This window comes from Silene latifolia, chromosome 2 (assembly GCF_048544455.1).
Source record: "Silene latifolia isolate original U9 population chromosome 2, ASM4854445v1, whole genome shotgun sequence".
Lineage (NCBI taxonomy): Eukaryota > Viridiplantae > Streptophyta > Magnoliopsida > Caryophyllales > Caryophyllaceae > Silene > Silene latifolia.
In genome coordinates, this window is record NC_133527.1 from 6,067,130 (window position 1) to 6,128,077 (window position 60,948).

Consider the following 60,948-nt stretch of genomic DNA (forward strand, 5'->3'; position numbering starts at 1 on the left):
TTGCATTTGAAGCCAATCACATTATTATCTTATATCTGAAAAAGAATGATCACAGTGATTACGATCAAGATAAGCCAATCACATTATTATCTTATACTAAAAAAAATCATTCGTTTTTCTGCCTGTACTGGTATTTTTTTTACATCGTTTGATTTATACATATTTTAGTTAAATCGATAAACTCTTACTTAGTAGCAAACTCCAAAAAACAATATTTATGACAAATTTCTATTTTTGTCAGAATGAATTAATTCAAGCCTCTATTCGAAAACAGTTGATTTCCCACTTCGGAACACAGCTATCGATTGGTGAAGTCTATACCATCCGCAATTTAACAGTTGACTACAACACCGGACTTGACAAGGCTACACCTCATCCCCTACGTTTACGGTTTGAATATTCAACGAAAGTTCAAAAAACAAATGATCCATCAATACCAACTAATCTATATCGCTTTGCAAGTTTTAACGATATATTGGATGGTATAATTCCCACTACATATTATATAGGTATGACTCTTTACCCTCCCAATATTAATCTACGGTAATTTATTATTTTAAACCTATAGTAATCATGATTTGTTGTAAATCTTTAACATTTGCAGATGTTATAGGGAAGCTTTATGAGATTGGTCCTCTAACAGAAACTCAAAACAAACATGTCTGTCGCACAATCAAGCTTGAGGACTACCAGTAAGTTTGTAACAACTGTACATTTATGAATCTAAATATTTGTAAAATTTAAATTATTAAACTACAAATTTTTTTTAGGGGAACAAAGCTTTCATGTACTTTATGGGGACCTTTCACGGTTGAAATACTTGATCTCATATCAAAACTTCCCAATCCCGACCAATCCAAAATCATTGTCATACAATGTGCTCAGACAAAGAAGTTTGAAGGTACTATACATCATACGTTATTTGATCAAAATATATTTACTTAACTTACAAATTTAAAATCTGACATCGCTTAACTAATTTTATAGGTTCTTGGCGTATCCAGACAACTTTCAATGCCACTGCTTTTAACCTCAATCCTGATATACCCGAAGTAAAAGAATTCGAGCAAAGGTTGTAATTTTGTATAAATTTCAGCTTTCAAACAATGAAAACATCTGTAGTCATAAATTTATACAATAATTTATTTTTCTATTCTCTATGGTATTCTTACGCCAATTTTAATATTGCACCAGTGTTTCCACCACCACCCCAAGCAACTCTTTACAGATTATTGAAGTACCCGACGATTCCGAAAATGACGACATGACTTTGGATAGTATAAAATCAATCACTGACCTTAAAGAGAATGAAAAGGTATATTATTTTTATTGTGTTGATCTTAAAAAAGTTGAGTAAAACTACTACAAAGTTTTTTTGGTTTTCGTAAGTGTATCAAATCATATATTTAATTATAGTATATATTGCAGGAGGGATATTACTACACATACGCCAAAATTATAGACCTTGATTGCTCAGCTAGGTGGTTCTACGACAGCTGTAAGTTATGCTGGATGAAAGCGACCAAAAACGAGCAAGGAAAATGGTTTTGTAGAAATAAACTTTGTGATGGTCATATTCAAGGTTTAACGTCTAGGGTCCCAAGGTCGAACATTAAAGCGTTTTAGTCTCCTCTTAAACGTTTTTTTATTCTTTCAATTTTAATATGTGACACTAATATATATTTTATTATATGCAGATTCCAAATCAAATTCCAGGTTTCGGACCCGTCGATGATCTCGGTGTATTTCACATTTGATGGTCAAGTCAATCGGTTTGTCGAACAAATCATCATCATTGCTATCAACAATTGAAAAGGTAAATCTCCTCCATTGCCCAGTTTTTGTGATTCATATGTGAAGACTACTATTTTTGAAGAAAAAATGTATATTTTGCTAAATTATTCTTCGTATTTTTTTAAAGAGCGGCGGTGATCCGGAAGACATGCCTCGCGACTTGGAAGTGTTCCTAGATAAATCCTTTGTGTTTAAAGTTTATATACACCCTTATTATAATGTGGATCAAGGTCGACGACCTACACACATGTCGCCAGATATGACGACAACCCGACATGTCGGAGAAATGGATTAAAAGATACACAGAAATTTTCAAGGTACTATAATTATTCTTTTTAAAATTGTTTTATCCTACAAACATCCATATATATTAACCTTTTTTTCGTTCATATATTGATAGGCAGAGATGAACTCTTTTAAATCTAGGCCTACACACTTGACAAGTGGTGAACGTGCTGAAAGTTCAAAGGTTAGTTTTTTGAAATTTCAACAGCGCGAGGCATGTCTATATGTCTACATACTATGGCTAACTTTCTGATATATTTGTTTGTTTAGGTCATCCAAGATTTGGTTGTCCATAATATTGATGTCGAGGTAAATATATATGTATTTCAACCTATTACTCTTAACACGTAAAAGCGTGAGAATATACTTAAGTTGTATCTAAAATCTTACCATTTTCGCAGGAGGAACAATCCCAAACTGCAGAGAACAGCCCAAAGATAACTCCTCTGAAGAGATCAATCCCAATTGCTGTGGACAATGAATCCATTGATGCAAGCTCTGCAACCAAAAAAATCGCTATTGTGAAGAAGGAGAAGTAATTGAACTATGTAGCTTTTAAGTTTTACAACTGTTTTGGTTACACTGTGTTAGCAACTAAACTTCATGTTTTTCATTGGTGGATTTCAATTTATGTAACGGTTTTTGTATCACTTTTCGTTGTTTAAATTGACGGGTTGAAAGTAATTCTGAATTTTTGTGGTGACCAATTTTAATATCCACTATGATCACTTGGCCCACCTAAATATTTACCCTTACTTTCACTGTTACAATACTAAACATCAAAGTTCGATGTCAACGTCAAAATACTTCAAACCCTACTGGCAAAATACATCAGCTACTTAAAAGAAAGAATATAAAAGAATCTTGGTTTAATGCTGACGTGGCACAACAAGCTGAAAATCTGAATAACCTCACGCGCCCTCTCCTTAACTCTCAAAATTTCAGTTTTGTATCAGCCAATAGGAGTTGCTGTTGTGTGCCATGTCAGATTTCCACAAAACATCAGTTTCAATTTTTAAATGCTGTTGGTTGATTTAATTTATTGCTGTGTTTAATAATCTGAGTTACGATTTACGAGTTTTTGTAATCTGCTCCATTTTATGGATAATACAAACCGATAATCAACACCTAAATATTAATTAATAAGCCCATTAAATTACTTTTCAAATACACGGTCTTTAACATTACAACTGAAGAGCAAATTTTCCACAACCTATTTAATTAATAAGCCCATTAAATTACTTTTCAAATACACGGTCTTTAACATTACAACTGAAGAGCAAATTTTCCACAACCTATTTAATTAATAAGCCCATTAAATTACTTTTCAAATACACGGTCTTTAACATTACAACTAATATTCAAGCTACTTAAAAGAAAGAATAAAATAAAATAAAATGAACTATCTTCTGTCCCGTGATATGGGTCGAAATATAAAACCACGTTCATACAGTTTTCACACGAAAATTTGTTTTTTATACAACAATGATAATTTGTCTAATTTTCAAAAGCTTGAACACATATATCTTACGTGATTTGAGATAAGTTAAACAACTTTTAAATATCGCAGAAAATGGGAAACTAATTTTGTTCTGGATAGATGACTCAATAAAGTTGAATGAACTTGCCTTTTATAATTCTATTCCTTCAATTTTGGGCAAATAAAAAACTAATCAATGTGGAACATTAAACAATACGCTCTAGATAAAAGTGTATCATCTGATTTGTCTATAAAATAACAATGTGTAACATTAAACAATACCCTCTAGATAAAAGTGTATCAACTGATTTGTGTATAAAATAACAACATTTTATTGGACATTAAACGTGTTGTTTAGTATTATACCTCACCATATTCAAGATATACAGTTGAATGAACTTGCCTTTTATAATTCTATTCCTTCCATTTTGGGCAAATAAAAAACTAATCAATGTGGAACATTAAACAATACGCTCTAGATAAAAGTGTATCATCTGATTTGTTATTAAAATAACAATGTGGAACATTAAACAATACCCTCTAGATAAAAGTGTATCAACTGATTTGTCTATAAAATAACAACATTTTATTGGACATTAAACGTGTTGTTTAGTATTCTATATGCACAAACCCTATAAATATATGCTAAACCAGTTTGTTTTATTTTTTATTCACTTCTCTCAAAATTGAATAGCTTAAACGTTGCTCTCATCTCATGGCAGAATATAATTCTCGAGACAAATCAAACAAAAGTAAAAGAAAAAGCTATGGAGGTGATAAAGGTTGGTTGATCTATTTTATACATATATCCTTATTTTTTTTTATTTTCTTCCTCTTGAATTATTATCTATATAGTCATTGAAACCAATTTGAAGTGTTGATACATACTAAAATCTGATATGAATAGTAGTTTTACTAATGATATCCTACAATTTTTAAAATAGATAAAAGTGTATCCTAAACCCTTGGAACACTATATTGCCCGACTTTTCCTTAGAATTGTAATTGGTTAGAAATTTTTTTGCTGGTGATCTATAATTAGGGTTTATAATTTCCCTGTTTTATTACTGCCAATACATAACCCTATAAAGTCTCATTTGACGCCAAATTAATGACTGATATCTAATATTTTGGTTTGATTTATAGTATTTTTTCCTTTATTTCATTTTCTGATTTACTTTCCACATCTTTTAGAGAATACGGTTTTACCCTTACGTGAAATAACAAACACTCATGCGCAAAGATTTGGAAGTATACAGTCAGAAAAGGTTAAAGCAACACTTTACCCTCCTAATTCAGGTATTTGTTTTAGTTTTTAATATTTTAAGTACTTAACTTACTATTTGCAATTTCAATTTATTATCATTTACGAGTTATCTATGTGGTGGGTGCATAGTAAAGTTGTTTATTTTCGATTATTTTTATAGCCGGCTATGAGAATATGAGAACCACACACAAAAGAAGGTCAATTTCCAGTAATAATCATTCAGATTTATCAAGTGATGTATCAACTCATCAATTGAATATAAGCATGCTCAATACTCCAATTTACCAAGGTATGTCATTCAAAATACATATCTTTGATTACCTAAATTTACCACTGAAAACATGGAAGTAATTTAATTTGTATTTTATATTAAATTTAAAAATTAATAAAAGGAACGTCTTCGTTGCCGCTCCGTGACATAACAAATGATCAAGGACAAACGCTAGCATCAGGTCAAACATCTCTGAATAAATCACCATTGTTTCAATCCCAAAATGGTATGTCCCTCACTTTAAAGTTTTGAGAGGACGTGTATTGTACAAGTTGTCAAATTTTATTAACATATTGGTTTTACTCACCTACTTATTGTTTGTCTACACAATTTTATGTTGCAGTGATTCCTTTAGAGATTCAAAATCCAACATCATTTCAACAAAGCAAGGGTAAAGCACCAATTCAACCAAATAAGGGTAAATCACCAATGTATCAATCTCAATCTGGTATGTCGTCCAATTTAAGGATAGTTTTTAAATGAAGTTTGTATAGATTGACAAAAATACTGTTAGTTAATCTTTTTTAGATATTCACTAATTATTTTTTCCACTTATGTTATCAAATGATTTTACACAAGCGTTTAATAAAGTTCCATATAAGACGGAAAACAAACTACTGGCAGCCTCTATAAGGAATTATTGGAATGGTAATACTCTTTTTCTCTTTTAAAGAATATTTCAACTTACCGTATATTTTATATTAAATTTAAAAATTAATAAAAGGAACGTCTTCGTTGCCGCTCCGTGACATAACAAATGATCAAGGACAAACGCAAGCATCAGGTCAAACATCTCTGAATAAATCACCATTGTTTCAATCCCAAAATGGTATGTCCCTCACTTTAAAGTTTTGAGAGGACGTGTATTGTACAAATTGTCAAATTTTATTAACATATTGGTTTTACTCACCTACTTATTGTTTGTCTACACAATTTTATGTTGCAGTGATTCCTTTAGAGATTCAAAATGCAACGTCATTTCAACAAAGCAAGGGTAAAGCACCAATTCAACCAAATAAGGGTAAATCACCAATGTATCAATCTCAATCTGGTATGTCGTCCAATTTAAGGATTGTTTTTAAATAAAGTTTGTATAGATTGACAAAAATACTGTTAGTTAATCTTTTTGAGATATTCACTAATTATTTTTTCCACTTATGTTATCAAATGATTTTACACAAGCGTTTAATAAAGTTCCACATAAGACGGAAAACAAACTACTGGCAGCCTCTATAAGGAATTATTGGAATGGTAATACTCTTTTTCTCTTTTAAAGAATATTTCAACTTACAGTATATTTTATTTTTTATAACCCAACTTTTAAAATTAATTTTATATTATAGATTTTCACTTGCAATACGGGGTAAACGAATACCTGATTGCACAAACATCAAGAAAACAACAAAAACAAAGATTATTGCTTAAGAGATCTAATCAAAATTTTCAAGCTCTCTCGGGACAGCATAGTGTTTTAACCCAACAACAACAGTCAGCTAAGCTAGCAAGGAGGAAGAGGAAGCTTATCTTATATCAAAGAAGGATTGCGAAAAATCATTCCAGCTCTACTCCCACAACTCCATTAAGCACTATCACGTTTGGTAATTTTACAAATACCTGTATTTTTTTCCACAATAAATAAACAGATCAAATTTTAATGGAAACTATACATGTTTTTATTAAATAAACACGAAGTATATGTATTCTATTAACATATAAGCTTATTTCCTATGTGTACAGATAATAGTGGACAACAACTTTTGGAAAATCAAATATTTTCAAATAGATAACACTTCATGTCAATGGAATATTCAAAGACAACATATGATCCGAGAAATAGCAAGGGATCTTTCATCATCATATGAAACTTACGAAGCAAATAAACGTATAACAACTGCTGATGATAACCCGCAAGGTCATATTAATAACCTGTTTCAAGTATAACTACCATTTCTTATTTATTTGTTTTAACTTTTCTCTTTTTTAACAGATCTTGAAGGGTACGATGATATAGGGGACCCTATTTACACTTGCACAAAATGTGGAGCTCAAATGTGGTACGGTGAAAGGGATCGTATGGATACCAAGCCCGTAGTGCCATCTTTTAATATGTGTTGCAAAGATGGAACAGTAACACTTCCGTACATCAAAAAGCCTCCAAAATTGCTTTGTGATCTTTTGATGAGAAAACATCCCAAAAGTAATCATTTCATTGAAAACATACGTCATTACAATAATATGTTTACATTTACATCTATGGGTGGCAAGATAGATCATTCGGTTAACCGAGGTAGGGGTCCTTACACATTTAGAATAGGTGGGGAAAATACACATTTAATTGGAAGCTTATTACCTACGGATGACGCGCCACCAAAATTTTGTCAACTTTATATTTACGACACGGACGATGAGTTGAAGCATAGAAAGAATGCACTAAGGTTAGTCGTTTTTTATTTTTCAGTTAACTTTTAAATAGTTTTAGATAATGTTTTATCATTTTAAAGTTTTAATCTTTAACTATTATATATGCAGTTCTAATAACAGTATTCAGTTTGACGATGGTCTAATGGCGGATTTGAAACAAATGCTTGATCGTCACAATGTTTTGGTAAAATCTTTTAGAATGGCAAGAGATCGGATACACCAAGGTTCTGATGGTGAGGTCAGGTTAAGGCTTATTAGTGCCCGTCATACAGATGGCAGAACATATAATTTACCTACCGTCTCCGAGGTGGCTGCCCTAATTGTGGGAGATTTTGAGAACACAATTGATAGTAGGGACATTGTGGTTGAGGAACGATGTGGTAGACTACAACGTATCTCAGAGCTACATGCCTCTTATTTAGCCTTGCAGTACCCTATTCTCTTTCCGCGTGGAGAGGATGGTCATAGACTTGGTATCCCTCATAGTCAACAATCGAAAACATCCACAAGTAACACTACCAACACTAGGGATAAGTTAACCTTGAGGGAGTGGTTTGCTTTTCGCATTCAAGACAGATCAATAGACAAAGAATATCCAACTATTTTGCTGTCAGGTTAATTATTTGACTTCTTATATAATATATAGATTCTTTGTCAATTATACTATTGCTGTGGAAAATTTGCTATTGTGTTTCTCTGAATTATGCTTTTTAATAAACACGTTTTTATAAATAAAAATGTTGTACATTTATTTAATGTTCAGGTAAAGCATTTCAACAATTCCTAGCTGATGGTTGCACCATGATTGAATCGACCGTCCTCAAGTATATCCGTTTTAACCAACCAAAGTTGAGGTCCGAAAACTTCAAGAATTTAGCAAATGCTGCCGCTGCAGGACAAACAAATCCCTCCTCCGCTGGTGTTCGTTTCATTATCCCCTCATCATTCGTAGGGGGCAAGGGTTACATGAGAGAAACATATCAAGATACGATGACCATTTGCAGGTGGTGTGGGTATCCTGATTTGTTTATCACCTTCACATGCAACCCAAAATGGCCTGAAATTACTCGATTCGTTCAAAAAAGAGGGCTACGGCCAGAGGACAGACCTGATATAGTTACTCGAGTATTTAAGTTGAAACTGTAAATGAGAAGAATGAATGTATATTGAATGTGTTAGCAATTACAGTGTACATGTCTATGATTATATACTAAAGAATAGATAGAAACCTAAGCTAACTAAGCTCCTAGAGAATAGGTAACAGAAGAGTAAAATAAGGAAGTACAAGCTAAGACTATTGACTAAGCTATAACAACTAAGACTAAGTCTAGCTAAGATTAATCACGTGGGATTTGAAGTAGTAGACTTAGTATCTTTAACATGCTCCCTCAAGATGGACGGTCGGAGAGTAAGGCCAATCTTGGATGATAAGAGTAGAAACCGGGCCTTAGATAATGGTTTAGTGAGAGTGTCTGCGATTTGATCGTCACCATTAACATGTTGAACTCGTATAGACCCACGTTGGACTTGTTCCCGAACAAAATGAAAATTTAATGCAAGGTGTTTCATACGGGAATGAAAAATCGGGTTGGCGGAATAGTTTTTAGCACCCAAATTATCACAGAATATAACCGGGGGCGATGGAACAGCAATGCCGAGCTCACTGAATAATGATTTTAACCATAAAAGTTCCGCAGTGGTATTGGCAACAGCTCTAAATTCCGCTTCAGTAGATGAGCGTGATATAGCCTTTTGCTTTTTGGACGACCAAGATATGGGATTTTGTCCAAGAAATACTACATAACCGGTGGTCGAGACATAATCATGAGGATCACCTCCCAAATCCGCATCACAAAAGGCATGAAGATTGAAGGGAGTATTCTTGAGTAAATGTATACCATGATGAATCGTACCTTTGAGAAACCGAAGCAATCGTTTAAGCGCGGTCCAATGATTTGCTGTCGGGTGCGTCAAGAATTGAGCTAACTTATTAACCGGAAAGGCAATATCGGGACGCGTAAGAGAAAGGTACTGTAAGCTTCCAACAATGGCGCGGTATTTGGACTCGTCTTGAATTGGGTTGGAATCTTCACGATGCAGGGGTGGAAACGAAAGCATGGGAGTCGTAGAGGAACTACAATCAAGCATATCGTATCGGGTAAGAACATCAGTAATATATTTGGACTGATTAAGATGAAGGCCGGCTGATGTCGGGGTGACTTCCATCCCAAGAAAGTAAGAAAGGCAGCCGAGATCTTTGAGGGAAAATCGCACTGATATGGCTGCAATGAATTTATTAACTTCATTCGAATGAGAACCTGTGACAACTATATCATCAACGTAAACAAGAGCATAAAGACGGACATTAGTTTTATCGTAAATAAATAATGACGGATCAGACAGGGAATTGCGAAACCCGTATGACAGAAAATAATTTTTGAGCTCGGTAAACCAAGCACGAGGTGCTTGTTTGAGCCCATAAATAGCTTTACGTAATTTACAAATATGAGACGGAAAGTCGGGATTTATAAAACCTGATGGTTGTTCCATGTATACATCCTCGATTAGCGTGCCTTGCAAGAAGGCATTATTAACATCGATTTGACGAAGCGACCAACCATGTAAAACGGCAAGGGAGAGTATAAGGCGGATGGTGGTTGGTTTAATGACGGGGCTAAAGGTTTCAGTATAGTCCAAACCGGGTCGTTGATGAAAACCTTTAGCAACTAATCGAGCTTTGTGTTGCTTTAGGCTGCCATCGGGATTATACTTGAGGCGAAAGACCCATTTGCAACCGATTACATTCGGGGCAGAATCAGGGGGAACGAGGGACCAAGTTTGATTGCGAGAAAGGGCATCGAACTCGGCCTGCATAGCTGCTCGCCATAAGGGGTCAATAAGAGCCTGTTTAACAGTTGATGGGGTTACAAATTGGGTGGAAATAGTGGAGAGTTGGGCATATTTCGGGTTGGGTTTGCGGATGTTGTTGCTTAGGCGGGTAACAGTTCGGGTAGGAGGAGGTGGAGGTGGTGGAGGGGGTGCGGCAGAGGCAGGGGAGGGAGAAACAGGGGAGTTTGCGGGTTCGGTGGGAGAGGGAGTGGTGGAATCAGGGGTGTGCGTGGGGTTGGGAGTCGTGGCAGGAGTGGGTGTGGTGGAGGCAGGGGTGTCGGAGGTGGAGGGGATAGGCGTTGGTGATGGGGTCGAAGTGACAGGAAGAACAAAGTCGCACCATTCAGTAGAGGTAAGGGTTGGAGAGGATACAGTAGGTTTTAAAAGCTCAGTGTATGGAAATTGATCATCTACAAAACGAACATGACGGGAGGTATAAATACGGTTATTGAGCGGGTCAAGGCATAAGTAGGCACTTTGGGTCGTGGAGTAACCAATAAAAATGCATTGAGTGGAGCGAGGCTGGAGTTTGTGATCCGTGTAGGGTCGAAGCCAAGGAAAGCATAAGCAACCAAAGCTATGAAGTTTTGTAATATTAGGAATTTTATTGAATAATTTAGTAAAAGGGGAGGAATTTTGAAGGGACGGGGTAGGAAGTCGATTTATCAAATAAACGGCGGTGGAAAAGGCGTGAGGCCAAAAGGAAGTAGGTAATTTAGCGTGAGTAAGGAGAGACATACCCGTTTCGACGATATGGCGGTGCCTACGTTCAGCAAATCCGTTGTGCTCCGGTGTATGAGGTGGGCTCGTTAAATGGTTAATACCCGTGAGATTGAGATGGGACGTTAATTTTCGAAATTCCCCACCATTGTCGGAATAAAATTGCTTAATTGGCTTATTAAAATAATTCTCAACAATGGAACGAAATTTAAGAAATGTAATTTCGGTGTCGGACTTACGTTTTAGCGGGTATAACCAAATATAATGAGTAAAGTGGTCGACAAAAATAACATAATATTTGAACGAATCAGTGGATAAAATAGGTGAACTCCAAACATCGGAAAAAATAAGATCTAAAGGTGCCTTAGAAATTAAAGTAGTTTGTCCAAAGGGTACTTTGTGACTCTTATTAATGTTACACGAAATGCATTGCTCGGAATGGGAAATTCGAAAATTAAATTGCGAACTAATAACTTGAAGAGTTTTATTTGACGGATGGCCAAGTCTATGGTGCCACGAAGCTTGACCTGGGGCGACAGCTATTTGAGCTTGAGGCGATGTCGGATGCCAAACGTAGGAACCGTCAATAAGGGGCCCTTGAAGAAGGACCGCTCCCGTCGGATTTGCCTTAATACAAAAAGAAGTAGGTGAGAAAACGGCATAGGCATTATTATCAGCACAAAATTGCGAAACGGATAATAATTTTCGGGAAATTTTGGGAACTACAAGAACGTTAGTAAATTTAAGAGTAAAGAAAGAAGAAGGCATAGTAAAAGAACCAGAGTGAGTTATGTTGAGTGCGGAGCCATCGCCGATGACGAGATCATCAGCACCGTCATAAGCTTGATGAAGGGACAAGGTATTTAAATCATCAGTGATGTGGTGCGAAGCACCACTGTCCACGGTCCAAGAAGCGGGAGGATGGGTAGAGGGATGAGTGGCGGAATGGGCCTGGGGTTGAGGGCCGCGGCGTTGACGAGTTGGGAAGACGACATTCGGGTATTTGGCCTGAAAGTCACGACAATTAGAGGCAACATGACCAACTTCGTCACAAAAATGGCAGCGACCCTTGTAGGGTTTGGAGTAACCGGGTTGAGGGGTTTCGGGATAGGATTGTTTGGGCGGGTAAGATTGGCGTGGTTGGGATTGACGGGTATTGTAGTTATGACGATTATTATTATTATTGTTGGGTCGATAGGTAGCAGCATGAGCGGATGGGTTAAAGGCTTGGGTATTCGGGTTTGGGGTGTTTTTCAGACGGAGTTCCTGCTGTATCAATTTCTCATGAAGAGATTCAAAAGAAATTGATGTGTCACGAGCACGAACTGCCTCAATGACGGAGCGATATTTATCGTAGTTTAGGCCGTTGAGGATTTTATTGGTAACATCATCGACATCCATTGGATGTTCTAACTGAGCCAAATCATCGGTACATGCTTTGATAGCAGTCATGTACTCGGTGATGGTCATGTCATCGGTGTGAGATATGTTTTCCAAACGATCTTTAATTTGGAGACGGTGGCCACGGGACGAGTTGGCAAAGGTGCGAGTTAGGGTGGTCCAGGCTGCGGTGGAGGTGGTGTCATTAACAATAAGGGCAGCAATCGGAGGGGCTAGGGTACCGGTTAGGGCGCCTAGTATAAGCTGATCTTGCCTATACCAGGTCGAAAAGGCAGGGTTGGCAGCGGTAGTGGATTCGGTTGCGGGTGGGACAGGGTCGACAGTGATGGTGCGTGGTGGTACGATGACGGTGCCATCGAGGTAAGAGAAGAGTTCAAGTCCGTTCATAATAGCACGGACTTGAAACCTCCACTGTCGAAAGGTGATAGTGTCTTTCAATTGAATGCAATTAGCAAAGGTTACAAGAGTGAGGGGTCGGGTGGGTTCAGCGGTATTGACGATTTGAAGTTGATTGTTCGACATGGTTGGTCGGTTTTCGAAAAAATCGAGTAGCTAACAGAAGAAGGTAGACACGGATTTGGTTTGATCGTGAGGATCGGAGACTCGTGATACCATGTAAATGAGAAGAATGAATGTATATTGAATGTGTTAGCAATTACAGTGTACATGTCTATGATTATATACTAAAGAATAGATAGAAACCTAAGCTAACTAAGCTCCTAGAGAATAGGTAACAGAAGAGTAAAATAAGGAAGTACAAGCTAAGACTATTGACTAAGCTATAACAACTAAGACTAAGTCTAGCTAAGATTAATCACGTGGGATTTGAAGTAGTAGACTTAGTATCTTTAACAGAAACTCTATGAGCTGATGCGCGACTTTAAAGAACTGCATATTTTTGGACGGACAAGGGCAGGTGAATTTATCATTTACTTTTAATTAACGTTTTTAAATATCATGCGTAAACTTTTCAATTTTCTATTTTTGATACTAAGCTCTATGTAATACTAACTTTAATTTTGGATTTTTTTTTCAGTTGTTTATACAATTGAATTCCAGAAACGTGGCCTCCCGCATGCGCATATTTTGCTATTTTTACAAAGGGATGACAAGTTCCCCGAAGCCGTCGATGTTGACCGTATAATAAGTGCTGAAATTCCAGACCCCCTAGAAAACCCAGCCCTTTATGCAGCAGTAAAAGATTGTATGATTCATGGTCCATGTGGAGATCTTAACCCAGATTCTCCATGCATGATTGATGGAATATGCTCGAAAAAATTTCCAAAGAAGTTTAATGAGAGAACTACTGTAGATGGTGATGGTTATCCAGTTTATATGAGAAGGGACAATGGAAGAACAATTGAGAAAAATGGTAAAGAAATTCATAACGGATATGTCGTTCCATACAATGCAGATTTGTTGTTGAAGTATCGTGCTCACATTAATGTTGAATGGTGCAACCAAGCAAGATCAATCAAGTACTTATTCAAGTACATTAATAAAGGATACGACCGTGTCACTGTTAGTGCAACTCGCACCAATAATGGTAGTGAATAATATTTACGTAACTTTTCTTTCATAATTTTAGAATTCAATTTTGTCTAATAAATGTTTTATTATTTTTATTTCTCTTATTGAATAGGTTCTCAGGACCCAAATCAAATTGATCAGATACAACAATACTACGACTGCCGTTACATTTCACCGTGTGAAGCTGTTTGGAGAATTTTTGCCTTCCCTATTCACTATAGGACCCCCCCTGTTTTAAGGTTAGATTATCACCTTCCTAATGAGCAAAACGTTATTTTCCATGATGAAGATCCAATCGACGAAGTTGTTGAAAGGTCTTCCGGAGGTAGAACAAAATTCACAGCTTGGTTGGAATATAATAATTTGAAATCTGATGGTAGAGATCTAACATATTGGGAATTTCCACAAAAATTTGTATGGAAAGAGAAACAAAAGGTATGGACTCCAAGGCATAAAGGTTTTACTCTTGGCCGGATGTATCATATGTCTCCAAATGGGGGTGAGAGGTACTATTTGAGAACCCTACTCAACTTTGTGAAAGGACCCAAATCATATGAAGATATTCGAACCGTAAATGGATTTCCTCACCCAACATTCAAGGAAGCTTGCTACGCTTTAGGCTTACTTGGTGATGATAAAGAGTATATTGATGCCATTAATGAAGCGAGTTTTTGGGGGACGGGATGTTATCTTAGGAACCTTTTTGCAACTCTTTTGCTCACAAATAGCTTAGTGAAGCCTGAATTAGTGTGGGAGGAGACGTGGAAGTTATTATCAGATGACATCTTATATAGAAGACGAACTGAGCTGCGTAACCCATGTGATTTCTAAATTTTTTTGGTCTAATAATATTAGTTAAAACATTAAACTGCATGGCAGCATTCTCATTGATCTATTTAAATTTGTTTACTTTCGTGAATGCATGTAATTTGTTAATTTTGGTGACATATTTCAAAAACAGGAGGCAGTCAATGCCAGTTTTAATTAATTACAAACTTATTATAAAGAAAGATTCTCAAAATATTTTGACAACTATATAGTACTGCCGATAACAAATTCAGAATTATATAATTAAAAAAGTGTGTCAATGAAGTTTACATGTACTTGAAAACTTATTTTTTAAAGGACGAACATATATGTAGTAAATGTCGCTGTTGAGATTTATTATAGTATTGTTTATGATATGGTGAAATCGATGGTGTGCTTGAAGAAAAACATGTTTTGGATAATAACATTTTATTAGAAAAAATTATTTAATAAAAATCTGATTTAATGACTAATTTTTTTTAGCATACACTTAGTTGTAATGTAATTAATTCAAACTGGTTAAATGAAAAATAAAATTTACAATCATGAATAACACGTATTTCATTATTGAAAATTAATAAACAGTTTGATTGAATTACCATCTCAATTATTTCTCAAAGTGTCTATACCTTCTTTTACTGACTGTTCTACCTTTCTCCTTTTTCTTAACATTCTGATTCACTATGAACTTTAATAAAATTAAAGTGGTTTAGTGGTTTATTATCAGCTGATGTCCTTGAAAAAGCTATTTCTACGCAATTTTAATTATGGTAAAAATTTTAACATGCAGATCTCCAACTCACAGACGATCAGTTGCAAACTTACGCACTATCCGAGATTGAATCATGGTTGCAAAGAAATGGTAGTTCATTACGTAAGTTTGACAACATGCCATATCCAGACGTTGACATTCTTGCTACGTGCTCGAATAGGCTATTGGCAGATGAGTTAGCTTATGATAAAGATGCTTTAAATAAGGAACATGAAAAGCTAACTTCTTCAATGACTGATGAACAGAAATCGATTTATAGAAAAATCATGTACTCTGTTTATAGTGGTCAAGGTGGTGTTTACTTTGTTTATGGGTATGGGGGAACCGGTAAGACCTTCCTCTGGAAAACGTTATGCGCTGGAATAAGGTCCAAAGGTGAGATTGTCATAGCGGTTGCATCAAGTGGCATTGCATCTATCCTTCTTCCAGGGGGGCGGACAGCCCACGCAAAACTAAGCATACCTATTAATATTGACGAAAATTCCACCTGTCATGGGATACGACCAGGAACCGATTTGGCAGACCTATTAATAAGGGCAAAGCTTATCATATGGGACGAGGCACCTATGATTAATCGTTATTGTTTTGAAGCTCTTGATAGAAGCATGAGAGATATTATGAGAACTTCATCAGAAGGAGACCCTGAAAAACCATTCGGAGGAAAAGTTGTAGTGTTTGGCGGAGATTTTCGACAAATCTTGCCTGTTATACCTAAAGGAAGCAGGCAAGATATTGTAGGTGCTGCTATTAGTTCTTCTCCTTTATGGAGATATTGCAAGGTTATATCTTAACTTTTGTAAAATTAACTACTAAACTTACTTATACAATATCTACTTTTACTTAGTAATTCAATTCTGACCGTTTTAAATTGTTGTTAAATTTCGTGGTTTTGAAGCTCACAAAAATATGAGACTTCAAGTCGGAAGTGCGAGAATCGATGTTGATGAAATAAGACAATTTTCAAAGTGGATTCTCGAAGTTGGTGACGGTTTAGCAGGAGGGCCAAATGATGGTGTAGCTAGCATTGAGTTACCCGAAGATATACTTATACAACCGGGTTTAGATGCAATAGCCACCATTGTAGAGAGCACGTACCCATCTTTAAAAGATCACTTAGGTGACCATCCGTACTTCACTGAAAGAGCTGTACTCGCACCTACTCACGATGTTGTCGAGGAGGTAAACGACTATGTATTGGATCAAATTCAAAAGGAAGAAAAAGTTTACTTAAGCTCTGATGAAATAAGCAAGGAAGAGACGAATTATGGGGTTCGAGAACTTTATTCTACCGAGTTTCTTAACTCAATCAGATGTTCTGGTTTACCCAATCACAGATTAAAGCTGAAAGTTGGAGCTATAGTCATGCTCCTTAGAAACATTGACCAAGCAAATGGATTGTGCAATGGCACAAGAATGGAGGTAAATCATCTAGGAAATCGCGTTATAAGTGCTACCGTTATTTCTGGCAGTCATATCGGTAGCAAGGTCTATATTCCCCGCATCACCTTGACCCCTACCGATGTGACCAGGTTCCCAATTAAGTTTGAAAGAAGACAATTTCCTTTAGCAGTTTGCTTTGCAATGACTATTAACAAAAGTCAAGGGCAATCTCTATCCCGGTTGGACTTTATCTTCCTAGACCGCTTTTACCCATGGCCAATTGTACGTTGCTATATCTAGGGTTACAAGTAGGAAAGGTCTAAAAGTTTTGCTTCTAGACGAAGAAGGGGGAATGACTAATACAACAACGAATGTTGTTTACAAGGAGATATTCGAGAAACTGTAATTTTTGTCTTTGATTTTCGAAAGTTGATACATTGACTCAATTAACTTTGTACTTGAACCTTTTTTGTATTATTTTATCTTTTTGTTATGTTTTATTGTTTTTACATTTCCTTTAATTTCTGTGATCATAATTAATCTCAATTATTACGTCATTATCCAATATTGGTGATTTACATTTTCAAACACGTAATCAAAAATTCAATAGACACTTCAGACAAAATGACAGAACATTAACAAGTAAACCAGCTATGGCTGAGCAAAAAAAGCCGATCCGAATTTTAAAACCGAATTCGAACCAAAAATCGATAAACGGAACCCGGAAATGTTCTGTCATTTTTCGGTCCGGTATCCGAATCGTATATTTTAGTGTTAAACCGGAGCGGATTCGGATCTCAATAATTCAAAACCGGAGCCCGGTTTTAAAACCGGTTTACTAAAAATGAAAATTTTCTAAAAAGGTTGACAAGTGGAAGTGTGGAACGTGGAATTGTAGAAACCAAACCTCAATCCTAATTTACAGTCCTTGCATTTTTCGTTCAAACACAAACGCTGATTTTTTATTCATTAATTCACTAGAATACGATGCCATCACGCTTTTGATCAGCCCTATAATCAAAAGAAGAACATGCTGATTTCTTTGTTCATATGAAACCGGTTACGAAACCGGAGCGGATAATCCGGTTTCCGGATTTGGTTACAAATTTTTAGAAAAACCTGTTTACCGGATTAATCCGGTTCGGATCCGGTGCAAGAAATTAATAAAATTTAAAACCGGTTAACCGCTAAACGAGCCCATTTACAAACTTCATCAAAACATTTATTTACTTATACTAAAAATAACCAATCCATATTACCAATTACAGAATTCTATGATCAAACTTTTACCAGTTAATTAAGATATCCAAATGAACATTAACTATGCCGTAATTTTTCTTCAAATTAGTTTATTTAAGACGGTCTGAAAAAAATAACAATTACACATATGACTATAATCAAAAGCATATCAGTAAACAAATTTCACAATAAACCTTAATGAACTGACTTCAACAAATAAAACTTATACAAGCATAATTTGTTAAAGTAAATGGAAATCAAACCCACCTTAAATCAGAGCCGATCCGCAATTGAATGATCTCCGTATACATCGATCAAGTGCTATTTATTTCCAACTTCATAGTATAATCATGCTGTCGCAAATAACAACCAAATTACAAATGCCGATTCAATTTGTATTTATTAAATAACAAAATTATAGAAATTGTTTAAATCATCAATATTTTCCAGCTGCATGTATTGATTCTACCATAAAATGATTGTTTATTTAATCAAAAAGTCTTAATTGCTATAATAGCCCAGATCACAAGAAGTATTTTGACGTTGACATCGAAATGCAAATTTAATAATAGTTAACCGGAATTAAAAAATTTAATAATTTAATAATTGTTAATAATAGTTAACCGGAATTAACAAATTTAATAATTTAATAATTGTTAATAATAGTTAACCGGAATTAACAAATTTAATAATAGTTAACCGGAATTAAAAAAAAAAATGCAAAATTGTTAATCAGAAAAACTCACCTTGATCTACAATAACAACCTTCATATCAACAGATCCATCATGTTACAAGATCTGGAGTGCCTTTGCAACAACTTCCAACAACATGCAATCAAAAAAAAAAAAAAATTAATAACCTCTTAATTTTAAAAAGTCGACTAATACTCTACTGGAATAAAAAAAAATGCAAAATTGTAGATCGGAATGAACGAACCTTGATCTACAATAATACTCTTAATACCAACAGATCCATCATTTTAGAGATCTGGAGTGCCTTATTTCATCAACTTTCAACAACATGCAATCAAAAAAAAACAATTATAGTACAAATTTAAAAACAATTTTGCCTTTACCGGAATAAAAAAAAAATTAACAGAAAATTGTTGATCGGAATAAACATACCTTGATCTTCAATAATAATCTAATCAATCAACCATTTTCACAATTTTTATTGTCATTTCTCGATCATTTTGTAAATTAATCAAGAAATTTTGAATCTGGGCGAATAATTGAAGATAGTAAAGTCGTGACTTTGATTATAGACGAAGTTTGAATTCATTACTTTGATTTTGATGATGATAATTGGGAAAGGTTTTGGACGAGTGAAGTAAATGGGGAATCTGGTTGAAGGATGATAATGAAGAGTATAAAATTGATTTCATAAACTTTAATAAAATGTGTGAAACAAATGATGACACGATTGCAATGAAGTTTCCAGACTATATCCATTCATTTGGTGGGCTATTTATTTATTGGGCTCCAACCACGCCCATATTCGACATCTATTTTATTTTATCAAACTCGAAACCCATTCACAACATGGACCGTTATGGAGTCGATTAAATCAAAACATTATAATTATTAGTATAATGTTTAATCTTTAAGACATTATATCACCATCTAATTAAAACACCGTCAAAATTAACTGCAACTTGAATTTAATTTATTTCGCTATGATAACGACTACCTATCAAAATTATATTTCACTTATCTTAATTATTATTCTTTTTTTTTCCTGAAGATAACGTGTACAATAAATAAAGTATATGATCATCTAACAAATATAATTTATCGTCTTCTCACCAAAAAAAATAACACAACCCGTGATTTTTCACGGGTGTTACACTAGTTAACAACTAGATTAAGTTAGTTGTTATAAACAATTGGATGATTAAGTTTAGTATTTTATTTATTTTATTTTATTCATATAGGAGTCTTGTATCTTGAGAAGATTAAGACTAAGACGGGAGCTATTTAAGTTGGACGTTGGATGTTATTTTTATTCAATCAAGTAACAGTTTGCTCGTTTACAGTCCTAATCATAAGATCGACGCTTTTTCGCTCTGACAACGTTATAGTTTGACAAGTTAGAGGAAGAGAGTTGAGAGTTGATCCATAGCAATATAGCATAAGATTATACACCCGTTTTAAGGTGCTTTTACACCTAATCGCTTCATTTAAGATAATATTCTTTTAGCACACGAGATTTTTAACTCGTTTAAACGTAAAAAAGGCAAAGGAGGTTGGATTGCAATCAAACTTGATATGGAGAAAGCATACGACAGACTAGAATGAAATTTTATCGAGGAAACTTTTAAGCAAATGGGTTTTAATACTAAGTGGATTTCATGGATTATGGCATTTACTCAGTGTTAGTAAATGGAACACCGGGAGACGTTTTTAAACCCACTCGAGGTATTCGACAAGGAGACCCACTTTTGCCATATATATTTATTATGTGCGCTGAGATTTTAGCAAGATCTCTACAAAAAAATAGTGATGTTAGCTCTAGTGATACTGGTTGGTATTAGAATTGGATTCGGGGTGGAGAAAATTCATTTTCTCACTTTTGCAAATGACACTATCATTTTCGTTAAAGCCTCTAACCAGAGTTGTAGAACCAATAAGTCTATTTTAGATAAATTTTGCACGATTTCTGGACAATCTGTTAATTTTGACAAATCCACTTTTCAATGTACTAGAAATATTGAGCATTCTCTTCGTGAATCCTTTAGAGGTATTCTTCATATGAACGAGGAAGCTCATTTGGGTAAGTATTTAGGATGTCCAATAATTGATAGCAGAGTGACTAAAAATACTTTCGAGAATATTATTCAATCTTCTTGCACTCAATTATCGAAATGGCAGGTAGACTAGTTCTGGTCAATGCTAATTTAGCCGCGAATGGAACTTTTCAGATGCAAAGCTTCCTCCTTCCTTCATCGATCCATAATAGATTAGATAAAATTAATAGAGACTTTCTTTGGAATAAGAATCCTTCCCAGCGTTCTCCTAATTTGATTGGTTGGCATAAAGTTTGTTTACCAAAGTCGGTTGGTGGTTTAGGAATTAAATCTTCTGAAGCAGCTATTAAAGCTCTTCAAATGAAACTTTTATGGAAAATTCTTATGGATAAGGAACGTATATGGGTCAAAGTGCTAACTAAATAATACTTGAAAAATTGTTCACTCTTTGACCATAAGCCTAATTCAGTATCTTTTTGGCAATGGCGTAAACTTATGAGTCTTCAGACTTTGTTTAGAAAAGGACTGAGATGGCAGGTAGGTAATGGTAGCAACATTAAGTTTTGGTCTGATAATTGGGTTTTTTCACACCCACTTATAAGCAGTATGATTGATGATGGTAGTAACCGTAATCCTAATCTTTTGGTTAAAGATTTCATAACCTCAGACAAACAATGGGATGTTTGTAAATTATCCAGCTTAGTGAATAACGATATTGTTAATCAGATTACTAACATTTCACTGCCACATAATGATATTTCAGATACCCTCATTTGGGGATTGTCCGTAGATGAAATTTTCTCTACCAAAACAGCAACTTGGTTAGCGCAAGGTTTGTTCGATCAAGCTCTTGACAAATGTGAATTTCAGTGGATTTGGAATTGAATATTCCTCCAAAATTAATTTTTTTTCTTTAGAAAGCCTGTGTTGACGGTCTTCCAACGAAAAGTTGACTTCTCAAGAGTCATATTGATGTCCCATCTCATTGTGTTTTGTGCAACAATCCTATTGAAAACAAAGATCATTTCTTTTACGAATGTCCGTTGATTGAGTCTGTCATCCAAGACTTGAACATTATTAATTTCAACGAGTTTTTGTCAAATTATGATAATATTACAAGCCAAAGTTTTATAACGAAACTTAATTATCTCAAATATTTAATTCCAAAAGATGATTTCATTAAAATTATTTTTATTTGGTGGAATGCATGGTTTCATAGAAATGATATTATCTTTAATAATGTTAATTTAAGTATCAGCAAACTTATTACTTTATGTAATAATAGCACTAAGACCTGGAATGTAACTAGATTTAAGGATCTCAACAATCCCGAGATAGAAGAGTCAGCTAGAAACAACTCTAGTAAGGAAGAAATTTGGTGGGAAAAATCTACAAACGGTTTCTTAAAGCTAAATTTTGACGGATCGATAATAGAAGATAATAAAGCTGCTTTGTTGGGAGCAAAAAATTGCGGATCCAATAGTATCCTTGTTGCGGAAGCTCTCGCTTTAAAATAAGGTATTTTAGCAGCTAAATACTTAGGAATCTCAAAGTTAATTGTGGAGGGTGATAATTTATGTGTTATTAACTCAATTCGAGGTACTTGACAAATTCATTGAGCAATTTCTAATATAATCAAGGATGTGAAATTAAACATTCATTTTTTCGATGAAGTAATAATTAAACATTGCTTTCGTGAAACCAACAAGGTTGTTGACTTCATGGCTTCTATTAGACATTTATGTCCAACTCTTTCGAGGTGATTTGATAGCCGGTGGCTTCAAATTACCTCCCTCATTCGAAAGGATGAGATATGTTGGTCCTACCCTAGAGGATCAACCTAGTTTTCTTTCCTAATAAAAAAAAAAACAGCAATATAGTATGAACCTTAGAAAATTTTGTTTATTGTTGACAAGAACTTTGTTGTAGATTATGTGTGCTTTGAAATTTCAAAATTGGTTTATTTATTGTGAACGTGTAATACCCCCGTTATTTAGGAAGCCTTTAGCAATGCCTTTCTAGCTCATTATTTAGAAAGCTTTTAGGAAGGCCTTCCTAGCTAGCCAATCCGTCTTGCTTCAGACCGCCTTATTTCAGACTGTAATAAGACCTCTCACAAGTGAGAAGCACATGGATGGTGGGACACCCCCATGTGCTTTCCCACTCACATCCTAAATGGGTTTTTTGTGAGAGGAAATGGTATCCGTCTGACAATTTCAGACGGATATGGCGGTCTGAAATAAGAATTTGTGCTAGCAAATGGGAGTGATGCTACTCATCTTGGTTTTCCAAGGTAGTGAGTACAAATAACAATTTAGGAGCACTTTATTATAAATAGGTTTACAGGCAAGTCATATATACCCTCTCATTAATGAATAATAAGTACCCCTCTCATTATATGTAACTTAATAAACTCATCATCTATATTGCTTATTAGCATAATTTTACAAGATAAATTACTTAATATCCTACATAGATTCGATGCACTTACAAATTAAAACAACCAAATTGAAGAATCTATTAAAATAGTGTGAATCTATCTCTTTTTGAAATTCGTGGTGACTTGTAAATATATTTTTAACTTTTAAGATTAGACCAGACTAAAACAGTTAGGTTAGATAAAAGGTTGAATTAAATTAGGTAGACAGAATACCATACCTAAATTATTTTCGGAATTGGACTAGATCAAACATGATTTTTTTGGTGCAGTCAAGTCCTAGATTGGAATGGATTGAAAATTATGATTTGTTATAATTAGTACATAGGCCCTGTTCTTTTGGACTGAAACTTATAGGATCTGAACTGAACTGAACTTATAAGTCTGAACTGAACTTATAGGATCTGAACTGAACTTATAGGATCTGAACTTAACTGAACTTATAGGATCTGAACTTAACTGAACTTATAGGATCTGAACTAAACTTATAGGATCTCGAATCGAATCGAATCGAACTTATAGGATCTCGAATCGAACTTAAATTAAGTGAGTATAGGATCTGAATCAACTTATAGGATCTCGAATCGAATCGAATCAACTTATAGGATCTCGAATCGAATCGAAATTATAGGATCTCGAATCGAATCGAACTTATATGATTTGAACTGAACTTATAGGATCTGAAGTTAACTTAAATTAAGTGACTTTAAGTCCAAAAGAACAGGGCCATAGTATACAACTAGTTTAGATCCCGCGCATTAAATGCGCGGTATTTATATAGAGTTACTAATATAGACCTCGTGCAATCAATATATGCACGGTATTTATAGAGTTTTACTTTAATGTATTACTAGTTTGGATGCCCGTGCGTTGCAACGGGGTAATTAACTTAGTAACAAAAAATGGTTATAAGGTCTTAATATTTACATCTTATGTCTAATCATTTATTTAGATATGATCAAAAGTCAAAGCATCTTATTTAAGAGACACAAAAGATGTTGTACCTAAGTTCCAAGGGTGCCTCATATTTATAATCATAAGACTACCACATCTTATGTTAATTTTTCGATGTGGGACAATTCTATTATTTTTATATAATCCTACATTATTTTTCAATGTGGTACATATAACATACTAAGAAGTACACAATTTTATATATGTACAAATTATATGAAATCTTTTTGCTAATGATATCATTTTTACCACGAATCAAATTATGTTATTTTCATAATTTTCTTAACGATATTTTTTTGCCAAATGAAATGTAAAAGTTTTTATATAAAAATTAGAAACATCACTTGAATATAATATAGAAAATAAATATTATAATAATTAAAAGATTCTCCACTTTATTTTTTACATCAAAAATATTATTTATGATACTTTCCTAAATTAATTTTTAGGATCACCCACCTTATGATAATTTTCTGATGTGGGACAATTCAACTTTTTATATGTAGTATATTTACCACACCTACATTATTTTTCAATGTGGGACAAATAACACACGAAAAAGTACACCATGTTTTTTGCACCTATTTCGATATCCAACCCGATTTAATAATGAGAAAATACTATACTATTTATTTATATTTGTACGTTTTTTTTCCATTTATTATCATAATTAAAATATGTACAAATGATATGATTTAAATTACATTTTTTTTCCTAACACGACTTTTAAGATGTAATTGACGAAGCAATAAAATGTATTAACAAATGCAAAATATTTTCCTTTTCTTGTGCGATTTTGATTAATGGTTAAAAATTATGATGTGTTTTAGTTACTCAAATGTAATGAGGCGTAATAATTACCTATATTTGAAAGTTAAAAAGATTTAATTCTATTATATATCAAAGTAAAAAGCTCATTATTGATTTGTTTGTGAATTCAAGATCTTTTTATGCAACACTTGATTGTATTATAATTCATAAATTTTTTATTTTAGTGCAGAGATTATCATTATATCTGACACATTAATAACCAATTTACGTATATTTAGCACCCATTTTATTTTTTAATTATGATTTTGTCTTAAATAAAGTTATTATATTATCGATTGTCTTAAAATAAACATTATAATATCACTAATATAGTAATATATAATCTCTTTTATAAGTATCTACGTGATTAATATTTGTATGCTATTGTTGTAACAAAGGTTTGTCGTTAATACAAACTCTTATAAGAACTCCCTAAGATAATATTTAAGCGATTCAAAAGATTTTGGGTTGATACCCCTAAGTTTCAAATATGACTCCTCTTTATAATCATGTGATACCTCACCTCATGATAATCTTCTAATGTGGGACAATTCAACTATTTATATGTAGTATATTTACCACACCTACATTATTTTTCAATGTGAGACAAACAATATACTTAGAAATACACTGTCTTTTTCGCACCTAATTCGACATCTAACCCAATTTAATAATAATAAGCAAATACGGAGTACTATACTATTTATTAATATTCGTATAGTACATTTTTTTTAACTTCTTATCATAATTAAAATATGTGCAAATAATATGATATTATATTCTAATGCTAGCATTTATTTACCACGAATCTAATTATATAATTTTTCAAAAAAAAAATATGTTACTTTTTTGCTAAATGAGATGTATAAGTTTTTATATAAAATTATAAACATCCCTTGGACATAAAATAAAAAATATATATATATATATATCATACCGTGGAGATAATGATATAAACTCTTAAGAGATCTTCAAGACAATGTTTAAGAGACTCGAAAGGTTTTGGGTTGGTATTTAGGTTCTATGAATGCATTCTATTTATAATCATATGATCACCACCTTATGTTAAACTTTTGATGTGGGACAATTTTATTATTTATACGTAATATATTCACCACATCAACATATTTTTCAATGTGGGACAAATAACATACTTAGAAATGTACCATCTTTTTCGCACATAATTCGACATCTAACCCGGGTTAATAATAATGAGAAAACACTATACTTCCTCGATTCAAGACGAAATACAACATTCCTTTTTTTACACTATTCATGAACGAATATAATCTTTACGATTTCTTGCAATATCTAAGACAAAATATGGTCACGTGAGATCTTATTTGATTCACCTATAAAGTTCAATGAGAATATCAAATTTTTAAATCTTTTATATTGTAAACTTAAAGATATTTACGTTGTAATTTGTGTCTTGGCAAGTGTGTAAATGAAAATGTTGTATTTGGTTTTGAATGGAGGTAGTACTATTTATTAATATTCGTACGTTTGTTTTTAATTTTTTATCATAATTAAAAATATATGCAAATAATATGACTCTGTACTATATTCTAATGCTAGCATTTCTTTTACCAAGAATCTATTATAATATAACGTTTGTTTTTAATTTTTTTATCATAATTAAAAATATATGCAAACAATATGATACTCTGTACTATATTCTAATGCTAGCATTTCTTTTACCAAGAATCTATTATAATATAATTTTCATAATTTTTTTTATAATACTTTTTTGGCAAATGAGATGTATAAATTTTTATATAAAGATTATAAACATCACTTGAATATAATACATAATATATAAAATATATATATCATACTACGATAGGATTCATTGGAGTTTTTTAGCTAAGGTTTTGCGTAAGTTTGGTTTTCCAGAAAGGACTATGAGTTTGATCATGAATTGTGTTACGACGGTTTCGTATGAGATCTTGCTGAATGGATCGCCCCTTAACTCTTTTTCGCCAAAATGTGGTCTTAGGCAGGGGGACCCGCTATCCCCTTACTTATTCATTCTGTGTATGGAAGTTTTATCGGGGATGGTCGTCCAAGCTCAGAACCGTGGGGTTCTCAAGGGCATCCCGCTATGTAAGGAAGTGACTCCTTTGACTCATCTTTTCTTTGCGGATGATGCTGTGTTCTTCCTTCAGGATATGGGTGATTCTGCAAAACAGTTGAAATTGATTTTGGATGCTTACTGTAGAGCATCGGGTCAAAGGATTAATGATGCTAAGTCAGGGGTCCATTTTAGTCCAAGTATGAGATTAAGACAGGTCCAAGTGTGCCTTAAGGTCCTTAATATTGGGAACAATAACGGTATTGGTAAATATTTGGGGATCCCAACTGATTTTCAAGGATCAAAGCGGGATTTATTCATGGCACTGACTGATTGTGTGATGAAGAGGATTTCCTCGTGGAATGGCATTTTCTTATCATCGGCTGGTAGGCTTACCCTGATTTCATCGGTTCTATCAAATCTCTCAAATTACTTTCTATCGGTATTCAAGATACCGGTAAGTGTGACTAACAAGATTAATTCTTTGTTATCGCATTTTTGGTGGGCGGGATGTAGATCAGGTAAGAGTACTCACTGGTGTAGTAGGAATTTTCTGAGTTTGCCGAAAAGTGCGGGGGGTCTTGGTATACGAAATATTGGATGCTTGAATCAGGCCTTACTAGCTAAGCATGCTTGGAGAATTGTGTCGGGACACGAGTCCTTGTTTTGTAAGGTGTTTAGAGCAAAGCTTTTTGGAAGGAAAGGGATGAATAGTAATTTGGATTTTAAAAGGATGGGGAATGTGTCATGGGGAATGAGAAGTGTGAGGTATGGAATGGAGTTGTTAGTTAAAAACGTTGCTTGGAAACCAGGAATAAATTCCAACCTTAATGTGTGGACCACTCGTTGGGTTAATGGTGAGGTTCCGGAACCGAGTGATGAGGCACTACACCCGGAGAATGTTGCTTTAAAAGATCTAACGATTAGTGATATTCATCAAGTGAATGGAGAATGGGATGAGCAACGGATCAGGTATCTTTTCCACAAGGATGTGGTGGACCATATTCTGGCGATGCCTGTTTGTGCTTCACAAACTCATGATTCCATCTACTGGACACGTACGATTAATGGTGAGTACTCGGTGAAAAGTGGGTATGGAGTTGCTTTTACTCATTTCATGGAAACGCATGCAAGCAATAAGGATAAGACACGTTTGAGTGCTACAAGTGGTAGTTTCTGTCAAAAGGTCTTGTGGAAACTTAAAGTCCCACAGAAATGGAAAGTGTTCTTATGGAGGCTTATTTCTGATTCCCTTCCTGTAGGGTTGAGCCTTGATAAGCGGGGTTTCCAGGTTGACACTAGATGTAAAATGTGTGTGGCTGACGACGGGAGAATGGAATCCAGAGCACATCTCTTTAGGGACTGTAGTGTCGCTCAGCGTATTTGGGCTTCCTTGGATTTGGGCATACGGGTCAATTGCGCACCGTCTATGGATATTGGAGATTGGATTGTTAATTGGTTGTTTTTTCTGGGTAAGTTGGAGGATGCGATCCCTAGACAGATTAAATTTTTGGGAACCTTGTGGTGCTTATGGGTAGTTCGAAATAGGGTGGTGTTTCAGGAAGTTACTTTCCATCCTCAGATGTTCTATGGTATATGGCGAAGTGCAGTGGATGTAGTGTTAGAGGCGTGGGAAGAGGGGGATAAGGGACGGGGCGTGGATAAAAAAGTTGGGGGTAGACTGACTTGTTCACACATGGAGCCCATAGATCCGAGGGATGGTCTCCTCTTCTACGTGGTTGGTGCGGCATCTCCGTGTGCTACCACAAAGGTTATGGTTGATGCGGGGTGGAAGTCAGTTAAGGAGGCCGCCATTGGATGGGCGGCAACTGCGGCAGATGGAACCACTCTTTTCCATAAAGGTATCAAAATAAAGGCGCAATCTGCGATGCAGGCTGAAGCTATTGGGATGAAGGATGTCCTGGTTTGGGCAAGGGACCAAGGGATTCGACACTTAGATGTATCAACGGATTGTCTCAAGCTTTTGCTCCAAATAACTGGAAGGGAACATATGCATCACCTGGTTAAAGGGATTCTAGATGATATGGGCGATTTATTTCCGATGTTTCATTGTTTAAGTTTTTCTTTTGTTCCTAGATGCTTTAATAGGACCGCCCATGACCTCGCTAAGAGGGCCATGAGGGGGACGTAGTTTGTAAACTTTTATGTATTGCTGCCAAAAAAAAAAATAAATAAAAAAAAAAAAATGATATAAACTCTTAAGAGCTCTCCAAAATAATTCTTAAGAGACTCAAAAGGTTTTTGGTTGGTATATAGGTTCCAATGATGACTCCTATTTATAATCATAGGATCACCCACCTTATGTTAATCTTTCGATATAGGACAATTTTATAATTTATACGTATTATAATCACCACACTAATATTGTTTTTCAATGTAGGACATATAACATACTAAGAAGTACACCATCTTTAATATGTGCAAATCATATGAAATCTATACTCTAATGAAAGCATTTTTTACCACGAATCTGATTATAGTATCTTCATAATTTTTATAACGACATTTTTTTACCAAATGAAATGTCAAAGTTTTTATATAAAAATTAGAAACTTCTCATGAATATAAAATAGAAAATATAGATATTATAATAATTAAAGATTCTCCACTTTATTTTTTATGTGGAAAATATTATTTATGAAACTTTCCTAAATTAATTTTTGATGATGTGGACGCTCTAGAATCGCTCGAAAAAACTCTCTTTTATGTATATATATAGATTTATATAATTTAAATTGACAATTCACCTATTTTTAATGTTTCTCCTTAATGTATTTTGATTAGAGAAATAAATAAAAGTTCAAATCGTAAGAAGTAACAAAATGAGTTTTTTTTTTTACCAAAAAAATTAATGATGTTAATTTACAAATATTTACTAATATAACATATATTTTATCTGCACATTTTTATCATAAAAAGTTAAGAATTTTAACAAATATTTACTAATATCATATTTTTTTAGGCGCAACTTCTTATCATAGAAAGTCAATAAATTTTTATCAATAAGTTCTTTAAAATAAGAATTTCCTTATTCTAAAAAGATCGGAGATAAATTTTTGTAGAACGTGAAATATTAAATGTTATAAATACTTAAATACAAAAGATTATATCCATTTATAACTTATCATGTCCACACATATAGTATATGCTAAAAATAATAAGCACCATTCTAGGAAATATTTTTAGGCGGGAAAACTTGGAGTTACACCTATTCATTTAGTAAATAGGGGATAATTAAAATTTACGGAGTAGTTTCATAAAATTAAATAAAGGGTTATTTGTCAAACACAACCTTTAAAAAACTTTTTTTTTTCCAAACACCACCTTTAAAAAAAAAGTTTGTCAAACACAACCTTTAATAATTTTTTTTTTTGTCAAACACGACATTTTGGCCAAAGTTTGAGCACTTGTAATGGGGTGACTTTCAGTTGATGTTTGAGATAGCAAATAAGATCGGTTTGAGGTGTTTTTGAACTCGTTGGAAAGGTGGGAGTACAGACTTTCCAGCGGTTGTCAACACGGTGGTCAAAGATGGACTTATAAGGGGTAGATTGGTGTATAAAGTAAGGCCTGTCACATGGGGTTGATGTAAGTTAAAGTAGGATTTTCGCGTGGGTCAATTCACTCCCTTGAACCACCACTTACAACCAACATACATCACAAACAATACAACTACGATATACCTTGCACTCCTTTCAATCTACATACCAAATTTCATACCAAACAAAATATCATAACCCCATTAAAAGACCCTCGAAAACCCCTCTAACAACCCACTGTAAACCCAAACTTCTAACCCTTTCTTTGACCAGCCTTATTTTACGCACCAATTGACCCCACATAAGGCCACCTTTGGCCACCGTGTTGAGAACTCCTAGAAAGTCTGTATTCCCACTTTTCCAACAAGTCCAAGAACACCTCAAACCGACCTCGTTTGCTATCTTAAATATAGACTGAAAGTCACCCCATTGCAAGCGGCCAAAAAGTCGTGTCTGACAAAAAAAAAAAATTATTAAAGGTTGTGTTTGACAAACTTTTTTTTTCACTTTTTTTTTTAAAGGTGGTGTTTGAAAAAAAAAAGTTTTTTAAAGGTTGTGTTTGACAAAAAATTCTTAAATAAACTAGTGGTTTAAACTACCGTTTTTAGTGTTAATCTAATCAACCACTGATATTGAGTTTATATATTTTGAAGATGAAATATTTGAATTATAGTAAGATGTTACAAAGATTTGTCTTGAAATACAAAGTTTAGTTGGAATCCAAACTTAAATTTCAATTCATTTGCATACCTAAGTTGCCTAACTATAAATGATTGAAATTTAAGAAAGGACTACATATCTAAGCTAAAAGATTTCCATTTAGACTGTGATAGTGTCCAGACCTAAACTTATTCAATCCTAAAATATAACGAACGATGAATAACATCTGATTTAAAAAAAAAAAGAATAAAAAAAAAAGTAATCTACAATACAAATTTTACCCATCTGTACCTAGCTTTCTATTTGACAACCCCCGCCCTAAGAAAAATCAAACATAATCAATTTTCTCCATAACTTTGCACCTCTACCCAAAATACAACACAAAATTTTTCAATAAGATGATAATTTGGGCGTAGAAGTATAGAACTAATTCAGTAATTGCATTTATAATTAATTAAATTGTAGTTTTTCCCTTGAAATAGTGACATATTTGACCCGTCTTCAACTTTAGACGGATAGTATCCGTCTAAAGTGAAATTTTGTGTTTCTCGATTGACTTAGGATTCATGTTAAAGTTAAAATTAATATGATGGGGGGCGATGGCAGGTAGGGCGGACTGATGGGTCGCCAACAAGAGAGTCGGATTTTGCTGGCATGAGGGCGGGTGAACGTCGATGTCATGATCGACGGTGGTCGGGAGCGGGAGGAGATGGTGAGGGAGAGTGTGTTGGGAATCGGTGGTAGGGGTTGGGTGACCGACATTGTTCTAGGTGGCCGGTGGCGACGGTGCTGGCATGGGAGTTGGGTTGTCAAAGGTGGAGGTCGTAGTATGAAAATGTTTTTTTTTTTTCGAAAATAGGCTCTTTTAAAAATAAATTAACGAAATAGGTAGAGTTTCAAAGTATTTACCGAATATGGGTCCACGTCATCACCGAACCTAGACTCGTATTCAAGTCGCTCTCCCGCTTAGCGACCATACCCAAATTGTCGCTTTAAGCCCACCCTAAACTCATTATGGTACTTCAAAGCAAATCGCCTTGGGAGCGATCAACTTGGCCTTAGATCGTTTTCCCCCTCAGCGATCTATAAGACCAACAATTTATGAGGCATAAAGGCTGAATAATGTCAAGGAAACAAGCCGCTCCCTCTGAGAGATTTGACTTCAAGTCATTGGCCGGTGAGCGATTTGATTTTTTAACCCGACTTTGTCAAATTCGATCCTACGTGGATTCATTTTGGCCTTTTGGGTAATAACTTTGAAACTCGACCTATTTCGTTAATTTATTTGTTAGAAAGCCTCCAATTTGAAAAAAGAATCATGAAAATGAGAGCAAAATATGTAGGGTGAAAATCCGGAGCTGCAAAACCAGTAAGAGCATCTCCAGTGGTATGCAAGTAGGTACTAGCTTCTCTTTGCCACAATATTTGTTTTGAGTTACAACAATTTCCAGCTACAATTTACTCAAATGGTAAAACTAATAATTTACTACTAGCTTAATAAGACTCACCTAACACTTTTCATTCATATAAATAAGACATTATTTTTCTATTAGCCATGTTTTTCCAGTAAGTGGATTATACATCCGATGTACTACCACCAGTTTATACTTTATGAGCATTATAGTAAAGTTTTTGAGTTTTGTTTTAAAAATTATGAGTCTTACTATAAAGTTTATGAGTTCGTTTACTAAAACATTAAGCTCAAAAAAATTAAAATAAAATTCAAAAACATTACATATAAAACTTACATAAATTTGAGTTTAAACGGAAAAAAATAAAATCTAAATTATAAACTTTAGTAAGCTCAGAAAATCTACACATATGCTCAAAAACAAAAAGAGTTTGAGTTAACAAACTCAGAAAAAATAGAAAAATGCTCAAAAACAAGTAAAATCTGAGATTCGATGTATGTTTCTTTTTCTCATGATTTTCTTGCAGTCCATTTAAGCAACTAGCTCCATAAAACTAATAACTCAAAATTATATGAGCAAAACAATCTATATGAACAATTCCAATAATTAAGCTAGTAGCTTAAATTTCTTAAAATTGCAATCAAATTTTTTACTCAAACATGTCTAATAAACCACCAATTAGGGTTGCCAATTGCTCAAATGTCTCGTCCTTCATTTCTCAGAATCAAAACCCTAAACCCCTAATTAAGTTCCCCAATTCTTCACTTCAATTTAATTCAATCGTCTCTCTTTACTCCCACAAACTGTACAACAATCACTAGTCAATAATTTCACACCAGAAAAATCAACTAATCACAGAAAAATGGAAGAAGAAAACCATGAAGAATCGAAATCATTCAAAGAGCTTGGAGTTTGCGACGCTTTAGTCGAAGCTTGTACAGCATTAGAGTGGACTAAACCTACCAAAATTCAATCTGATTCAATCCCTCACGCTCTTCAAGGTATTGATTTTTGTTTTTAATTATTGGGGACGAATTAATAATTAGTAATGTAATAAGGCGGAAGTAGTAGCAGTACTGGGGTGCTAACGAGCCGAGTCGAGCCCGAGCTTGGCCTTGCTCGGCTTGTGCTCAAGAACCAAAACTCAATCTCAAGCTAATCTTGTGCTTGTAAAAAATTTGCTCGCTATCAAGCTTGCGAGCTTTAATGCAAACTCGAGCTCAAATCGAGCTTATATATAATGGTTAATTTCTTTGATTTTTTTTCCACATATTTTTATAACAAGGCTAGAAGGTTAAAGTTAAAATATTTGGCAAATCTGTAAGATATTTGATATATTTGATACTAATATATAAATATATAATCATGATAAAATATTTTTATAAAATATGAACAATATCTTATATAATCACACAAGCCGATCTCGAGCTGTCTCGTCTCATTAATACCCCTAGGCGGAACCGGGATTTATGGTTGGTGGGGGATTATTGGGGAGGAATTAGTAATGCAATAAGGTAGGAGGAGAAAATTATTGGGACGAATTAGTAATGCAACAAGGCGGAACTGGGGTATATAATTGCGAGGTGGAAATATTCCGGTGGACGAATTAGGAATGCAGTAAGGCGGAACATGGATTTGTTGTTGTGGAGGGAGAAAATTATTGGGGACGAATTAGTAATGGAATAAGGCAGAACCTGGATTTATAGTTGTGGGAGGAAAAGAACTACTAATGCAATAAGGTAAACTAGGAAGAAAAAAGCAAAAATTTTAACTGAAGTTTTCAAATTTCAGTGCGGCGAGCCCCCCTGAGTTCCTCCCACTGACTGCTATCACTGTAATTTTAGTGTTGTTTAATTGATTTCTGTAAGTTTGCGGGATAAAAGAATTTTGATGAGTGGTAGTGTTAATTTGGGTGATCAATGTTCAGGAAAGGATATAATTGGGCTTGCTGAAACTGGTTCTGGAAAAACTGCAGCTTTTGCGTTGCCGATAATTCAGGCATTACTGGAGGCAAAGACTGCTACTCCCTTCTTTGGTCTTGTACTTGCTCCGACCCGGTAATTTGATTTCAAGTGTCTGCTTTGTTTCTTTTGTTGTTACTTCATTTTGTACTAGTGGAATGCTAGGATGGTACCCTGTATTCTCGGACTTTAGTGTACAACTCTCGGAAAAATGTAACCTTGAAGTTGTTTTATGGTTGAATTGAGCAGACTAAGTCGACATTGTACCTTTATATAAATTTGAATTGGTACTTCGTATTACTCTCGTAAATACCATTTATATTCTGTTTCAATCTGCTTTCAGAGAGCTTGCAATTCAAATTGCTGAACAGTTTGAAGCATTAGGATCTGGTATTAGCTTAAAAACTGCAGTGGTACGTTTTCTCAATGTCTCTGTTGTTTCTGCCTTATTAATGGAGAGATTTGGTTATTCATGTCAACGTAGCTTTTGGATTTAGTTTAGCCTTTAGTGACACTGGTGGACATTTTAATTAATATCTTAATGTGCCATTGTATCCTCTTGAGGTTGGCTCAGACATAGATGTTAACATAAAAACAGGGAGTATAACTTCTTTCAATTACACCTGGAGTTAGATTAGTGGACTTATAAAGAAAAAAGCCATATTTTTGGGCTACATGAATTTTGAATTCTGAAAAGGTTATCTTTTATGTAGCTTGTCGGAGGAGTGGACATGAATCAACAACAGCTTGCCCTTGCTAAACGGCCTCACATCGTAGTAAGTAGCACGCTCAGCTTGCTTAACGTTTTCTTATTATCTTATCTATTGTTGGATCCTATAATTTTTATATTAAATTTGTTTTGCCTTGCTCACCATCTAATTTTTTGTGTCTAAGGTCGCAACGCCTGGACGCCTTATGGACCATTTGACCAATACCAAGGGGTTCTCACTTAGAACTTTAAAGTATCTGGTATGCTTTCGCTTAGTGTAATTTTGTTCATCCGTTTTATGTTTGTGTTTCTGAAATGGCACATTATTATTACGGAGGTCACTTTATTTCTATCTCCAGTGGGCCGAACCACTCACTCTTATTTGAATTTAAATACGTCCGAATAAAACAAAAATGACACACTAAGCTGTTTATGGCTTCATGCTCTTTAGCGTTAAGTAGACATCGGTCCATACAATTCTTGATGCAATTTCCTTATAGATCATCTGGTAGGAGGTCTTCTTTGGGAATCAAGAGATGGAATAGATAGATCACATAAAGTTTTTAATTTGCAGTGTTGTGTTGCTTACCTCTGCCCCCCTTATGTCTCTCTAGGCGTGAGTCTTTGATGCACCTAGGTAATGTAATTGTACTTTAGGAATGGCATTTATTAAATGCTGTCGAGGATATTATATATATGTTCTTATATCTAGTGAAAAAAGTCCATTTAATGTCATTAAATTGTGTTATATGCCTGAATTTGGACATTGCCATGAAGCATGTGTTTGGTGTCTCATTAGTGGGCGACATTGTTTAGATAAACAGCTATTAAACACTTGGGAGTTATATCCCCCTTTTCTTATGGTGCATTTCATATACCACTATACTGTTTTTCCTCCTTATGTACCTTATATTTAAATCTATACCTTGCCTGTTCTTCTGCGAAATTTTTGAGGTACATATTATTGGTAATGTTCCTCAAGAATACAAAAATAACTGTATAATTCAAGACTCAAGGATACATAGTGTAGCATTTATATTAGAACGTAGGAGCATTGAAAAATGATGGTCATACGGCTATCATCGATTGGGTTGATTTGTCTTTCAGTTCTGCAGCATTTATGTTTAAATTATTATTCTTTTCCCTTTTGTACAGGTATTGGATGAGGCCGATAGATTATTGAATGAGGAATTTGAAAAATCACTTGATGATATCTTAAAAGTAATCCCCCTGGAAAGGCGAACTTATTTGTTTTCTGCAACCATGACCAAAAAGGTAAGCCTACCCGATATTCATTTGATTTATATGTGTATGCTACTGTTTATTATTGTCAATCTTTCTTGTAGCTGTTTTGCCTGCCAGCTTTTAGAAAATGTCTTTCAGTGTCGATCTTACCGTTAAAGGAGATAAATTCAGCTTCTTTTCAGTTGCCTTGGTTGATGTTGGTTCTTGTTGAATGAATTGTGATTTTTTTTGGGGAGAACCAGTGAATTGTCCCGTTTTCCTTCTTAACTACGAGCTTTGTTTGTTCAGTAACAAGCTGTTGCATGTGGATTTTATAATGCCATTTGTAAAATACCTCTTTGTGTTTTTAGTAATAAGGGTAAGGTTAAGTACACAGGTCTCTTTCCTGTGCCATAGTCTGTAAATTTCGAGGCATCGTGGACTTGTGGTAATGCTGTTAGATCAGTAAAACTATGGAATGGTGTTATTTGAAGTTTCTATGCTTAAACATTTCATGAGCTAAGGTGATACAATATGTCTCCCCTGTGACAGGTTAAGAAGCTTCAAAGAGCCTGTCTAAGAAATCCTGTTAAGGTGAGAATTTACTATGGAATGAGTGACATGTATTTTTCTAATATTATTATTTTTGCCTCTAATGACAAATTTAAAATTTTTATTCTTTGCAGATTGAATCAGCTTCTAAATATTCTACTGTTTCTACTCTAAGACAGGAATTTTGTTTTATTCCTGCAAAATATAAGGTTTGTCATCCATGATTTGTGGATTTTCCTTTTTTCTAGGATGCGCGGATTTTGAGTTTAGTTTTTAAATTTGCCTTTTCAAATTATTGAAATTCCATTGACAAAACTTGATTTGAATCTAAGGTAAACTTGGCTACAAGTTTCTCGCCTCATATTTCTGTGCAGCAGTGAATCATCTCTCGTCTTAGGAATAAAGGAGAAAAAAGCATGGCAAAATAAATTTTCTAGAAATAATAGATTAGAGACACGGTTGCTATAGCAGCGTAGGCGTTTGCTAGTGCCTCATGAGACCTTGTGCCTAGACGTGCCTTTAGCTCACTTATCTAGACGAATCTATGCGAAATACTCCCTTCATGTTACAAAATACTTCCCATTTTCTCATTTGTGCTAGATTTAAGTAGGAATACATGATTAAAGATACCAATATTTGTAATTCAAGTGGCTCATTAGGTCCTACTTGCCGTAAGGTAATTTCCAACCAAAACTGACCTCAGAATATCTGAAAGTATTTCTAAATCAACCAATTAGTAAAAAATGGAAGTTTTTTATGAATTGGATTGAGTACGTTTTTGGTAGTCTAAAGTCTAAACTCTAAATATGGAAATGATGCAAATATTTGGACTCACTACGTATTATACACTTCTTTACAAATTTATACACAGTTATAGTTACAAATTGGGACCCTCTATATGTTCACAGGATTGCTATCTTCTGTATGTTCTAATGGAGCTATCTGGGAGCTCCATGGTTTTCACTCGTACATGTGATACAACTCAAGTTGTAGCGCTGATGCTCCGCAACCTTGGTTTAAGGGCTGTTCCCATAAATGGCAAGATGACTCAGGTTTTCTTCAGTCCACCTTAACCTTAAACTTCAATATTTCCTTTTCTATATGGAATATTGGTTGTTTGGCCTTTCCATCAGTTCCCCGCTCTTTGTTAACATAAAGCCTGAGTGGAGATTCTATACGCCCTTGATTTTAAACTCCTTTTGTTTTTCTCTTATATGGCAGGCAAAAAGACTTGGGGCATTAAACAAGTTCAAAGCTGGAGAGTGCAATATTCTCATCGCAACGGATGTAGCCAGTCGAGGTCTTGATATACCTTCGGTTGATATGGTCATAAATTATGATATTCCATCTAATTCCAAGGTTAGTACATTGTCTGGATAATAAATTTTTGTACAGAAATCTTCCTCTTCCTCGCCCTCTGCCTTGTGGACAGTGGGAACGATGTACTCGTTTATAAACATATCATGGTATATGGAAGTAGAACTGATGCAGTCTTACTGTTTTTTTTTTTTTTTTTTTTTTTTTTTTGGCTTGTGAGTATCTATGTGGTTAGCAGAATGCATAGAGGGACAAGCTTCTGTTGGTCCCTCCAGAGCCTTGACTCTTGGTTGACAAAAACTTTGTTCTGTAAAGCTGCTGATAAAACTTAACTTGGGAACCAAAATATAATACGAATGTCCCTTTGAAGGCAATTATTGTTTTACGTAGGATTGTATGCATTAGTTTTGTACTTTGGTGTCTAATGGCAATTATGTGTTTCAGGATTATATACATCGTGTAGGAAGAACTGCTCGTGCTGGAAGAACTGGAGTTGCTATCTCATTAGTCAATCAGTATGAAATTGAGTGGTTTATCCAGATAGAGAACTTGTTAGGTTATTATTCTCCCATGTATTACATTTTTATTTGTATTTGGTCGCAGTGCTCATCTATATCCTCTGCTCTACAGGTAAGAAATTACCGAAACATCCTGCTGAGGAAGAGGAAGTGTTGGTTCTGCTTGAACGTGTTACTGAAGCAAAAAGGATTGCACACATGGTACGTATTCCTTGCATGAAATAGTGTTGGCATGTATGAGTTGGTTTCTCAAGTAAGACCGTCTCATATATAAGTGTACCATCTCACTTGGAGACCCAACCTAAATACATGGTATTCATTAATTTTCATATGGGTACAGGGTACGTATTCCTCCCAATCCCATAAGATGATTTCAGCACGTTCGGGTTGTTCATTTACTTAAATTACTATTTGTTGTTCTGCTGGCTTGTATCCTTACAGAAAATAAAGGAATCTGGAGGAAGGAAGAGGAAAGGTATGGGAGATGAAGAGGGGGAAGAGATTCAAAAATATATGGACAAACAAAATTCTAGAAAATCAAACAAGCAGCAAAGAAGAAGATGATACAACAGACCCCTCGTGTTATCCGTTTTACCATGTTCTGCTCGACTCCCTCCTTGTGGGACAGAAGATGGAACTTAACAATGGTTCATTGAATCCCAACCCCGCGCCTTCCCGCCACCAGTTAGAGACGTCATGTAGCAACAATTTTGGTCGAAACGTTCTAGTCCTGTATGTTAGAGACGACTTTGAACTATCCGATGTAATTTATTTGTACTCACGCTTTCATTATCTGGTGAACCATTCGCTTTTTGAGGTGTGTGTTCACCCATAGACGGTTCTAAAGGATGATTCATGTCTGCCGACCCCAAATCATTTTGGGATTAAGGCTCTGATGTTGTTGTTGTTGTTGTTGTATTGTTCATTTCATGATTTCATAGTTTTTGAGACACATTTTGAGGACTTTTGTTGTCAATTGTTGAAAACAGCATTTTTCGTCTCATACGACATTTGTTGTTCTGATCCTCATTTGTGAATTCCCTACAGACTACAGTGTCTTGTGAAGAGCTGAAGACAGAATGGTTGCCAACTTCTATTTTGTTTTGTAAATATATTCAGATGCAGCCTCCCAGAGATGCTCCAATCAGTTGGTATAGAAATGTTGCTTTGCCGTTGATGAAAGAACATGGTGCTGTTTATATGGCTCCTTTCTCGCATCGGCTGGCTGAGGAAATTGACAATCCTGAATATCAGAGGTTAAGGTGCAGAGTCAAATATCATGCGGTCAGATTCAAACAACACATTTATGCACCTGAGTAACGCAATTGTGACAGTTATGGTCTCCTTCTTAGCTAAACTAATTGACATTTGCTTAATAAATAATAATGTAACTTTATCAGAAATTAGTTAACATCCTACATAGTTTATATAGACTTAGAAACAACTAAATTGAAAGAATCAACCAAAAAGTGCAAAATAACCAAGCAAACCCTGATGTAAGTAACTAAAAGGGTGAGTATAAGTTGAGATCTAAAAGGGTGAGTATAAGTTGAGATTGGACCAGACTAGAACATACTGCTCAGGCTGAAAGTTGAAATAAATTAAGTAGACCGAGGACCATCAAACCCAACCGTTTCAGTGTGGTCCAGTCATAGATTGGAATGTATCGGAACTATGATTTGCCTGTATTTAGCGTTCTGTATGCCATAACCATCTACTCGTATCATTTATCATTTATTTCTATTAAATCAAAACTAGTTCGAATTGTTTAATTTAATCAACTGCTCATTGTTGTTGATGGTGGAGAACCCGGCTTACACAAAAAATTAAACGCTAGTAGCGAGTGTATGATATGTTTCGGAGGTAAAAGATTCAATTTTTTTTAAGTAAAATATTTAATTATTGTACAAAATTGCTAAAATTAAATCGGAGCTCCAAAACCCTAATCCCTCAATAAGGATCACTAATTGCTTAAATAACTCACCCTAAACCCTTAATCAACTTCCCCATTTCGTCTGTGCACTTAAAGTAACGGCTGCGGGTTTATTGGACAAGCAATAATTTTACACCAGAGAAATCAACTAATCACAGAAAAATGGAAGAAGAAAACCATGAAGAATCGAAATCATTCAAAGAGCTTGGAGTTTGCGACGCTTTAATCGAAGCTTGCACAGCATTAGGGTGGACTCGTCCTACCAAAATTCAATCTGATTCCATCCCTCATGCTCTTCAAGGTCTTAATTTTGTTCTTAATTTCTTAATTGAACTATTTTGCAATTAGTGGCGGAATTGGGATTTATAGTTAGCATGGCGGAAAATTATTGCGGACGAATTAGTAATGCAATAAGGCGGAACCTGGATTTGTAGTTAGCGAGACGGAAAATTATTGTGGACGAATTAGTAATGCAATTAGTGGCGGAACTAGAATTTATAGTTTGCCTGGCGGAAAATTATTGGGGACAAATTAGTAATGCAATAAGGTGGAACCGGGTTTTCGAATTTTCTAGTGTGGCGAGCGCCCCTTAGTCCCTCAATTAATAGACTATACGGTGGTTTTGAATCCGAGCAGTGTACTAAAGTTCTGGAGTTTTCTTATAAAGAATCTAAAAAAAAAATAAACTTTTAAAAAGTATAGAAAAATTACACAAACTCGGATAAAGCTTAGATACATGTATATAGTAGTTGTACAATGCTTATAACTGGAGGTATAGTAGTAGTTACCTTAGTCCCTCCACTGACTGCTATTAGTATAATTGTTGTTGTTGTTGTTATTAGTGTTGTTTAGTTGATTTCTGTCTGTGTATCGGAAAAAAAAAGGAAATTTTGATGAATGGTAGTGTTAATTTGGGTGATTATTTGTTCAGGAAAGGATATAATTGGGCTTGCTCAGACTGGTACTGGTAAAACCGGGGCTTTCGCTTTGCCGATAATTCAGGCATTACTGGAGGCAAATACTACTACAACCTTCTTTGGTCTCGTACTTGCTACAACCCGGTAATTTGATTTCAGGTGGCTGTCTTGTTTCTGAGTGGAATGCTAGGATGGTTGAATTGAGCAGACTAAGTGGACATTGTACCTTTATATAAATTTGTATTGGTACTTTGTATTACTCTCGTAAATACCATTTATATTCTGTTTCAATCTGTTTTCAGAGAGCTTGCAATTCAAATTGCTGAACAGTTTGAAGCATTAGGATCTGGTATTAGCTTAAGAACTGCAGCGGTACATTTTCTCAATGTCTCTGTTGTTTCTGCCTTATTAATGTAGAGATTTGGTTATTCATGTCGACGTAGCTTTTGGATTTAGTTTAGCCTTTAGTGACACAGGTGAACGTTTGAATTAATAGCTTTTGGGGTACATGAATTTTGAATTCTGAAAAAGTTATCTTTTATGTAGCTTATTGGAGGAGTGGAAATGAATCAACAACAGCTTGCCCTTGCTAAACGGCCTCACATCGTAGTAAGTAGTCACGCTGTGTCTGCTTAACGTTTTCTTATCTATTGTTGGATCCGATAACTTTTATAATAAAGTTGTTTTGTCTTGCTCACCATCTAATTTTTTGTGTCTAAGGTCGCAACACCTGGACGTCTTGTGGACCACTTGACCAATACCAAGGGGTTCTCACTTCGAACTTTAAAGTATCTGGTATGCTTTCGCTTAGTGTAATTTTGTTCATCTGTTTTATGTTTGTCTTTCTGAAATGGCACATTATTATTATGGAGGTCACTCTGTTTCTATCTCCAGTGGGTCCAACTTCTCACTCTTATTTGCCTCTAAATATGTCGGAATAAAACAAAATGACACGCCAAGCTGTTTTTGCCTTTGTGCTCTTTAGCATTAAGTATACATCGGTTCATACAATTCTTGGTGCAATTTCTTTATAGATCATCTGTTAGGAGGTCTTCTTTAGGGATCAAAAGATGGAATAGATAGTGCACATCAAGTTTTTAATTTGCTACATCTGTCCCCCTTATGTCGCTCTAGGCGCGAGTCTTTGATGCACCTAGGTAATGTAATTGTACTTCAGCAATGGCATTCAGTAATTGCTGTTGAGGATATTATATATATGTTCTTATATCTAGTGGATAAGGTCCGCTTTATCTCCTTAACATGTGTTGTATGCCTGAATTTGGACATGGCCATGAAGCATGTTTTTGATGTCTCATTAGTGGGCGTCTGGGCGACATTGTTTAGATAAATAGCTATTAAACGCTTGGGAGTTATATCCCCCTTTTCTTATGGTGCATTTCATATACCTTTATACTGTTTTTCCTCCTTTGTACCTTATATTTAAATCTATACCCTTGGCTGTTCTTCTTTGAAATTCTTGAGGTACATATTATTGGTAATGTTCCCCAAGTATACAAAAAACAACTGTAACATTTCAAGATACGCTCAAGGATACATAGTGTAGCATTTATATTAGAACGTGGGAGCATTGAAAAATGACGATCATACGATCATCGATTTGGTTAATTTGTCTTTCCGTTCTGCAGCAGTTATGTTTAAATTATCATCCTTTTCCCTTTTGTACAGGTATTGGATGAGGCTGATAAATTATTGAACGAAGAATTTGAAAAATCACTTGATGATATTTTAAAAGTAATCCCCCGGGAAAGGCGAACTTATTTGTTTTCTGCAACCATGACCAATAAGGTAAGCCTGCCCGATTTTCATTTTGTTTACATGAGTATAGCTATTGTTTATTATTGTCAATTTATCTTTCTTGTAGCTGCTTTGCCTGCCAGCTCTTAGAAAATGTCTTTCAATGTCGATCTTACTGTTAAGGGAGGAGATAAATCTAGCTTCTTTTAGTCTATCCCGAACTCAAGCTTTTCAGTGGCCTAGGTTGATGCTGGTTCTTGTTTAATGAATTATGTTTTTTTTTTTGGGGTGGACCAGTGAATTGTTCCGTTTTCCGTCTCAACTATGAGCTTTGTTTGTTCAGTAACAAGCTGTTGCATGTGGGTATCATGTGCTAAATCCTGCTACCTCCTCTTCTTAATGGTGGATTCACCTCAGTTTTCTCCATTTTCTGTTGTCTAAACGAAACTACCCCCTTCTTCTTTTCTTCTAAATTACTCGTTTTTCAATGCAATGTTCAACTCAATTTTTAATCAGTCATTTATAAAATACTTCTTTGTGTTTTTAGTATAAGACTAAGGTTACTTACATCGGTCTCCTTCCTGTGCCATTGGCTGTAAATTTCGAGGCATTGTGGTAGTACTGTTCGATCAGTAAAATTATGGAATGGTGTTATTTGAAGTTGTTAAGCGTAAACATTTCATGAGCTGAGGTGATACAATCTGTCTTCCTTGTGACAGGTTAAAAAGCTCCAAAAAGCCTGTCTAAGAAATCCTGTGAAGGTGAGAATTTAGTATGGAATGACATACATGTATTTTTGCTAATATTATTATCTTTGCCTTTAATGACAAATTTTATTCTTTGCAGATTGAATCAGCTTCTAAATATTCTACTGTTGATACTCTAAAAGAGGAATTTTGTTTTATTCCTGCAAAATATAAGGTTTGTCATCCATGGTTTGATGATTTTCCCTTTTGTTTTATTCCTGCAAAATATAAAATTGAGCGACGCAAGGTAATAAAAGGTATGAGGTGATGAAGGCCTATGGCAACAAGTTTCTTCTTTCGTCTTTAGAAGTAAAGGAGAAAAAAGCATTGCAGAATAAATTTTCTAGAAATAATAGATTAGAGACACGGTGGCTATAGAAGCGTAGGCGTTTGCTGGTGCCTCATGAGACGTTCTGCCTAGACGTGCTTTTGGCTCACTTATCTAGACAAATCTATGCGAAATACATGATTAAAGATAATATTTGTATTTCAAGTGGCCCATTAGGTCCCGTTTGCCGTAAGGTGACTTTCCAACCAAAACTGACCTCAGAATATCTGAAAGTATTTGTGAATCGACCAATTAGTAAAAAATGGAAGGTATTTATGAATTGGATTGAGTACGTGTTTGGTAGTCTAAAGTCTAAAGTCTAAGCGCTAAATATGGAAGTAATGCAAACATTTTGGACTTACTTGTTACTACGTATTATATACACTTCTTTACAAATTTTTACACACTTATAGTTACAAATTGGGACCTTCTATATGTTCACAGGATTGCTATCTTCTGTATCTTCTAATAGAGCTATCTGGGAAGTCCATTGTTTTCACTGAAAAATGTGCTACAACTCAAGTTGTAGCGCTGATGCTCCGCAACCTTGGTTTAAAGGCTGTTCCTATAAATGGCGACATGACTCAGGTTTTCTTCAATTCCATCTTAAAGTTTATCTTTTCATTTCCATGTGCGATGTTGGTTGCTTGGCCTTTCCATCAGTGCCCCTTTTTCTCTGTTAACATAAAGTCTGAGTGGAGATTCTACACGCCCTTGATTTTAAACCTGATTTGTGTCTCTTATATGGCAGGCGAAAAGACTTGGAGCATTAAACATGTTCAAAGCTGGAAAATGCAATATTATCATCGCATCTAATGTACTCAGTCGAGGTGTTGATATACCTTTTGTTGATACGGTCATAAATTATGATATTCCATCTTCCAAGGTTAGTACATTGTCTGGATAATAAATTATGATATTCCATCTAATGTACAGAAATCTTCCTCTTCCCTTCCCCTCTGGCTTGAGGACGGTGGGAGAGATCTACTCGTTTATAAACATATCATGGTATATGAAAGTAGAACGGATGAAGTCTTATTTTTTTTGGCTTGTGAGTATGCATAGAGGGACAAGCTTCTCTTGGCTTGGTCCCTTCAGGCTTCAGAGCCTTGACTCTTGACTGATAAAAACTTTGTTCTGTAAAGCTGCTGATAAAACTTCACTTGGTGACCAATATATAATACAAATGTCACTTTGAAGGCAATTATTGTTTTACCTAGGATTGTGTGCATTATGTGTTGCAGGATTATATGCATCGTGTAGGACGAACTGCTCGTGCTGGAAGAACTGGAGTTGCTATCTCATTAGTCAATCAGTATCAAGTTGATCGGTTTAAACATATAGAAAGCTTGCTAGGTTATTATTCTCCCCTGTATTACATTTTTATTTGCATGTGGTTGCGGCACTCATCTATATCCTCTGGTCTCCAGATAAGGAATTACCGATACATCCTACCGAGGAAGAGGAAGTGTTGGTTCTGCTTGAACGTGTTACTCGAGCAAAAAGAATTGCACACATGGTACGTATTCCTTGCATGAAATAGTGTTGGCATGTATGAGTTGGTTTCTCACGTAAAACCGTCTCATATATAATTGTACCATTTCATACTTTTCATTTAATCACATGGGTACAGCCGTACAGGGAGTTGGTCTCCTATAAGACGATTTCAGCATGTTCGGGATTGTTCATTTACTTCAATTACTATTACTATGCGTTGTTCTGCTGGTTGTCCATTTCTGCTTTCTAATGGCTGCTTGTTTATATCCTTACAGAAAATCAAGGGATCTGGAGGGAGGAAGAGGAAAGGTATGGAAGATGAAGAGGAGGAAATTCGAAAATATTTGGACAAACAACATTCCAGAAAATCAAATAAGCATCAAAGAAGAAGATGATACTCTTATTATCCTTTTTACCATCTTCTGTTCGACTCCCTCCTGGTGCGGACAGAAGATAGAACTTAACAAAGGTTCATATATTCCCAACCGCGCCCCTCCCTGCCCCCAGTTAGAGACGTCATTTAGTAACATAATTTATATCCTTTACGGAAAAGAGCCTAAGAAGGCATCAATATGTGAATCCTTATAGTGTCCTGTGAAGAGCTGTAAGACAGAATGGTTTAATCATCTGGGACTGGGAGCATCATATTCTTCCTCAGTTACAGCAACCTCTTTTTTTTTTTTTTTTTCGACAAAGAATCGAAATTATGTTGATGCTTTAGATTACGACCATTTTACACTGAGATAAACTCATTCAGAATGAGTTGGTCTTGTATTATATTGGAATGAGACGGTTTTACAAAAACAAAAAAAAATTATTGATACCGATTAGACGATTACCGAACAGTGAACACCAACTAAGATGAATACTGAAAAAAAAAAAATGATCACAGATTTTTTCACTCTTATTTTTAAAGTAATATTGAAATATTCATACAAGATTACTTGAATAATAATGAGAACTTTTGCAACTTGGAAATTTGAATTATCAAATTATCTCCATCAACATGTGTTGATGAATTCAACAAAGTAATCCATAAGTTCAGAAGCTTTGGGTGAGCTAGGGTTGAACAAGTGGAACACATGGCCTTCCCCTTCTGTCTCAATCACTTGTGCTTCTCCATTCCACCCACTCCTAACCAATAAATCTTTGTAGTGAACTCCCCTGTCCCTTAATGTATCCTGTTCCGCTACGAAAACCAATACCTTCTCTCCAGCCAGCTCCCCTAGCTCCGGATCCATGCCCGGATTAATCCATGGATCGTCACACCCGGTAGTCCTTGGATGGGCGAACTTCCACATTCTGTCGATCATCGATTCTGAATCATCTGATGTCTGTTTGGTCCCAGTAGTTGGATTCAACTTCTGGAGCTCGGACCCAATCCGGTCCTTACCCCAGAAGTAAGGGTGAACCAACACGAGTCCTTTCAGCGCAATTTTACCATCTGGGTTGTTACTCTTGGCTACTCGCTTAGCCATATGATGGGATATATTAGCCCCAGCACTGTCCCCGGCCAGGAAAACCCTGGCCGGGTCAACGTGCTGGCTGAGCCAAGGCTCAGCACCCGCCAAACCCGATCTGACCCACTCAAGTGCAGCCCACGAATCATCGTAGGCTGCAGGAAGAGGGTGTTCAGGTGCTCTCCTATAATTCACTGACACTATAATAATCTTAGCCTTAGAAGACAACACATTGAGATAACTGTGAAAAAGTGGAGATGCTGCAGTTTCCAAAACAAATCCACCTCCATGAAAATACACTAAAAGTGGCACTTTTTCATCAGATTCTACACACTGTGGCTTGTACAATCTTACTGAAACACCTGTCTCAGTCGAGATAACATCTTTTGATTCGACACCGGTTAGACTGTCAATGGATGGTGGGACTGACTGAGTGCCTAGGAACCTTTCAACTCTTCCATCTTTGTAGATTACTAACATTGGCCTGAAATCATGCAATAGGTCTTCTTGGTTAATGCTTGCAGTTGCTTTCATTATTTCTTTCATTACTTCTTCCATCTTTGTAGATCACACAGTTTTCTCTCACACTCTTGGGTTTGTGGTGTTTCTAGATAAGCACATACATAAGCACCTTATCAATAGAAGACCAAAAATATCAAGGAAACACCTAGAGGTGGTAATCGGGTCCGTCGGGGTGGGTCATATCGAGTCAGCCTATCCTTTCGGGCCGAGATGAGTTTGGCCGTTTGGGTCGGGTCTTTATTCGGGTTGGGTAATTTCTGGTCAATTGATGTACTAGGTCAGGTCGGGTCGGGTCGGGTCAGATCTAGTTACTTTATCACATTACTTCAAACTTTATTATTAATTTTTTTTTGTTTTCTACCATTATTTTATATAGTTCATTCGTTATTAATTAAGTCAAACGTATATCACATACTAAATCGCTTTCATTTTGATCAATATTAAGCTTTTTGTCGGGTCAATATCTGGTCGGTTTCTTACCAAGTCCTTTATGTTAGAGATGACATTAAACTATCCGATGACAGTAATTTATTTGTAGTCACACTCTCCTAATCTTGTGAAACTGGTTTTTATGAGCCATTGTTCATTTCATGACTTCATCTACACTTTGATGAGTTCTGTTGTCAAATGTTGAAGACAGCATTTTCGTCTCATACAATGGTCGTAATAGAAATAAATATAGTTGGGCCTTAACCAAAACTTTGAACCCGTGACCTTTGGTCACACTGACTCTGATACAATGATAGATGAATCATCTCAACGAAAAACCCTTAAGGTGATGGCTGAGCATCGACTAAAATGAATACTGAAAATAAAACTGAGAAAGCGGATTTTATCACTGGTATTTCAACAGTATTATTGATACGATTATTGTCTAGTACAAGTTGAGCAATAATGAAAACTTTAACAACTTGGAATCATCAAGATGAGTTGATGAATTCAACAAAGTGATCCATAAGTTCAGCAGCTTTGGGTGATACAGTTTTGAACAAGTGGAACACATGGCCTTCCCCTTCCGTCTCAATCACTTGTACTTCTCCTTTCCACCCACTCTTAACCAACAAGTCTTTGTAATGGACTCCCCTGTCCCTCAATAAATCATTTTCTGCGACAAAAACCAATACCTTCTCTCCAGCCAGCTTCTTTATTTCCGGATCCATACCCGGATTAATCCATGGATCATCGCACCCGTTAGTCCCTGGATGGGCTAACTTCCATAGTCTATAATGAAGAAAACAAAATGATTAAAAATCCATTCCAAATGTGAACCAAACAACATGAATGACATTTAGAATCCATTACAAGATCAAACCAAACGGGCATTAAAAAGTATGAGATTCTAACTCCATACCTCCTTGGTATTAGAATCAATTCCATTCCATTTCAAATGTTTGAACTAAACGGCCCCTTAGAATATCATGCGCGATACAACAATTAGTAAAGAATAAATAAAGGTAGACTGAATAGGGTCGAACGCTAAAACTAATTAGAAGTTTGATAAAGCTCCTCTGATTTTAGACTAGTAACTAATTCCAACAAACTCTGTAATTGGGGTGGCTTGTTAGGTCTAGTTAGGCGGATATGTGCAATACGTATAGTCTATGATCTCCTAATGCCAAACTTTAGTAGACATGCCGTCTCGTCTATCTCCTAATGCTGAGCTAATGTATTTACTATTTAACCCAGAATGAAGCTTATCAGATCATAGCAATGTACTAGAAATAATGGGGTCACTAAATAACACTAGTCTTCTACCTCTCTTTGTACTTCTCATAATCACCTCATCATTTCATATCTATTCTGCTTCCAGACTGTTAGCAGAAGAGTCATCAATTAGTGAACAGGTCGTAAATGGACAGACAAAGTCGATAACATCTATTACTGGCTGGTTTGGGGGATTCCCGGGAGGTAAAGATGGTAAAGGCGGTAAAGATGGTAAAGGTGGTAAAGATGGTAAAGGTGGTGGTGGCGGTGGAGGAGGTGGAGGTGGCGGAGGCGGCAACATTCCGCCACTCTCTTTTCTCCATAAATCTCCTCCCCCTCCTCGTGCAGCTGGTGAAGGATTGGAACAGGTCGTAAATGGACAGACAAAGTCGATAACATCTATTACTGGCTGGTTTGGGGGATTCCCGGGAGGTAAAGATGGTAAAGGCGGTAAAGATGGTAAAGGTGGTAAAGATGGTAAAGGTGGTGGTGGCGGTGGAGGAGGTGGAGGTGGCGGAGGCGGCAACATTCCGCCACTCTCTTTTCTCCATAAATCTCCTCCCCCTCCTCGTGCAGCTGGTGAAGGATTGGAACAGGTCGTAAATGGACAGACAAAGTCGATAACATCTATTACTGGCTGGTTTGGGGGATTCCCGGGAGGTAAAGATGGTAAAGGCGGTAAAGATGGTAAAGGTGGTAAAGATGGTAAAGGTGGTGGTGGCGGTGGAGGAGGTGGAGGTGGCGGAGGCGGCAACATTCCGCCACTCTCTTTTCTCCATAAATCTCCTCCCCCTCCTCGTGCAGCTGGTGAAGGATTGGGTATTAGTTGGGGCAGCATTAACTCAGGCAATGGATGGGGTACCCGCAGCTGGGGTAATGGATGGGGTCAAGGTTTGGACAAATTGGTTCCTTCTGAAACAGAAGAGAAACAACTGAATTTGCATCAGCATACTGAAGGAAAGAATCAAAATGAGGTTACGAGCGTAAAAATTCATGATGACCATGAAACGAAGCCAAAGGAACTAAAAGGTGGACATAGCAACGAGGAAGGTGAGCATGCTATGGCTCCGACATCAGAGTAGAGCTTATAACTAGCTACTACTGTTTCTAGCAGATTTTAATGTTAAGCGTACGTAACCTAATAAATGAAACAAGAGTAGCAGTTTATAGTACTGTTGATAAATAATTCTGATATGTGATTTATGAATAAATGAAATCATGCGTTTTTCACTAGGGAGATTAATGCATGCTTCCCAACTTTGCGTGATAGAAATGTTAACCTTGCTTATGCTGAGAAAACACGCATAATTAACTGAAAGATTAACTGTAATAAATCATTTTGCGAAACACGGAAAAACTTGATGCAAACCTGCAAGAATCTGGTTTACAGCAGAATTTTTGAAGTGTAACTGAATCGAAGGAAGACAGTTCAAGTACTGATGATTTTGAAACCAGGTGACGAGTATTACTTCTCAATGACATAACCATTTCTGCAATAAGGAAATGACTAAATGAGCTCAGATGTGCCCGCCTGTTAGTCTGTTACCATGTATGTGACCCATCCTCAAATCACTACGCCTCCAAGATCATTCGTATTCTGAGAATAAAACAATGGTTAATTCCGAAAAAGGTTGTGTAATTTTCAGCATACCATATTTAATCTATAAAATATAACTAGTTTTAAACCCGTAAAATTTACGGGCTGTTTTATACTCCGTAGTTAAACGATTACCTTTAAGCTAATACTCCATATATTGTTATTAAACTTAGTCAAACGAAAGTTAATATTATATAAATGTAGAATACAACAAAGGGTTATTTAACGAGAATACTCCAAACTATTAGGGTGCTTCTCAAAATACTCCAAATTATAATTTAACTACCAATATAACCAACTATTACACCTCTTCACTTTTAATAGAATTGGACTTTTCTTAACCTACTAGTTGTTGCACCGCGCCCTATCGGGCGCGGTGCCCCAATTTGGCAAAATGCAAAGCGGAAATAAGTCGAAAGTATAGCAAGTTAGCAACAGAAAAGAACATGGTCTATCATATATTTATAAAATGGTGGACCGAGCATAATAGTCAAGTGGTTTGCCTTCATGGGCTGGCCTAATGTAGTATCAAATGCTGGCTCAATGTAGCATAATAAATCCAAGTGGTTTACCCTCATGTGCTAGCCCAATCTAGTATCAAATGCTTCAACTCGGTCAGTTTAGAACGCATAAGGCAAACATGAATCATGATGAGTACCAGGTTCTCATGAAAAAACACAGAATCTTCAAAAAATAAGAATAACTCCGAATCGGAAGGAAACTGCATTGTTGCTCAAAGTTTGCCAACACACACCTCTCTTGGGATATGTTCATTTCTTTCTGTGTTTCTAGGAGGTGTCTTCTTCCATAGCTTCTGTTGCTCCACTGGATAAACAAAAGCTCAAATCAATTTTATGTCAAAAATTTTGAGTTCTCTGATGCAAAACAATGTCATTACTTAACCTTGGATTCAGCCCCACAACAAAACTCATTAGCCACTGATACCTAACCTTATAATTAACCTGCCTAATTACCAAAAAGACAACGCCATATCTATCCCGTCACAAAAAGCAACCTACCTCTCCCATCCCCTTCATACAATCCTAACCAGCCAGATGACCACTCTCCTTCATCAACCTCCATGTAACCCCTACCACACAGTTTTGACAAATGCACCTCTACCTTCCCTGACTTACCCATCTTAGCTTTAAAAGGTGTGAGGCGCTCCAAGGCGACAAAGTGCAATCCATCAGCTATGTTACTACCATCTTCAACCTCTCGTATTTGATAACTGACACTCATTCATGGTATGTCAGTATAACATTTCATTTTGAGCCAAATAATGAATTTTTTTTCATAAATAGCTGAGATTGACACTTGGGCACGTAACATGTCAGATGCTTCTAATTGTGATTAGGTCCAATCATCCACCAGTTAAAGCATGAGAAGCACGTAATATACAGTAGATAAAGCTTTAAAATTGAGCCACGATGATGGTGTTTTTTTTTTCCGGCACTAAATCTGAACTAAATCAAGATGTCAAACACCAAGGTAAATATGATGGAGAAGTATTAGGACCATAATCAAAGTGACATACCCTTCAGTTGTCGTTCCATCACCAGCTGAGCTATTGGTGTCACGCTGAGTGCAGCACACACGTTCGCTGTTATTGCCATCATTCTTAGCTTTGCGTTTCTTCTCATTCTTTCTCTCCCCCTCTTGCTCACGATCTTCCATGTCTGTCAACTCCTTAGGATATGCCATCATTCTCAGCTTTGCGTTTCGTCTCATTCTTTCTCTCCCCCTCTTGCTCAAGGTCTTCCATGTCTGTCAACTCCTTCGGATATATTGCGAAATTCAGAACTTTTAGGCAGCGTCTACATCAGACTTTGAAACCTGTTAGGACAACTATTTATATATCTTTAAAATAATTCAGAATGGGAAGTAAGATAATACTCCGTATACAATAGTTAGGATATCTTTTTTTCCGTTTTTTGTTTCTCTTATGCAAATTCTAGTATTCTTGACTAAATCAGCAAGGGGAAGAAACGAAGCAACTAAAACCCTGCCATTAATTTGTCAAATACACTGTTCCTAGAAGCCTCCATCTTTTCTTTTTTCCTTTTTATTAAGTTTTGTTTCACCAAGTCATCTCCCAAATGTTCTTTCAAAGATAACTAATGAAATTCGGAACCAAGTCATGTCTGGCTTGTGCAAGAAAGTAGGCCATGAGGTTATTTGTGGCCGTTTACAAAGGCCTGAAAAAAAAAAACTCTTTTTCTACAACTTTTGACATAACAAATGATTGGTCATAGAACCAGCTTATTATGTACATAAGAATGGTCACATGAGGTGATTGCTAGAACTATAAACGTCATCCAACAATGATTCTATCAGCATGCCTATACAATAATGTGTATAAAACAGCGAAGAATCGAATCAATACAGCATAAGCGACAGGCAATGAATTAGTGCAAATAATTGTAAGACCTCAGGATAGTGTAAGAATCTTAATAGATGTATTTTGACTCATTTTGCTACAACTACGCTGCTGGTGTTTATAAACACGACCAAATGATGTATTGCAAATGTGGGAGCTAATCCACAAACTCAAACAAATAACCAAAAACACGGGCTTATTTAAGGGCAGGTTTATAGTAGAATTACCGTTCTGCTTAGCTTCAGCTTGGCATGTGCAGTAGAAAGCCGTATGATGGTTTCTAATATTCTAGCAGTGATAGGAAGAGTGCCACCGCCACCGCTACCCTACAATGGATTAAAATTAGTAACATATACAACTAATGAATTGAATACATCCTGAAAGAATCCTTCTCGCTAGAAATAAGTATACCTTTGCATTTGGGTTGGCATTTCTTAATTCTGCATATGCAGTTGCAATTTGTTCAGATGCCTGCCATAGGAATAATCATTTTTAATAGTCATGGCATTAAATAAATGTCTACTCTAAACCAGCAAGTCAAACACAAGAATGTAAGATGTTGGGAAAGATAACTATCTCATCACTCAATTAGAGAGAGTAATGAGAGTGGAAGTGTGAAATATGCTACTCAATAATTGATCAAAATCAAACCTGGAAGAAGCCTTGGGGGTAGATCAAGATGTAGTGATGTAAGATTAACAACATATCAAATCACTGTAGCAGCTGAATTGTACTAACTGTAGTAAGTTTTTTTTTAACTACTTTAAATAAAGTTCATGCTTCGGAAATAAAACGCCATGAAGATAAACAGCTATATATCCGCTATTCTTAGCTTACGCAGTTAATACATGATGAACTGGCCAGTACTTGCCATTTCGCAGTACAAAGAGCAGTTTTTCGTCCCTCTTCACAGTAAGCCAACTTCCATAACTTGACTCCAAACTGTAAACAACAACATCAGCACCTAACATATTCAAAAATACACTAATCCCTTAAGAGAAACCACTTTCAGGAAATAGATATACAAATGACCCAAACAAAGCACGGTCTAATCAGGTATGCATATGCCACGACAATGAACAACACCTCAGCGTGTAATGACCGCTTGAATTAATATGCAGATACTCTGATTAACTATTTGATGAAAAACAAATATTTTGGAGACAAAAAAGGGCGGACTTTAAAGAGAGTTAAGGATAAGGTGATATAACCTGGGCATAATAAAAGAATTAAGAGAAAAGAAAGTGTACAAATTATATAGTGGTGCGCCTCACTAAGCTTTGGGCTTAAGCAAATCCGAGGAACGCATTTAAACTAAACTTTATTTTAACCTGACCAGAAGAAAGGTCTCTTCATCTTAATTAGAAATGTCACATTTTAGTTATTCATTGATTTAGAAGCCGAAAATGAAAGAGCAACTCTAGAAATTTAATATTTTTGAGTTATGCCGAGGTTGATAAGAGGTATTTCATGGTGGCATTGCATCAGGATATGCACATGTCTCGCGTGCACTTTAAAGTTCCATGGCCAATGCTGAATGGTAAAACATAGTCCAAGAAACACTATATACATACCTGTAACACTTCATTTTTCCCTAGAAGCCTTCCACATCCTAAGTTGCTCAGACTCCTGCTTAATCTTGTTTTGCAACTGTACCTATTACAAAACCTTGTTAAGCAATAATATCTTATCGGCATATAACTTTATGAAGCTATAGAAGCTTGCATCAAACCTTTTGGGACTTGATACGCTGTCTCTCATCCCATACTTGATATGCTGTATCTCACCCTACAACCTTTTTGTTGCCTCATCACTTTTTTGTTTTTGCCTCAAAAGTTTGAGCGTGAGCCTCTTGAATCTATTTGAAAGCTGAAACCTGTAGACCGATGAACTTCAATATTTTGCATTAGACATGACATTTTCAATCGATTCCACCAGTTTTGTAAAAAATACTATGCTAATTCTACCATCAATAAATATATAATGGACCACACCCCTTTCTATTGATACACTACCGACTTACTTCCGCAAATCATTCCACCAAATTGTGGCACCGCGACCTACGCCCCTTTCTATTGATACACTACCGACTTACTTCTTCTAAGCATTCCACAAAACAACACAAAAATGAAATCTGTTTCAAATAACAAAAATGTAGTGTTCATAGTCCCACCAAAAAAAGCAATGAAGCTTGCATTATGTCATCTCGAAAGGCAATGAAATATAACAAACTCTTACATCATTTGACAATCCAGTTACTCAATCAAAATTGGTAAGGCACACCAAGGCGATGAGTAATGGATCAGGGGTAATGGTACTGACATTACCAAGTACCTACACAATAGCTTGCAATCTAGGTAAAATTTCTAGCTCAACCAAAAATGAGAAAGCCATAAAGCTTTCAATATTGGTCGGCAGCAGAATACCTACATATACCAATCAACTAATTAAAGAACATAAATAGATTTGTCATTCATACAATCTCATTCTCATCCTTCAAATTCCTTTCTTAAGACGATATTTCATGAGCCTAAGCATCGGTATGGGGATAAAGTGGAAACATATGAGTCTTAAAAATAGCCTGACCATGTCACTTAGCTCCATTCTGCTATTTTGATCTTGATGCATATGCATGGTATTACATTTCTGTCATGACAGCCAATAAAACACGTCTTTTAACGCGTCTTCTAACATGTCAAACCGAACATGATTGCCACGATAAGTTCCCATTCAGAAATTTCAGATGTTAAGACTGTTAGCACATACGCTAGAAGATTCTGCACAAACTGAAAAAACTGGTATACAAAGTATGAAAATTATGAATAAAAGGAACTGGCCATGTTCAACTGCAAAAGGACGAACACACCAGCCATGATAGCCAATATGCACTATAAAAGAAACCCATGATACTCATCAATGTTTAATTCACAAATCACTGATATTGCCCGCTATATTTGAAGACACCAAAAAAAATGAAATTTCTTGGAACACACAAAACAAAAAAAATTGAACCTATATTAGAGGGGAGACGAACCTGTTTAAGTTTTACCTCTTTCTCAGTCACCAAGGCACTAATTTGGAATACAAAACCAAACATAGCAACGGCGAAGAGAAAGGTTGGACCAATGGACTCCATTGCTATGAAAGGATTTGCTAGAGGGTGCGCGAATTCTGTCAAACCGACTGTCCAACTGAAATTCAGGTCTGGCCACTATCCAAACAGCAAAATAGTCCTTAGCTATAAACACACCATGAAATTTAAACAAAATGGCTGGCTAAATAATATGCTCACAATACTATAAGCAAGTCGAGCCGATACCTTTGATCAGAAACCTAGAAATTTTGCGTTCGGCAGAAAGCTGAAGTGGGAGTTGGAATTTGAAGGTAGGGTCTTCAATTTTGCCTCTTATAAAGACTGTTGTCGAGTTAGTTTGAAGACCGTAGCACATTGTTTCATTTTGCTCTTTGAAATGCAATGCTCTTGGACTGTGCATTGGGTTCGTAAGAAGGTATTCATCGACCTCTTCCTCCGTCCTAAATGACTTAACCTGCAGAAGTAATTACACATCACTCAGCATGACATGTTCTCTTCAAATGCTAGTGCTCCAACATTCTTGCTGATAGACAAAAATGGATCTGGAATGAGGTATGGGTGAACGTGTATCCCAAGTATACCCATCCATTACTGCCGACTTCACACTTGGGTGCAAGTATATTCATGACTATTTACTCAAACTCGCCAAGTAGGATCAGTAAAGAATCGAGTTATATGTCAGCAACCCGCAACTAATCCTTCTTTTCATAGAGGAACGGATTGCGCATTCGCGACCAACAACTAATAAATTAGACTAAGACAAATAATGGCCAAAAATTTATTATCAGCCTCTACTCCGCAAGACCGCAACACAAACATTTTTTTCCAAAATTTACCTTAGATACTCAAATCAATGAAACAAACACCATAAAAAATAAGTGCAATATCGAAATGATTAGTTACCTCATCATTTTGTTTCTGTTCACCGCCAATGCAGCATTCTTCTTGTCGTTGATCCATTTCTAGAGCATTACCTTTCTACAACATCATAAACATAAACTCAACTAACGATTTACTTAAGACAGAGGGAACTTCACTGCTCTCTTACGCAAGTTACAAACCTCAAATCACAAACCCTAATTCGGCATGGAAAGTCATTCCGATCAGGAAAGTAAATTAAATGGAGTTGATACCTGAAATATGCCGAAAACAAAGGTCATTGTCTTAATCTGCTTTATTAGTTGTTGTAGTGGGAAATAGGAATTGAAGATGTTACCAACCCAGAAAACTATACCAGCTTTTAGCCGTTACTCACCAGTTTCAACCACCACTCGACACCACTGGCTTCGCGGTCTCCTGCTACGACCTCCGATTTCATTTTTGTGGAGAGAAACCTAAAAATTTAAGCTGCACATTGTTGGCGAAGGAAGAACGGATTCAGGCATGACAACAGCGATAAAGTAAGGGAAATGTACTTTGTTTTCCAAATCTTATTAACAAGCACCCGGTAGAAGACTTTAACAAGCGATGACAAAGACAACAAACCTGTTTCCACAGTTTAGAAGCCCACAAGGCGCAAAGGTGGGCAAATCCCAGTTGAAAAGTTTGAGGAACACATCATATGAGAAGAGAACCTGAGGAAACCAGATTCTCAGAAAACGGGATTATTGCATAGATAAATTGACCCTAGCGGACACCAAATAACAGTATTTAACCCAACAGTATGAAACCTAAAGGGCTATAAAGTTTAGTTTTAGGCTTAATCAGAGGTATAAATAGCATCGTCCATCGCAACCTAACAAAAAAGAAGAAGAAAGCACATAATCAAGCATTTTCTTTTAAGCGCCAAATTATTGCATGCAATCAATTTCAAACCAAAAACTAAACCCCAACTCATCTAATTCACAATTGATATTCTACCTCAGTAGCTAATATCTAACATAATCATCAACGGATTATTGCATGCAATCAATTTATACACCCCAAAAAAAAAAGTAAACCCTAACTTATTTAATTCACAACCAATAGTCCAACTCAGTAGTTAACATCTAACAGCAGGATCAACAACTTAATTAAATTCACACTACCTCGGTGATACCAATGTGCCTAGCTGATGAAGTTCTCATTGAAATGATCTCCATTTATCCACCATGCAATGCACACCTCTCTGAGTAAGATAAGAATCGCCGGAAAATGCGGAAAATTACAGAAAAGAATCAGTGGACACAGTAGTATAATTAATTGAGAAACAAAAGAAAAAATGATCGAATTCGAGTTGTAATGGCCATTGTTGTTCAAGTCGTAATCATCATTATTGTTGAAAATCACAAGAATCAACAGGAAAACCTACCTGTTACATGTTCGTATCAGTCGGATTCAATTCAATTTCTGGTCGCCATTCTTGTTGATCGTGATTGTTTTGGCAAGGGTTAGGGTTAGGATTAAAAAGAGGGGGTTTCGCCATAGTCGACTGCTTAATATTGATGAAGATGAATGAAGAAAGGAAAGAAGACGATCTCAAAGAAAATGAGGACGCAAGAAGAAACAAAATAGAGGGAATGGCAAATAGAGGAAAGAAAAGATCAAAAGAAGCGAGAACAAACCAACTAATAGCAAGGGGCAAAATGGGGAAAAACAGGAAGTGGTACTGTGCTAGCTACAGTAACCCAGGTTTGGGTTTTTTAAAGAGTGTAGATAATAGCAGGTAACAAGGTAATGACTTTCTCATTTTAGATGATCTTCATCTCCTTCATCTTTCCTACACTAAAAAAATCCAAGGAAAACCCAGAAAACCTAATTCAAATTACCAACAAATAAATCAAACCTTAATTAACCAAATTGAACAATAATGTGACGATGACGGAACATTAATTCACCTATTCATCAACAATAATTCACCTATTCATCAATAATAATTCATCAACAATAATGTGGCGATGACGGAGCATTAATTCAACCACCACCATTGATACACCACCTGCTTCTTTGTTCGGCCGCTCACATTCCTCCTGTCATCCACCCCTACAACAAACCCACCTTCTCATCCACTCTAAATCAGTCAACATCTTCTCCCTTTATCAACCAATCACCCTCACTTCATAGCTATTCGACCTCGGGGGTTTTTGTCTTCATCGATGGTGTTCCGAAACCCTAGAGAGATAAAATGGTAATTTGGGGGAAATAATATAATTGAAATATAATTGTGACTTTACTTGTTTGAGGTTGGTATTTACAGGGATTACCCAGTTATAATCTATTTTCAACAAATTAGAACTTAGAACAACGAACCAGCAGGGACCCTTGCCTTGCCTGTGTGTGATGCGGCGTTGTGATCAGGTGCGGAGTGCGGCGGTGATTAATAACAAGGAGTTTGTGAGTGTGAGATTAAGTGGTTCTCACAACATTACTGGGGTTAAGGTAATCCGGTTACCAACGACCATGGTGGTGCAGTGGTGGTTGCCACTCTAGGTGTGAATGATGAAGAAGAGAGAGTGTATTAAATATCAATGGAATATAAATGACTCATAAATGGCAGTAGAAGAGAAAAAAAGCGGGGTTAGAAGGAATTAAAACTTTTTTTACCGGCTTATTCTAATATGGGAAAAGGGGTGTAAAAGTTGGGTATATTAATAGTTAAAATAAAGTCTGGAGTATTTTAAGAAGCACCATAATAGTTTAGAGTATTGTTATTAAATAACCCTACAACAAATTAGGGTTGGTTATATGTACAATTTGTATCCATATTATTATTTTCAACTAAATGATAAGTTATGAGTTTAAGAGACATGACTAAGATATAAGTCTGTAAAATTTCGACCCGACCCGACCCGACCTCATCCATTTTTTCCAGGGTTAAAACCCTAAAATCTCGAGCAGTAACCCGT

At 35.7% G+C, this 60,948-nt stretch overlaps 8 protein-coding genes across 18 annotated transcripts; 5 read left to right on the forward strand and 3 right to left on the reverse strand.

Moving 5' to 3' along the window:
• The first annotated feature begins 13,398 nt into the window (after positions 1-13,398).
• On the forward strand, positions 13,399-16,428 carry LOC141632834 (uncharacterized). Its single transcript, XM_074445347.1, has 4 exons — positions 13,399-13,444; positions 13,565-14,074; positions 14,171-14,869; positions 15,656-16,428. The coding sequence occupies exons 1-4, from the start codon at positions 13,399-13,401 to the stop codon at positions 16,426-16,428; spliced, it is 2,028 nt and encodes a 675-aa protein (XP_074301448.1).
• A 115-nt stretch (positions 16,429-16,543) lies between these two features.
• On the forward strand, positions 16,544-17,317 carry LOC141632841 (uncharacterized). The gene has a single exon (XM_074445353.1). It carries the CDS (start codon positions 16,544-16,546, stop codon positions 17,315-17,317), a length of 774 nt encoding a protein of 257 aa, XP_074301454.1.
• Positions 17,318-33,558: 16,241 nt separating this feature from the next.
• Positions 33,559-40,594, forward strand: LOC141642122 (DEAD-box ATP-dependent RNA helicase 10-like). 2 transcript variants are annotated; one of them, XR_012543191.1, is made up of 14 exons: positions 33,559-33,911; positions 34,838-34,967; positions 35,215-35,284; positions 35,585-35,647; positions 35,766-35,840; positions 36,736-36,855; positions 37,357-37,398; positions 37,491-37,565; positions 38,265-38,408; positions 38,578-38,715; positions 39,118-39,229; positions 39,304-39,392; positions 39,633-40,008; positions 40,481-40,594. XR_012543191.1 is itself a non-coding variant. In XM_074450808.1 (13 exons), the coding sequence occupies exons 1-13, from the start codon at positions 33,773-33,775 to the stop codon at positions 39,753-39,755; spliced, it is 1,320 nt and encodes a 439-aa protein (XP_074306909.1). In that variant the 5' UTR covers positions 33,559-33,772; the 3' UTR covers positions 39,756-40,571. The 2 variants fall into 2 exon arrangements, 1 of the variants encoding a protein (XP_074306909.1); XM_074450808.1 differs by having other exon boundaries at positions 39,633-40,571.
• A 523-nt stretch (positions 40,595-41,117) lies between these two features.
• Positions 41,118-47,195, forward strand: LOC141642124 (DEAD-box ATP-dependent RNA helicase 10-like). Its single transcript, XM_074450810.1, has 13 exons — positions 41,118-41,425; positions 42,056-42,185; positions 42,344-42,413; positions 42,588-42,650; positions 42,762-42,836; positions 43,728-43,847; positions 44,516-44,557; positions 44,643-44,717; positions 45,315-45,458; positions 45,622-45,756; positions 46,115-46,226; positions 46,301-46,389; positions 46,643-47,195. The coding sequence occupies exons 1-13, from the start codon at positions 41,287-41,289 to the stop codon at positions 46,760-46,762; spliced, it is 1,314 nt and encodes a 437-aa protein (XP_074306911.1). The 5' UTR covers positions 41,118-41,286; the 3' UTR covers positions 46,763-47,195.
• Positions 47,196-47,250: 55 nt separating this feature from the next.
• LOC141642126 (putative carboxylesterase 2) lies at positions 47,251-48,546 on the reverse strand. Its single transcript, XM_074450811.1, has one exon. The coding sequence runs from the start codon at positions 48,383-48,385 to the stop codon at positions 47,369-47,371; it is 1,017 nt and encodes a 338-aa protein (XP_074306912.1). The 5' UTR covers positions 48,386-48,546; the 3' UTR covers positions 47,251-47,368.
• A 615-nt stretch (positions 48,547-49,161) lies between these two features.
• LOC141642128 (DNA replication licensing factor MCM3 homolog 3-like) lies at positions 49,162-60,622 on the reverse strand. Of its 10 annotated transcripts, none has more exons than XM_074450822.1 (18): positions 59,415-60,545; positions 59,152-59,231; positions 58,610-58,698; positions 58,380-58,471; positions 58,186-58,257; positions 58,028-58,102; positions 57,350-57,578; positions 57,065-57,241; positions 55,763-55,906; positions 55,605-55,686; positions 54,894-54,972; positions 54,682-54,711; positions 54,442-54,501; positions 54,258-54,356; positions 53,188-53,467; positions 52,405-52,475; positions 51,423-51,650; positions 49,162-49,570 (listed from the first exon to the last, which is right to left on the reverse strand). In XM_074450822.1, exons 10-15 carry the CDS (start codon positions 55,616-55,618, stop codon positions 53,402-53,404), a joined length of 348 nt encoding a protein of 115 aa, XP_074306923.1. In that variant the 5' UTR covers positions 55,619-55,686; positions 55,763-55,906; positions 57,065-57,241; positions 57,350-57,578; positions 58,028-58,102; positions 58,186-58,257; positions 58,380-58,471; positions 58,610-58,698; positions 59,152-59,231; positions 59,415-60,545; the 3' UTR covers positions 49,162-49,570; positions 51,423-51,650; positions 52,405-52,475; positions 53,188-53,401. The 10 variants fall into 10 exon arrangements, with proteins under 10 accessions (XP_074306923.1, XP_074306915.1, XP_074306916.1 ...); XM_074450814.1 differs by having other exon boundaries at positions 54,682-54,714; positions 54,901-54,972; positions 55,763-57,241; positions 59,415-59,827; positions 59,941-60,544; XM_074450815.1 differs by having other exon boundaries at positions 54,682-54,714; positions 54,901-54,972; positions 59,415-60,544.
• Positions 49,270-49,726, reverse strand: LOC141632854 (putative carboxylesterase 2). Its single transcript, XM_074445364.1, has 2 exons — positions 49,701-49,726; positions 49,270-49,570 (listed from the first exon to the last, which is right to left on the reverse strand). Exons 1-2 carry the CDS (start codon positions 49,724-49,726, stop codon positions 49,270-49,272), a joined length of 327 nt encoding a protein of 108 aa, XP_074301465.1.
• On the forward strand, positions 50,041-51,310 carry LOC141642129 (uncharacterized). The gene is made up of 2 exons (XM_074450823.1): positions 50,041-50,335; positions 50,747-51,310. Exons 1-2 carry the CDS (start codon positions 50,074-50,076, stop codon positions 51,133-51,135), a joined length of 651 nt encoding a protein of 216 aa, XP_074306924.1. The 5' UTR covers positions 50,041-50,073; the 3' UTR covers positions 51,136-51,310.
• Positions 60,623-60,948: the final 326 nt, after the last annotated feature.

What these genes read in the sequence shown, in the direction of transcription:
- LOC141632834 (XM_074445347.1), top strand. Translation starts at nt 13,399, where the DNA reads ATGCGCGACTTTAAAGAACTGCATATTTTTGGACGGACAAGGGCAG. An exon ending in TTTTGGACGGACAAGGGCAG is followed by an intron (nt 13,445 to 13,564) that starts GTGAATTTATCA and finishes TTTTTTTTTCAG; the next exon opens with TTGTTTATACAATTGAATTC. An exon ending in TGCAACTCGCACCAATAATG is followed by an intron (nt 14,075 to 14,170) that starts GTAGTGAATAAT and finishes CTTATTGAATAG; the next exon opens with GTTCTCAGGACCCAAATCAA.
- LOC141632841 (XM_074445353.1), top strand. Translation starts at nt 16,544, where the DNA reads ATGAGACTTCAAGTCGGAAGTGCGAGAATCGATGTTGATGAAATAAGA.
- LOC141642122 (XM_074450808.1), top strand. Translation starts at nt 33,773, where the DNA reads ATGGAAGAAGAAAACCATGAAGAATCGAAATCATTCAAAGAGCTTGGA. An exon ending in TAAATGGCAAGATGACTCAG is followed by an intron (nt 38,409 to 38,577) that starts GTTTTCTTCAGT and finishes CTTATATGGCAG; the next exon opens with GCAAAAAGACTTGGGGCATT. An exon ending in CCAGATAGAGAACTTGTTAG is followed by an intron (nt 39,230 to 39,303) that starts GTTATTATTCTC and finishes TCTGCTCTACAG; the next exon opens with GTAAGAAATTACCGAAACAT.
- LOC141642124 (XM_074450810.1), top strand. Translation starts at nt 41,287, where the DNA reads ATGGAAGAAGAAAACCATGAAGAATCGAAATCATTCAAAGAGCTTGGA. An exon ending in GTCTAAGAAATCCTGTGAAG is followed by an intron (nt 44,558 to 44,642) that starts GTGAGAATTTAG and finishes TATTCTTTGCAG; the next exon opens with ATTGAATCAGCTTCTAAATA. An exon ending in TTATTCCTGCAAAATATAAG is followed by an intron (nt 44,718 to 45,314) that starts GTTTGTCATCCA and finishes ATATGTTCACAG; the next exon opens with GATTGCTATCTTCTGTATCT.
- LOC141642126 (XM_074450811.1), bottom strand. Translation starts at nt 48,385, where the DNA reads ATGGAAGAAGTAATGAAAGAAATAATGAAAGCAACTGCAAGCATTAAC.
- LOC141632854 (XM_074445364.1), bottom strand. Translation starts at nt 49,726, where the DNA reads ATGGAATTGATTCTAATACCAAGGAG. An exon ending in TTGATTCTAATACCAAGGAG is followed by an intron (nt 49,571 to 49,700) that starts GTATGGAGTTAG and finishes TCTTCATTATAG; the next exon opens with ACTATGGAAGTTAGCCCATC.
- LOC141642129 (XM_074450823.1), top strand. Translation starts at nt 50,074, where the DNA reads ATGGGGTCACTAAATAACACTAGTCTTCTACCTCTCTTTGTACTTCTC. An exon ending in TGGCGGTGGAGGAGGTGGAG is followed by an intron (nt 50,336 to 50,746) that starts GTGGCGGAGGCG and finishes AAGATGGTAAAG; the next exon opens with GTGGTAAAGATGGTAAAGGT.
- LOC141642128 (XM_074450813.1), bottom strand. Translation starts at nt 55,791, where the DNA reads ATGAGAGACAGCGTATCAAGTCCCAAAAG. An exon ending in ACCCCCAAGGCTTCTTCCAG is followed by an intron (nt 54,502 to 54,681) that starts GTTTGATTTTGA and finishes TTCCTATGGCAG; the next exon opens with GCATCTGAACAAATTGCAAC. An exon ending in AGCTGAAGCTAAGCAGAACG is followed by an intron (nt 53,468 to 54,257) that starts GTAATTCTACTA and finishes AGTCTGATGTAG; the next exon opens with ACGCTGCCTAAAAGTTCTGA.